The 52,517-nt window shown below is 45.7% G+C and overlaps 1 protein-coding gene across 1 annotated transcript; it reads right to left on the reverse strand.

Annotated features, from left to right (window-relative positions):
* Nucleotides 1-9,830: 9,830 nt before the first annotated feature.
* Nucleotides 9,831-32,490, reverse strand: VXN (vexin). The gene is made up of 6 exons (XM_029222706.1): nucleotides 32,424-32,490; nucleotides 26,904-26,959; nucleotides 18,493-18,643; nucleotides 14,547-14,608; nucleotides 11,908-11,999; nucleotides 9,831-10,014 (listed from the first exon to the last, which is right to left on the reverse strand). Exons 1-6 carry the CDS (start codon nucleotides 32,488-32,490, stop codon nucleotides 9,831-9,833), a joined length of 612 nt encoding a protein of 203 aa, XP_029078539.1.
* Between the last annotated feature and the right edge of the window lie 20,027 nt (nucleotides 32,491-52,517).

Raw genomic sequence — 52,517 nt, forward strand, 5'->3', positions numbered from 1 at the left:
TTCCCTTTTATCACTTTAAGTATATCATGCTACTCCCTTCTGGCTTGTAGAGTTTCTGCTGAGAAATCAGCTGTTAACCATATGGTAGTTCCCTTGTATGTTATTTGTCATTTTTCCCTTGTTGCTTTCAGTATAATCTTTCTTTGTCTTTAATTTTTGTCAGTTTGATTACTATGTGTCTCCGCATGTTTCTCCTTGGGTTTACCCTGCATGGGACTCTCTGTACTTCCTGGACTTGGGTGGCTATTTCCCTTCCCATGTTAGGGAAGTTTTTGACTATAATACTTCAAATATTTTCTCAGGTCCTTTCTCTCTCTTTTCTCCTTGTGGGACCCCTATAATGCAAATGTTGTTTCATTTAATGTTGTCCCAGAGGTCGCTTAGGCTGTCTTCATTTCTTTTCATTCTTTTTTCTTTATTCTGTTCTGTGGCAGTGAATTCCACCATTCTGTCTTCCAGGTCGCTTATCCATTCTTCTGCCTCAGTTATTCTGCTATTGATTCCTTCTAGTGTATTTTTCATTTCAGCTATTGTATTGTTCATCTCTGTTTGCTTGTTCTTTAATTCTTCTAGGTCTTTGTTAAACATTTCTTGCATCTTCTCGATATTTGCCTCCATTCTTTTCCCGAGGTCTTGGATCATCCTCACTATCGTTATTCTGAACTCTTCTTCTGGTAGGTTGCCTATCTCCCCTTCATTTATTTGTTTTTCTGGGGCTTTATCTTGTTCCTTCATCTGGTACATAGTCCTTGGCCCTTTCATCTTGTCTGTCTTTCTGTGAATGTGGTTTTCCTTCCACAGGCTGCTGAATTGTAGTTCTTCTTGTTTCTGCTGTCTGCCCTCTGGTGGGTGAGGCTATCTAAGAGGCTTGTGCAAGCTTCCTGGTGGGAGGGACTGGTGGTGGTAGATCTGGGTGTTGCTCTGGTGGGCAGAGCTCAGTAAAACTTTAATCCACTTGTCTGCTGATGGGTGGGGCTGGGTTCCCTCCCTGTTGGTTGTTTGGCCTGAGGAGACCCAGCACTGCAGCCTTCCCAGCTCTTTGGTGGGGCTAATGGAAGACTCTGGGAGGGCTCACTTCAAGGAGTACTTCCCAGAACTTCTGCTGTCAGTGTCCTTGTCCCCATGGTGAGCCACACCCCGTGCCTCTGCAGGAGACCCTCCAACACTAGCAGGTAGGTCTGGTTCAGTCACCTATGGGGTCACTGCTTCTTCCCCTGGGTTCTGATGCTCATACTACTTGGTGTGTGCCCTCCAAATGTGGAGTCTCTGTTTCCCCCAGTCCTGTAGAAGTCCTGCAATCAAATCCCGCTAGCCTTCAAAGTCTGATTCTCTAGGAATTCCTCCTCCCGTTGCCAGACCCCCAGGTTGGGAAGCCTGACGTGGGGCTCAGAACCTTCACTCTAGTGGGTAGACTTCTGTGGTATAAGTGTTCTCCAGTTTGTGAATCACCCACCCAGCAGTTACGGGATTTGATTTGATTGTGATTGTGCCCTTCATACTGTCTCATTAAAGCCTCTCCTTTGTCTTTGGATGTGGGGTATTTTTTTGGTGAGTTTCAGTGTTTTTCTGTCGATGATTGTTCAGTGGTTAATTGTGATTCCGGTGCTCTTGCAAGAGTGAGTGAGCGCACCTCCTTCTATTCTGCCAGCTTGAACCAATCTCTCTATTTTTCCTCAGTTTTATTGAGATATAATTGACATAGAACATTGTATTAGTTTAATTTGTACAACACAATGATTTGATGTATGTATATATTGCGAAATGATCATCACAAATTTAGTTATCATCCATCATCTCACATAGAGTTTTTTTCCTTGTGATGAGAACTTTGAAGATCTATTCACTTACCTATATACTTGTATTCTATGAAAATACCACCTCAATAATAGTGTTGACTTCTTAAAAATGTACTGAGGTTGAAGGGGTGGGGTGGAGAATTACATTTTTAAAGGAATAAATTTGTTACTGAGTCTAAGCTCGTACTGTTTGCCATGCGAGAAGCCAGTAAATTGAGAAACGAGTTGTTGGGGCAAGGAATAGCTAGAAACTTTATTCAGAAAGCCAGCAGACCGAGAAAATGGTGGACTCGTGTCCCAAAGAACCATCTTGCCTAAGTTGGAATTTAGACTTCTTGTATACTAAAAAGAGAGGGAGTAAAGTCAGACATTTCCTGGTTCTGCTCAGCCTCCAGAGGGGGTGTGTTAATTTCTTCCTTCCTGCAGTCCTTCACAGGTGGGCCTGGTCAGGATATTTCCTGTGAGCTAAACAAAGGTATTTTATCTTAATGTTTATTAGCTGGGGGTTTAGGCAGGGTTCCCAGAGATGGGCCATTATGTATAATTTAAGAGTATAGGCAACATCCCTTTAGTGATTAACTTGTAATAGAATACAAAGGTTCTTCCTTATTGCAGTTTCTGTATTGCTTGATGTTTTTCTTAGCATGAGACTATATGCATGCATTGCTGGTTTGTTTTAAAAGTAAATGAAAAGGTAAAAGTAATAAAATGTTAAGAGTGAGTTGCTGGCATGATAGCCTCCATATAAAGACCTTCCCCTATATAACCCCAACAGAATCAGCCAATCAGGAAACTAACATGGACACATGACTGCCATCTATCGGCACCCTCCACTCCAGTCTCTCCAATTGTTCCAGTAGCGTCCTTTATCTCAAAAGGATCCAGCCCTCCTCCCTCCTGGGTCACTATGGCTCTGCCCTCTTACACTGCATGGATGCCTGTCTTGCTTTGTCAGGCCAGACAACTTTAGGACTAAGTTGGTTAAGAAAGAAAAGGAAGGGAAGGAAAGAGGAAGATGTCTCTCTCTCCATCTATTTATCCATCTGTCTATCTATATGTAAAATTTGTTGCTGTTTTGGTACAACACCTCCAAAGAGAGCCTCAAACCGTAACTGAAATATTTGAGTCAAGTTTGCCTCCTCCGGGTAGGTGCCCCGTCAGGGCCGGCCGGCAGTGTCTCTGTGTGGAGAAAGCAATGGTAATTGCCTCTAGTAGGGCTCCTGAGGGCAGTGCACAAATCGGACATCTACATTCAGTGGTCTCCAGAGTCAGATCTCCAGGCCTGTCACCAATGGCTTTGTGACTTCAGACAAGCCTCTCTCTCTATGTAGGGGTGAATGGAGTGGGTAAAAGAAAGAGCTACCTCACAGCGTTGTTTGGAGGGCTACGTGAGCCAAGGCACTTCAAGCACTTAGCACAGTGTCTGGAGCATGGTAAACACCCCGTAATGTTCTCTCTTGTTGATATAGCTGCATTTATCTTAATGTAAAGAAGTTCACTGCACCCCAGCTGGAGGGCCCAGGAAGATGTGTGGGTTTAGCCTGTGGCTTTGCGTAGCCCCTGGCACACAACTCTAGGCACCTAGCAGTGTGTTTATCCAGTTTCAAAGGCCAGGCTTGGCTTTCCGTCCTTGCTCTCCCCTGGCTGAAGGAGCAGGGGGTAAACAGCAAGAACAGCCAGGCATCCCTTCTCCTGCTTCCTGCTTCCTTCCCCGATCTCCGCCTCTCACCACATCCTGAGGAAGAACAAAGCAGAAGATGGGGAAGTGAAACAGGACCAGGCTGAGCGGCTTCACGGGAGCGCCAGCTCGCAGGGGCTGCCAAGGCAGCACGCTGACACCCAGAGCCCCGCCAGGGTCCTAGGGAGCCCAGATGACAAAGAGCCTCGGCTTTGTTCTGGTTTCTTTATGTGTGGCAAGAGGGCAGGACCCTGAGGCTGGAACCCCTTCCCCTGGGAGGATGGTTTCTCCAGACAGCAGGGAAAAGTCTCCATCCCGCTTTCCAGCCAGCTTCTAAACTGGCCACCTGCTTGGTCTACACGGCAGTGCCTCTCTGGGGTTTTTCATGACAGACTGAGTCCCCTGGGTTATTTGGGGATACGGGGTTTGTGTGAGAGACTGGGGGGGCGTACTTTCCTGATGAGGTCACTGTTCCTTGAGTAACTATCTTGCTTTCCTTGGCCTGAGCAAGCGGCAGGAGTGCCTTGGAGCCGTGTTTGTTTGTGAAACATCAAATCCCTGCCTAGTTACGCCCAAGCGGGCCAGCTTGCTTCCAGACCCCGAGCCCTTGTACTTCTTCGGTCTTGAGTCCTGCGGGTACCGGTGTCTGTTCCCTGCCTTGGAACAGAAGGGCTGGGGCAGGTGGGACGGGGGCCAGCGTGCCTCGTCGGGGCCTGTGAGCTCCTGAGCCAATGTGCGCTGTAGGTCTCATCTGAGGGGGAGTTTTGCTGGTGGGGATCGTTGGCAAGGGGCCAGGGCGGCATCTGGCAGTGAGCGCTCAGCTCCTGGAGCCAGAGGGCCGCTTGAATGTCGGCGAAGCCGAAGGAGCGGTCGCTGCTTCCACTTCCTGCCTGGGAGCCGAGGGCCGCTGGCTTGTCCTGGCCTGGCCGGGTGGGCGGCTGCCTGGGGAGGGGGTGAGGGTGGGTTGGTGGGGGCAGCAGGTAGCCTGGGCCCCCGCCGGCCTGGAGCCCACCAGCTGCCGACGGGCCCAGCCCGGGAGTCAGGCTCCAGGCTCTGAGAACGGTTCTGTTCCGGGCCGCTGACTGGCTCCTGAGCCCTCACTCCTGTCCCGAGCTTCCTGAGTCACTTCTCCCCGCCCCCAGCTCTGCTTCTTTCTGAATGGAGCGGATTGTCACAACACCATATGCTGGGAAAGCAATTCATAACTCATAATACCCTTCTATGCACCAGCTCTCTTCGAGCTTTCATCAGTCTGTGAGGGCCACTGGGCAGGTAACTGAATCCATGCGTCACAGACGAGGGGCAGTGGAGGCTCAGAGAAATGTAAGCAGCTTGACCAACAGGACGCACACAACACACACACACACACACACACACACACACACTGCAAGTCAGTGTGTGGCTGGGTCTAGAATCAGGCTTCCTGCCATGAGCCTGGTGCACATCCCCAGCCCCTAGGTGATCATGGCGCACAGGCTGGCAAGTGGGCCCCTGCAGTACCACCTGTGCTGGCCACTTCCTTTCTTCTTCCTGGAGAACGTGTGTTTTCCGGGCATATCGTACTTCGACTCCAAAGAATTTAAAACACTGGTGGTGAGAAACAGGTCTCTAGACAAAGTGGAGAAAGTTGCCTGAATTTGCTTCTCCTTTCCAGGCCCTTTCTTCCCTCCCTGCCTCAGCATTTCACCTCCTCCTTTCACCTTACCTCCTGGTCCCTAAGAAACCCTCTTCTCCTTTCCTTCGTTCACCTACTCTAAGGCACAAATGACTGATAGGGTTCAAAGGGTTCCCCCTCCATACCTTAGCCCCCCTTACGATCATGCGGTCTATGCCTCAACTTACAAGACAGGCACATTCAAACACATTGTCTCCAGGAGGCAAGCACAGATTTTTAACAACTGGTGTTGCCTGGGCAAACGACCCATGAGAACCAACGCTGGCCCTGGCGCTGAGTGGGCCCTGGAGCCCCTGCACCCTAGAGCTGGGCGTTACCCCCAGCAGCTGGTCCAGGGGGCGGCGGTCTGCAAGGGTCCTGGGGAGGGCCTGGGTAACCGGGACTGGGTGGGTGATGCTTCAGGGAGCTCTGGGCGTTGACCTTTACCAGCTAGCGTGGGAGCACGGCCACACTTTCCCACGCGCACTGCCATACTGCTGCGTACTGGCTGCATGTTCGCGCCCACATTTCGTTGCATTTTTTCCAGGACATTCGGAGGAAGATACCACATTTTCTTTTTAACTACTGTGGAAACTGAGTCTCCATGAGGTTCAACAGCTTCTCAAGCTTTCATAGCCAGTGAGTGTTTCTGGCAGTTGGAGAAGTTCAGAGCATGGGGTACCCAAGATGGGAGGCCCTTCGTGGGATAAAGGAGGTCGGAGCCCTGGGTGGACAGAGGACACCGGGAGGGCTCAGGCCCCACCAGAGGGCAAGGAGCAGGGGGAGGGAAAGGGGGGACAGGGACAGAAAGATGATGTGTATGCTTATGCAGACTGGGAAGATGGTAGGGGTGGGGTGGGCAGACACTGAGAAACAGAGCACGCTGCAGTTTTAGTGCGGCCAGAGCCAGTCCTGAGTGAAACAAAGAAACCATTTCCATTGTTTGCTTTGCTTCTTGCCCTGTATCTGAACGTGGTCGCCCAGAGAATGTGACCCCTTGGAGGACTGGCTATGGCGTTTGATTTTAGAAGTAGCTGTGTCTTGTTCATCGGGGGCTGCTGCTGCACTCCTGATGTCCTCGCCACCTCCTCTTCCCCCCAGAACCCTGAGCTCCATGGAGTCTGTGAGCAAAAGCTGGCTGGTGTTAAGTGGGGCTTCTCCCTGAAGAATTCTGGGACCCAGGTGGTCAAAGAGTAGGAAATTCAACTTGTTCTTCTGCGGATCGAGTCCAAAACGTGGGTCAGCACTTGCCCAGAATTCCACGTAGCCCTCCCTACTGGGGGCTGGGTCCAGATCCCCCTGTCCTTCCTGGAAAAGCACAGGCACCTCTTAGGCCAACAGGCAAAGCCCTGGCTGTTTGGTTCCAGGGGAAGGGAGTTTATCCTCATGGTGACCTGTGTTCCTAGGGGCCAGCCCAGGGCTTTGGACTTACGAGGTTTCCAGGAACACAAGGGGTGGAAGGAGGGCCTATGGGTGAGGCGGTATGAGCCTCCGTACTTGTCTCTCCACAGACCCAACAAGGGGCACAGACCCAGCTGCCCTGTCAATGATGGAGTCACACATCAGGTCTTTCTGTAGGTCAGTTCCACTCCCTGGGCAGCACATGCCTCTCCCAACAAAGGACATTCATAGGTATGAGTCTTGTCCCACATCCAAAGTGACAGCCCCCTGAGATCTCTGTCCCTCTGCACCGTGGCAACGCCTTCACCACAAACCTCTCAACAGAGGCTGACATTCTTATAAGAAATTGAAAACTAAATGGAACTGTAATCCTTAGGAGAGTTGTCTTTTCATCTGTGCTTTTCCTTGCATGTCCCTAGGTCTCTGCCAACTTAGAGACAATGTGTCACGTGATACCTTTTCAAATCGGGCTCTGGCTGTTGCTGCTCTCCCTACCCACTGCCCATCTGCCTGATCTAGGGGCAGGGTGGAGGCCTGCCACAGAGAGCATCCAGTAAGAACTGAAATATGTGACTGGACTTGGTCCTAACAGAGGTGACTTTATTACCCTAAATTTCTTGGAATTCCTGTTGCCTCTGACTCAAGAGGACTCCAGGCTCCTTCATTCCCGGACAGCCATCTGCAGCCAGCCTTGGCGTCCTTTGGCAAGTGGCTGTGATGTGAGTCACGGGGGCAGTCTCCAGATAGGCTGACCGTGAGGTGGGCACAGAGGGATGGTCACTGAGCCCCCTGGGGTTTGTGGTGGGGACTGAGGGCAGCATCCCAGGGAGGAGGGTGAACCCTGAGAGCACAGGTCAGGCCAGGCCAGACCTCAACAGAAGTGGCTCCGGTGCTGACTGCTGGGCAGGGCCCATAATATCAAAACCAGACATTGCCTTAGGATGGAAAGAACATGCTGGGTTCTTTCTCACAATCCTTTTCATTTAGGTAAAGGAGCAATGAGGTACAGATGCATAATTCTTTCCCTTTGTGAAAGCCTTCTCTCATTCAATGAAGGAGCCCCAGGCATACTCTTGTGCTGATTTATTAATGTCACAAACAAAGCAGACTTTATTTTTATTTGAACTGGCCAATGAAAATGTTCTATACAAGGCAAACACTTCATCATGAAAGTTTTAAATTAAAAATAAATAAGTTCCAGCCTACATAGATCTCCAGCTGCCACATACAAATAGAGGACATCAGTTATAAAGTAAATAAGTTAAAATAAATAGTCATAGGATACTCCGATAGGTCCAGTGTAAACTACCTGTTTTCTCCCTACCTTTGTTCCGGGCCCCTTCACCCATACACTGTAAGACGATTACACAGTCCATTGGGACCTTCATTGAAAGAGCACTTGATGCCCAAATCTCCAAGTCATGTTCTGATGGGAGGACTGGGTGTTCGGAGTCTAAAACAATGGTTGAAGAGCAGAGGTCAGCAAGGTGAAAGCCCGGAAGCCCAGGCCCCTTATCCCCCATGCCTTCTTACATTTCACCTGGAGATGTGGAAGCAGGTAATTTAGAGATCAAAAAGCAACGTGTGGTCACGGAGCAGCAGCATGTGAGTAACAGTTGAGTCTGAGACCAGCGATGTGGCCCAGGTCTTCCTTGTAACCAAAAAATGGCAATTTCCAACCTGGTCTTAGACTAAAATTCACCATGGAGTCACTGGTTTTCTTAAGTGGGTTGGATTAATTTAAGCTTCTGAATTAGAAAACAAGCCTTCTGGGGGCAGAGTTGAGGCCACAGATGACAAATATGTGAGGCACATCCCACTAATCTGCTCCACAGGCACGCATTACCAATTGATCGCTGCACTCCTTTATCTCAGATCCTAGCTCCACACAGCACTCTAGGCAGCCTGTGCCAATCAATTATGCTTAGCATTTGATATGAAAATTATTTACTAGCCTTGGTTCTTCTCTATGTTCTGAATATTCTTGTATGAAGGAGTAGATATAACACAGGCATTGGAGCCTGACACCCATATGGGTTAGGTGCCTTCAGACTAATCATTTAACTACTTTAAAGCCATGTCTATTAAATGGGGAAGGCCACCTAACTCAGAGTTGACAGAAAGATTGGGATAATGTATGTAAAGTGCTCACTAACCCACCTGGCACATAGTAAGCATTTAATAAATGGTAACTATCATTATTATGTTATCATTTTAAGGCTACTGATGTTGACATAGAATTGATGGTGACATTTCCATTAAAAGAAGGAAAGCATAATATGATATATTATGAAACCATATGAATGGTTTACATCATTTATATCATGTACTGGTTCTAACTTTGTCAAATCGTTTCCTTAAAATGTTGCCCCCAGAGACATATTCCTACCCCTCAAAACCATCCTCAAATCAGTTACTAGAGTAGGCAAAGCAAGGAGTCTGGTGCAGAAGCTGAGGACCTGGTATCTAGTTCCACTACCTGGTATCTAGTCGCATAACCTCTTAAGGCCCTTAGCTTCCCCATCTGTAGATTGGGAATAATTGTGCTTTCTTTAACAGGAATTTTGTGAATGTAAGAGGTAATGGATGGGAGAGCATTTTCAAAAGTTAAAATAATTATACCCAAGCAAGGTATTATTAATTCCACTAGACTGTGTCACTTCAGAAAATGTTAGCATTCAAAAATTTAAATCATGTTTTCCTATAGAAAAATCACATGTAAAAGAATACAGAGTTCATGCAATCATGCCAAATGTCATCAGAACTGATCTTGACGATACACTCAAATGAATATTAGAACTACTAAGTAAATATATATAGTGCTTTGTCACTAAAAATCGTACCTCATCAAGATGAAATAAATATGGTGGCAGGAACAGTGAGAACCATTGTGCTTACAAGTGCCTGAAACATCAAATTCTTACATTTATACCGGAAATTAGAACGACTCACAAGGAAGACTGAGGAATTGCCTGCTTGCTTCCTTGGAGGTCTTTAAAATGGGTTGGGAAAGTTTGATTTTGGTGCCGTTTTGCTTAAACATAGGGATATAAACTTGATGACCTCCCGAAGTCACTTTCAGACCAATGGCTTTATCGATTCTAAGAAGGAACAGTTTTCTTTTGCCTTCGAGGGAGGTTCCTTTCCCGTTTCCTGAGCCGGGGCGATTAGTTAGTACTGGAGGGTGATGTGCGTGGACCAGCTAGTAGCAGAGGTGAATGTCGCTCAGTTCCCATCTGGAAGTTTCCTCCCCTTGTGCAGTGAACTCGGGCCAGCGCAGGGCACCTGGGGAGGGTCACCTTTAGTCAGCCTCAAAGGCGCTGTTGGTAGCTCCCACGTATTCAGACTTCTTCTTGTGCCTGGTCCACATTTTCCGGAGGATGCTGGGGACGCCGCAGGAAGCACTTCCTGTCAGCGGTAGGGAGGCTTCTGCTCCCTGAGGGAGGGTAGGATACTCTTCAGTCATCTTCTTGAGGTGCCTGGATCTACAGAAAATGCACAGGTGGGTGAGGAGGGCGGTCACTGTGCTGAGCCTGTCCTTCTTTAATTGCTGCCCTCAATAAGAGGAGCCAGAGCCCTCACTCCTCTGCTCACACATCCTGTGACCACAGTGGAGGGTCGCTGTTGGGGCCCACGCAGGAATGACACCCCACCCCCCTGCCCCAGGGAGGTCCTTGCATGGGGAGAGGGAAGCAGGTGGCCCTGAGCACACTGGCTCATGGATCCCAAGTTCTGCTCTTGTTCCAAACTCTACCCTTCCTCACCCCAACCCGCCATCCCTCCACCTCTACACAAACGATCTTGCTGGAAAGAGCAGATGTCACAAAGCGTCAGCTATTGAAAGCCCATGAGCCCTGGGGCTGAATCCTGCTCCCCACTTACTGTGTGACCTCAGGCAAGTGATTTGACCTCAGCCAGCCTCAGTTTCCTCATGTGCGAAATGGGGATAATTTCATCTAACTCAAGGGGCTTTTGTGAGGAGGAAAATAAGGTCACAAAGCATCTGGCACATGGTCCACATCAATAAATGTTCATTTTCCTCACTTGCTCTCCTTCAGTGAAAGAATGGCCTTCGTTTTCTTTTCAATAGCCAGGGTCCAGGAACAAATGGAAATGAGAACGTCTAAGCTTAGAGAGAAACGGGCCATTTAGAAGAACCCTTTGCGATGCAGCTGCGCGGATGGAAAGGGCGCCTCTCTTGAGGCACACGGTTCGCGTTTGCTGGTTACTGCAGCAGGCAGCAACAGCCATTGCTGCTCACAACAATTTGCTGCTATAAACTTAATACAATCGAAAAGATACTTTTCTCTAACTAGGTCCCAATACGTTGAGTGGCTTGGCTTTTATCATTCATTCTAGATGGCTTTCTTTCACCTAAAAGGGCTTCACACTGGTCTGTTCCTCCTCTAACTCCCTCAGCTTTCAAGGTGTGCATACCTTGGGTTGATATTGTAGGGCATGGCCCCTCATATGTGAGCATCTATCACTTTCCCAGGCACGTGTCTTTCCGATTCCCAGACTGTAAGCTTCTTGAAAAATGATGCAACCGTTGGTGCTAAGCTCTTCTCACATTATCTCATCCTATTCTCACAGTAATCTCTCAAGAGGTTATGAGCGTCCCCATTTTTTGGGTTTTGTTTTGTTTTTAAAGAAATGAGGACACGGAGGTCTGAACAACTTGCCTGAAGTCATAGCAAGTCAGCAGCGGTGCTGGGCATGCAGGCAGATCTGAGTCAAGAACCCACACCCTGCATCATCCCCAAAGCCACTTTTCTGCTCTCTCCAGTCTGGAAGATGATGATGGGGGCGTAAATGTACATGCTGAGTTGAGTTTAAGACTCTTATTGCCATCTTCTTTGTGCCATGTTGAAGGCAGTGAGGGCCTTCCTGGGGGGCTTATCACTCCTGCTACTCTAGCTGCTGGTTCTGGGTCAGAGTTAATAGTAACGTGCTGGTTATAAATTTGGTTTGAAACATTTGTATTTTGTGTACTTTCTACCTGGGCAGGGGCCCTTAATCTAATTCGTGAGGCATTTCTGACACCAGCATGCCTTCAGGAGGCTCTGCATATGGCCTGTGATTACATTTGTCTAATTAACCAAAACCCCTCCCTCTTTAGACTTCTCCTAATCTAAAGAGTGGGGTTAATGAAGTGAAAACCATCAAAAACACTTCGGCTTAATCCTAGGGGAAAAGTTGATGTGGCGACAGAAACCCGGGATTAGTGCCCTCATTAAAAGGTAATTTACAGCTGGCAGGGATTCTGTTTTAGCTTCTTGAGGGTCTGACAGCCGGCCACCTGTTACTCTTTGGCCCAGGAGCAGGACAGGAGCGGGTGGGGAACCCTGAGGCAGCCAGGCTGGAGGCACAGCACTTACCCTCTGGTCAGAACAGCTCCGTTCTCCGAGCCCAGAGCTGCCACCTCCAGGACGGCGGGAGCTTTCACTGAGATCCGGGCCACCGGAGGCATCTAGGTTGTGAGAAGGGAGTGTGAGGATGGCGCCATGTCCCCAACTCCGGCAGTGGCTGGAGCCACTGGAAAGGGCATCAGCTAAACTGAACTACCATCAACCCAGGGCAATGGTCCTCATACCGCCACGGGCACCAGGTGCCCCCGGGAGGGCTTGTTAACGCAATGCTGGGCCTGCCCCAGCTTCTGATTCAGTAGGTCTCATGTAGGCCCGAGAATCTGCATTTCTAACAAGTTCCCAAGTGCTCTAGTCCCAGGACCCCCACTTTGAGAACCACCTACCTAGAGAAACTTGAAAGCAAGCAACTCAATCTGGCAAGGCCTCTGTCCCCCTTGCACCCCTATGGTCTGTGTCCACTTTGTTGTCAAATCCTGCAGGTTCTGCAAGATCAGTGTCACCCTCTCCCTTTTCTCTGCTGCAGCCTCAGGACCAGTCACTTGGGACAGGACCTCCTTTTTTTCCCACAAGACCTGCCACACACGCTGGGCCCCTCCTGGATTCACTCACCCAGCTTTTCCTTCATTCTCTGGATCAAGCCTCATCTCTGCCTACCCTTCAAAGACCACTTCCTCCAGGAAGCCTCCCCTCAGGCTGGTGCCCCAGCTGGTTTCTCTCTGTCTCCTGCATCCCCACAGCACTGAGTCCTTAATGTGATATGTTTTGGCATCCCACCAATTCTCTCTTTACGGTTGTCTACTTGTTTCTTATGCCGGTGCAGTCTCCCCAGGAATGGCATGCGAACGACAGGGTCTGGGGCTTACCCTTTGGCGGCCCTCCTCAGCTCTCCTTAAAGGAGGTGGTGAGTGCTCAAGAAACATGTACCGAATTGAAAAATCACTGGTAGCCCAAGCAGGGCTAGGTCCCGAGTTTGTTCAGTCAGCAGACCTCCGCTTTGCACCTCCACCCCACACCCCAGGGAAGGCTTAAGATCACCACATTCCTAAAATTGCTGGAAAATTCCAGGTTGAGGACACCAGGAGTCACTGCCCCTTCTCTCCCGCAAGGGCCAAAGGTTGTGGGGAGAGTCACTGTGCCACCTTGTGGCCTCTCGGGAGCTGTCCCTCCCCATCGTGTCAGCAGCCCAGAAACATGCTTCTTCCTGGGCCGTCCACCATCCTGTTTGCCCCAGCGCATGTTAGCGTCAAAATCAGATTTAGCTGTTCGAGCTCTGAATTGCTCTCCGCCCTGGGATGGGGGCTCCAATGAGCTGCAGGACCCCAGCCCTACCGTCTCAGACCCAGAGGAAAGGGTCAGTCATGCTGCCGCTCTGTCCTCTGCACTACTGTCGCCCCCTCCTTTGTGACCACCTCCCCATCACCACCCTGTCCCATCCCACCTCGCTCTGGCCTCCCAGCTGCAGCTTCCTCTCTGCCAAGGACACTGAGTCCAGCCCAGGGGCTGGGGGCAAGTAATCCAAGGCAGTGAGCTGCCCTCTCCCCTTAGCCTTGGGCTCAGCTGAGGGCAGCATTTCGAGCTGTCACAGCCTGACCACCTTCGCTCTGTGGTAACGGCCCAGCCATCCTCAGTTTCCCCTGGGTCCCAGATTGGGACAGGGGGCCCCTGATTGTCCCATCCCTGCCCTTTGTGTGGTTTTCCTAGTACAGGGATGACCTAAATGAAATAATTGGCTTCGATTTCCTGCCCAGACCAGGAGCAAAGCGCTCGCGTCTCTGTCCAGTTTGTTCCATAAGGACGAGCGGGTGACTCAGACGCTCTCTCCAGTCTGTTCTAGTTCCGTGAATCTCGAGAGCTGATGCCCGCAGAGCCCAGGATGCCCGAGCTGACCTCACCTCCAGCCACCACTCCACCCCTTCTGTGCTAACCCAGGGGACACCCACATTCATGCCCAGAGGATGGTGAAGGAGATGTATTTTTTCAGGGTGACGCTGAGCTAGACCCAGACATGCACTACCCGATCCCCCTTCAGGGAAGGACAAGCCGCCTTGTCCTCCCCCTGGGGGAGGGCGGGGAGCAGGTGGCCCTCAGCTCCTTCAGGTGTCCTTGGCTACGGAGGGCCACCTCGCCCAAGGTCATGCCGTCCTGGGCAGCCTGCATGCCATGAAAGAGCGGGAAGAAAATATAAAGGATCGGTCAGCTGGGTCCAACTCGGGCAGCCCAGATGGACAATCCTTGCCCCAGAGCTCCCAGTGGGAGGTGGCTCAGCAGTTCCCTCTGAGGTGATGGTGTTTTGTGTTTTCACAGTGCTCGAGACCCTTGCATCTCTTTACCCCCATAGCTGCCCCTGGGAATTGGTCAGACACCTCCACCTGGCAGGGGCCTGCCACAGACACTGCTTCTTTCCCCCCTGTTTGAGATGTCCGCTAGGTAATACCTTCTGTTTACCTAAGAGCTGAATTTCTGGCAAGAAAGAGAGAGGTGGCCAGTGGTGTGCCACCAGCTGGTAGGCTTTAGGAGCAAAGAACCCTCAGCTACACTTTTCTAATAATCCTCAGGCCTGGAACAAAGGACACTTTGTCTTCATGGCACAGACAGGACAAGAAGGTTAAAGCACAGCAGATACAGCTAACCAGGTTGATTTTACTTACCAAAGCTTTGCTATATGCTCGATTCCCACACAGATTTGCTGATTTGGGTTCAGAAGTCCCCACTGCAAAGTTGAACGGAGGGGACGTTACTCAGTGGTACTCTGGGTTCCAGCTCCCCCGGGTTCTGCATCAATTATCCCTTAGCTAATCAATCACAAGCCAGGAATATTCTAACGGCCTTTGTACTGAGCAGCAAAATCACGCACTAGGGTTGGGCAATGGGACAACTGTCCAGTGGGTCACCTGCACCCCTGGCGCTCTTGGGGAGGTTAGAACTAAGGTCTAATAAGATCACGCGTGTGGAGGTGTTCAGTACGAGGTCTGCCTGCAGTAGGGGACTCAGAGAATGTGCCCTTAGCTCCTCCTTTCTTCCTGAAGCGCCAGATCACAAGAGGTTATCAGGAGTTAAGTCTTTATAGCTGGGATCAGTCCTTTAACCTGCTGCTCCTGGACACGCCTCTGTGAAAATGAGCTCAAAGTCCTGCCTGCTGTGGGAAGTAAGCCTGATAATGTGGGAGTATTGGAGGTTATCAGAGTCCTGAGGCACTGGCATGAGATGTATGTGAGAACCTTCTTTCTATGCCTTTATTTGAGGCTCGACCTGCTGCTGGGAATCCAGATGTTGAGCTGAGGTAGCTGGTGATGGGCAGGGGTGGGGTGGAGTGGGGCTCCACTGAAGGCTGGCCTTCAGTCGAGTCACTCCTGGGGCAGATGTTCCTGGAGGAGCCCCATGCTATCAGACTACAGCGTAGAGAAATACCAGCCCCCCACCCCGAGGAAAACATCTCAAGGCCAATAAAATGAAGTTACAGGCTACCAAGATCAGACCACGGTGTGCCGTGCTCTGGCGTAAGTGACGACAGTAGCTTATATTTTTGAGCATTTACTGTGTCAGTCGCTGTGCCGCGTGTAAGACTCATAAACATTGTCTCATTTAATCCTCACCACAACCCTCACAGGTAGACGTCATAATAGATGAGGAAACAGAGGCTTTAGAGATGCACGGCAGTTACGATGAAGCTGGGTGAGGAAGATCTAGGGAATGGTAAGCTGACCTCTTTGGTGGTCTTGCAAGGCTGGGAAAACTTGACCGAGGGACCCCCTAACCCATTCTGGGAGGAGTTTGCTAGGTGGGGAGACCCAGGGAGGGCAATCCACAGAGAGAACGTGTCGGGGAAGGTCCGGAATATAAATGAGTGGTCACAATTACACCACAGCTCAGGGCTGTTCTGTGCATGGATTGGCAGGGATAGGAGTGTCACAGGAGGTGGCCCTGGAGAGGTGAGCAGAGGACTGGGTCCTGGAGAACCTTGGGCGTGGTCTGGAGGGCATCTGGGGGTGGAGAGGACACAGTGTTTAAAGCAGAGGGATGGCAGAGGCAGGTGCTGCTTTAGGCTACCCTCTGGTAGCCTGTGGAGCAAGAAGGACTGGTAGCTGACGACCAGGCTTGGCGGCTACACACAAGGGATGAAGGGAGTCTGACCCGGTAGCCTGAGGTTGGTACCAAGGAGAGATGAGACATACGGAGGAACTGACACTGTCAGTGGTTAGTGTGTGGAGCGGGGGTGGGGAGGACAAGGGGGTATTGGGATAAACATCCCAGCGGCTTGCTGGAAAGATGGATAGTGGCACCAGCTGAGAAAGCAAGAGAGGTTTGAAGGTGGAAGATGAATTCCATTTGAACAAGTTGATTTTGAGATGCCCCAAGGACATCCTAGTGGAGACATTCCACCGGCCCAGGAGGTGGGTGTCCCCTTTTCCGGGCCCTTGAGGTTCACCTGCTCAAGACTTCAGAGTCCCCACTCTTTCCAAGGTTCCTCAGAGCATATTTCTCCCACGTGAGAAGGCTACAGCACCCAGGAGCCTTCTCCTTTAGCTCAGAAAAGAAACACGTCTCCAGATTTGAGATCCCTGGAGACACATATCCTTCTGACTGGAGGATGGAAAACTCGTGCCCAAGGCCGGTGCCCAGCCTTTCCTGTGGGTCTGGCTTTGACTCAGAAACCCTCCCTCCCTCTCATCCCCTCTGGAATCTGTCAGATTGTGGGAGCTGAAGGAACTGAATCGATGCCCAGCTCAATTTTTTTTTTTTAAAAACCTGACTAGCACATTCCCTGCATGAGCTGACTGTCATATGTCGGGCAGAGTCTCTCCATTTCCTAACTTGCTGTTCTCCCCTTCAGTCCAAGCTTCCACAAGCTACTTAGGGAGGAAAGTAGCCCCTAAAACCAGACAGCTGGAAAGACATTATTTTCCGGGGGAAAGACGCAATTAGCTGGCAAATCGGGAGACATGAGATTTAATCTCAGTTCTGCTGCTGCTGAGCAGTGCATTTTGGGTAAGTCAGTTTCCATGGTTTCGGTTTCCTCTTCTGTAGATCGGCAGGGGGTGCTTGCAGAGATCAGTGGGCCTCCACCTGCAGGGAGGTGGAAAGTCACCCTGGGAGCAGGCTTGTTAAAACAGATTGCTGGGCCCTACCCCAGAATTTGATTAAATAGGTCTTGGGTGGGACCCCAAATTTGCATTTCCAGCAAGTTCCCAGGTGGTTCTGCTGCTCCAGGGATGCCACCTGGAGAACCACCCATTAGATCTTCCCTAAATCCTTGCTAATCAGTATGTTGTCCTTGGACCAACATCATCAGCATCATCTGGAAGATTATTAGAAACAAAATCTGGGGCCCTACTTGGTCCTACTGAATTAGACTCTGCATAAAAACGAGATTCCCAGGTGATTCTTCTGCACATTAAAATTTGAGAAACATGGCTCTAAATTCATTTTGTGATTTTGTAGAGAAGATATTCTTTTTCTTTCTACGCACAGGCAACCACCACCCACCTACCCACTTATATATAGACAGAGGGAAAAAAATTACCTTCTCAATTTGCAAGGCACATTGTGGTTTCCCTAAGGCTTTCATTCTCCATAAAAATGTATATATGTAATCCCTTAACTAGAGAATATAGCTTGACTTACGGGTTCTTACACATAGGATCTTAAAAACAGGATCAGGGTGTTAGTGACCAAAGAAACCTTAGAGATCCAATCTAACATCTATAAGGGAGGAAAGAGAGGAGATGGATGGATAAAGAGAGACACTCAATGGAGTCTACTTTCAGTTCTTCTAACATACAAAACTGTTGACACCCAACAGCTTTGAAAAGGATGTCCTAGACTTTTTGTGTATTTCTGGAGTTAAAAATAGGAATCACTTGAGGCTGTGGGCATAACAGAAATAACCTAAACCAGGAGTTAAAGGCTAAATACGATCACAGACTTCAGCAGGCTAGACACAGATTCCTGTTTAACTGCTTGGGGTGGGAGCCATTTTTCAAAATAGTGTGGAAGGTAAGACTCTAATGCTTCCAGCTTTCAAAACAAATTTGTCTCTAAATTCTTTTTATAAATTGTTGAAATAGTTTAAGGCGTTCAAATTTAAAATGGTGGGATTTTAAGATGGCAGCTAATGAAGAGCCTGTATAATCACACACACACACACACACACACACACACACCCTGTAAAATAACGTAAGCTTCCTTCGCTTCATGAGTCATGTGTACACTGGTTTCCTCTCCCCCCAGCGTCTAATGATGTTTACCTCCTCCTGAATCCCGCAGGACTGCCTGTGGAGCTAGGCGGTAGATGAGAGCATCTTTGCTCATCATGCAGACCCAGCAGCGAGTGTTTTAAGGTAGAAGGAGTTTTGTGGTGCTGCAGTGGGGGAGGGGGGCCGAGCAGGTGCATTCAGAGCAGGACCGGCATGCACTGGGGAAGGCGGCGGCCCCACGTGCAGGTGCTCCGCCCACCGGGCGTGATGGAGGACGCCAGGGAGGATCACGACGTGGCTAGAGCCCACACAAGCCAGTTCGCGGACACCGTGGCAGCTGCTCTAAGTGGACCACTGCCCCCCAGGGAGGTTCCGGGGACCCGGGCCGTGACGCACGTACCGGGCCTGGCGGGGGTCTTGGCGGGGTGGGTGCCCTGCGGCCGTGCGTTCTGGAAGCAGCTCGACCTGCGGGCCTCGCCGTCGCGGTGGTCGCTGCGGTGCTGCAGTAGCTCCAGGGGCCGGGATGTGTAGAGGTCGGACTCGATCACCACCTGCGGGGGGGAGGAAGGACCGTCAGCTTGTTCCTCCCCTAGAATCTCAGCCTCCACAGCCCAGGCCAGGACTGCAGCTTTGCGGACGGACCTCGTGCTGACACGGAGCCTTCCTGACTCCAGCCATTGCTGGGAGCAGCGAGGAAACCTGGGGAGACTGGACTGAAACGGCGAAGTGTTGTGTTTAACTTCAGCATGTCCAGTGGCACCATGGTGCAGGAAAATGAGGTTTCTGGGGGCTCCTCACCAGCTGTCCCTTCACAGAGTCAGAAGCCTGGGCCCTCAGGCCCCAGACTGGGGCCAGTTAACTGCCCCAGGGCTGGACATAGTTTGACAATAGAACAGGCTATTTGAAATGAGGACAAGCCCTGGAAATCGGGCTCTTACAGTATTTGCAGCTCAGTGGGTGCCCTTGTTCACGTAGAGGACAGCTTTCTGGATGCTCCAGCGGAGGGGAGACCTAGGGAGAGGGCTCGGGGCCCAGCTGATTCCCAGGTTGTAAAAAGGAAGAACCTGCTGGCCAGAGAAAGCAGGCACGGCTCCCGCACGCTCACGTTTCCTCTACTTTGTAGAGTGCCTGTCAGCTGGAGCTGAGAGATGAGTTTCCACGACCTGTGGCTCGGTAAGTGGAAATTCTGGCAAGCCAGAACGGAGCGCTACACGCTAAGGTGTTTTCAATAATGATCCCCTGCTGAATAGTGGTTTTGGGAAAGTACATGAAGAGGAATACCCCTTTTGTCAGGGCCCACTTGAAATGGGCCTTTAAAATTATAATAAAAATACTTAGATCATTGAAATAATTTAAATGTACAAATTTGAGGCAAATAGTACCATATTTTCTCTTAATATGGGGGGGTGAGAAAGGGAATCTTAGCAATTTGGGGCACATATCGTGCATGTTTGAATGCATAGCCATGACACTGGGGTCGCGCAGTCTGAATGTCTTCACTCCTTTGAAGCAGGTTAGAACTTCCAACATTACACTGCAGCTTCTCTGAGGTTTGTATTTACTCATTCTCTTGCTCACTCGTTCCTTCCTTCTACAGACATCCTGCGAGGGCACCTCTGTGCCAGATCCTGGCACCCAGTCTATCTGTGAGTGAGGTGGACCCATTTCAGCCTTTACAGTCGAGCCTTTGATGAATTCCCCATTGTCCAATGTAACAATTGTGGAGGAAGCTGAAGCAAATAAGACTGAATTTTTAAGTATTATAATAGGGTTATATTTCAGTTCAGTGGAGAAAAATTGGACCTTTAATAAATATTGTTGGAATAAATGTCAGGCCACTGGGGGAAATGGATCCATGTCCACACTTCTCATACAAAAATGAATACCAGACAGACCAAAGATGCATGTTAAAAAACAAACAAACAAACAGCAGACATTAGAATAGAATATGGCTCAATATAACATTTGTTACATATAATAGGGAATTATCGCTATGTACATAAAACTTACAAATCAATAAAGAGGAAAAAAAATAGAAAAATGGGGCCAAAACCAGCTGACAATTGACATGCAAATGGCCGGTTAACATGAAAGGTGCTGAACAACAATAATTAAATGCAAATTAAAACAAAGTTGTTTTTTCTCCTATCAGATTGTCAGTGATGAAGAAGATAAATTTCCGTTTGGGGTCATGCGAACCTGAGTTTAAACCCCAGTTTTGGTACTCTAAGGCTATGTGGAAAGGAGTCATCCTCTTGACCACCCTTGCTGTACTGGGGCAGAGTCACTGCCGGTCATTCGCAGAGATTTCAGGAACACAGCAGGTTCTCTTTCCCTGTGCCACCTGTTTACCTACAGCATCAGGAAGCGGTCACGTCCGTCCCCAACAGAGGAAGGGGAGCTGTCACTCTTTGCTTCAGTTTATCACAAATAGTCCTTTGCTTAAAAAAGTAATATATCCCACATTTGGTCTTATCTGGATTAGGAAATTAACTCTTCTCAGGCCCGTTTTAGGACCCAGACTCATTCATTCTTTGCCTTTGGAGAAAGATGATGATAATTAAGGATCATTTAGGATTAGTGCCCTTTCTCTTCTGGGCACTGCAGCATGTGGGATTTTTCCCCCAATAATTAAAAATATTTTTCCTCCAGCTTTACTGAGATATAAATTTCCACATATGATTGTATACGTTTAAGGAGTACAATGTGTTGATTTGATATGTTTGTAAATTGCAAAATGATTAGAAGGTGGTGTTTCCGTTGGTTTTCCAGCAAGCCTTCAGTGCAGGCTGGGGGCAGCACCCGTCTGCCCGACGCCAGCTCACTGGGGGCTGTAAGGTGCAGTAGTGGGTGGTCTGGACTCACCACCCTGCACAGACAGTCGCCTCAGCTTTTCCATTTCCTTCCCTCCTCTTAGCATTGCACTCTGCCATGGTGTCGCCCAGAATGCTGGAATTTCCTAGATTAATGGCATTTTGGACACGTGTACCGTTTGGCCTCAGGGTTCCCCCTGGAATGTGGACCTCCAGGTCCAACGGGAGAGACCTGAGCCTCATTACTGACATTCAAGCCTTTGGCTGTCTACCTCTCATCACAGCTATTTCGAATTTTGTTTTCATTTTTTCAGCATTCCTCTAATGAGTGAGGGCTGGTGTGTTTTCCGACCCATTTTGTAGAAGGAGGAAGTAAGGCAGGATGTGAAAGCCTGAGGAGTCCAATGGGGAGGCCCAGCATTTCCTCCCCTGAAAAGGAAGCAAATATTTCCTCTTAGGAACAAGAAACTTCAGCCAGCCCTTCTCTGCATTGTGGGTGGGAGAAGGGAATGGGGAGGGAGAGAGTGGAGAGGCATTAGCTGCTCCGCCCCCTGTTGGATGTAGGTTTCCTGGGGTGGGAGTGAGGCTGGTTACTTCCCAGGTCCTGACTGAGGGCCCAGTGCCTCAGCAGGGTATCTTCTCGGCCCTGAAGGATGCCAGAGGAGAGGGCTCAGCTTGGAAGACTTCCCTTTCTTAGCTGGCCTCGTGCTTGCTTCTCATGCCCCACAATTGCGGAGGCTCTGAGAGGGCTCAGGGCAGTGCATCAGGCCCACGCCAGGGAACAGACAGCTGGATGCATGGCTGTGACCTCCTGAAAGCCTCCCGTCAGCCTGGATTTTTTCTGGTCTGTAGGATACGGTCCGGGCTGGATACTGCAGCTGGTCTTAGAACAAACTGGTCTGAGCACAGGCTCTTTAGCACCCTGAGTACAAGGGTGAGATTGGGGAATGGGGAAGGGGTGAAGAGGAGACGTGTTTAATGTTGGATTTCCCTTTCCAAGTTCAACGAATTGCCTGCTGAAAGTAGGGGCTGTACTTGTGTAACAGATTCACTGTGATAAATTGATGCTTCCCTGCTGGGTTCAGATCAGAGACCTAGGGGGCTGGTAGGGAGTTAGAAAGACGGGTGAGACCTAGGTGATGAAGGATCATCATGATGTTGGTTGACGGCATCCAGAGTAAAGTTCTAGCCCAACTCCCTAATTTTACACACAGGGAAACTGAGGCCAGAGGAAGCCGGGTGTCTTCAAGGTCACAGAGCTGTAAGGGGTGGAACCTGAACAAGGATCATGGTTTCATAACTTCTAAGGAAGTGCTCTTTGTAAGACCCATGGAAGTGCTGCCATCCAGGTAAGAATTTTCAAGTGCAATTGATTGCTCAGTGCATTTTGAAAAATCAGATCACCAGATGGAAAAATCAGATCACCGCTCCTCCACAAGGTTGAAATCTGGGAAGAATGTGACATTTGCACTCCCATTCCTTCATCTTTCCTGATGATGGCACTGCTGCTTATTTTGAAGGGGCTGTGAATCTCAGTGGTAATGGCTCCATTGCACCGGAAGCCCTAACTAACCCACGCTTTGGTGTAAATTTATTCCTTTAAGCTACTCTTACGATGTCTGCGGCATCAGGATGATCAGGACGTCAGTAAAATTGCTTAAGAATCAGAGGGGATGGGGAGAAAAAGACTAGTGAAACCATCTAGAGAAGGAACACTGGGTGGCTGTAGAAGAAGAACATGTAACTTACGAGGGGTCCAGAGAGAGAGGAAACGGCCGCGCTAAGGACGATTCGGAGAGGAAAGAGATACTTGTAAAGGAAGGAACCTCACATTCGTATGGTAGCCCAAGGGGTGAGAATAGAGACAAATAAGAATTTCGGGACAAAGTCCTAAATATTGGTACATTAGAGCAGCTGCAAAATATGAACGATTTTCTCGGGAACTCAAAAGGGGAGCCAAGAGCCAGTTGGATTAAAAAAGAAAAGGTCAGAGATAGTTCTTTCTTCTTTGGGACTCAGTTCCCCCGTCTTAGGTAGACTAAGACCTTTCCTGTCTTTTCTAATTTGAATGTTCTGTGCAGCTGGGTCTGAGTTTTATGAGCAAAGGATGAGTCATGCTGTTAGGGGAAATTAGAAATTCAGAGGAGAGCTCAAAGGCCAGAGCGTTATTAAGCTGTCTTACCTGGAGGAAGAATGCATATTTGAAGACAAGCCCCTACCTTCTGTTTTTTCTTTTTTTTTCCATCAAAAGCAATTTTTATTTGTATTCATATACTTGACTCATTTTTTTTCCCCTTGGAGTAAAAACGTTTCAGGGAGGGAAAGTCATAAGCCATTCCCAGGAAAGCTGGGAGCTTGGTTCTGCAGAGCCTGGCTGAAGTCAATGGATACTCCAGGAGGCGGTGCCCCATGTTTTGGGGGCTTTGTGAAGCTCATGCCCCTGTGGCTTCACTTCCACCATAGAGAGTTGTCTCCTTTGTTTGGGTTCTAAATCCCTTGAGAAATTTCTTCCCTAGCACCTTATTTATCTCCTAGAGAGTATGATTTAGTTTCCATTTTTAAGCTTTTGTAGTCACAGTTCTGTCCTTATAAAGCCAGTAGGTATTGGTATAAGTGGTGATTCAGACAGAAACACTGTTTAAGGTTAGAAATTCAAGGCAAGAACTTGGTTGAAAACTAAATATTCCTAATTCCCAAAGGATCTTCCCAGAGTCATGAATGACTTGTGGCTCCTTCATATCCAGAGTACAGATCTTTCTTGACTTACAGTGGGGTTGCATCCTGATAAATACCCCTAAAATATCATAAGTTGAAAATGCATTTTATACAGCTAACCTACCAAACGTCATAGCTTAGCTGAGCCTACCTTAAACGTGCTCAGAACACTTACATCAACCTATGGTTGGGCAAAATCTTCTCACACAAAGCCTATTTTATAATAAAGTGTTGAATATCTCATGTAATTGACGGAATACTGTACTGAAAGGGAGAAACAGAATGCTTGTCTGGGTCCAGGATGGTTCTAAGTGTATCCTTGTTTACCCTCGTGATCGTGTGGCTGGTGGGAGGCTGTGGCTTGCTGTGCTGCCCAGCATTACAAGAGAGTATGTTGTACCCCATATCACTAGCCTGGGGAAAGATCAAAATTCCAAATTCCAAGTATGGTCTCTGAATGCGTTTCGCTTTGGCATCATCGTAAAGACAAAAATCATGAAAGTCAGACTGTCATAAGTCCGGGATCAACTGTAATGCCAAACTCAAGTCTGTGCTCAAACTCTAAATTACCTACAAACAACCCCTCCCCTTCCCATTTTTGGTGACACCCACTGCTCCTTGAAAGTCAGCAGCATTTTCCTTCTAGACTGTGTGCTGAAGTTTTTAGGGATCATGAGAAATACAAGAATTTCTTGCACTACAGCAAAGAACCCATTAAAAGCCCTTTCTTTCTTAGTATATAAATATTCTCAAAGTCATTTTTAAAAAAGGATAAACCACTGACAGAAAAATGAGCAAAAGACATGTCTTTTAACCCATAGGGAGAAAAATATCAAAATCTATGAAAAGATGAAGAATGATATTAATTACTAAAGAAATGCAAATTAATGAGATGTTTTCACCTATCAGATTGTCAAAGATTAACAACATTTGATACCATATAGTGTTGGCTCAGGTGTTCTGGTAAAGGTAGTTTACAACAGTTGCTAAGAATGTGGCAATAGCTATAAAATTTTTTCAATGCTCATATCCTTTGAGCATTTTCTTTCTTTTTTAAAATTGACATATAACATTGTGTACGTTTAAGTATAAGGTGTTGATTTGATGACCCAGCATTTTCATATCTGTGAATTTATCCTCAAAAACATTTGCATAAGAACATAAAAAATACGTTCAAGAATATTTCTTGTGGCATTGTTTAACTGGAGAAAATGGGGAAACCCCATTTATTGATGATTTGGTTAAATAATCTAGAAAACATCAGATTTGGTTTGGGTAAAAAATTATAGTACATTCATTCATACAATGACGTACTATGCAACCTCTGAAAAGAATGGGGAAGATCTGTATGTATTAATTGGCATGTAAAGATGCTCAAAATTTATATAGTGAAGAAAGCAAATTGCAAAACAGCATGTTATTGAGCAATAAAGCGTGATAATTGTACATTGTTATATGAGACATTTTCATTAAAAAAGACTCCAGTGCTTATTGAACGTTCAGTACGTATCAGGCTCTGGACTAAGCAGTTGACATGTATTAAATCATTTGCTCCTTCCAGTGGGTATTGGGATGTGCTCTCTCACTCTCCCCATTTTTTTTTTTTTTTTTTTTTTTTTTTTGCAGTACGCGGGCCTCTTACTGTCGCGGCCTCTCCCGTTGGGGAGCACAGGCTCCGGACGCACAGGCTCCGCGGCCATGGCTCACGGGCCCAGCCGCTCCGCGGCACGTGGGATCTTCCCAGACCGGGGCACGAACCCGTGTCCCCTGCATCGGCAGGCGGACTCTCAACCACTGCGCCACCACGGAAGCCCTCACTCTCCCCATTTTAATGTTAAGCAAGTCAAGTCCTGGAATGGTTAGGCAACGTGCCCAAGGTCATATAGCTAGAAATGGATAGAACTGGGTTTTAAAAGTGGGAAATGGAAGAAACCAGGCAGTTTGACTCTAGTCTGCATACCTAACCACTATGTTCTATAGCTTCTCAGGATTTTCTGATATCATAGTTTACATCTTTTTAGTATTTGAAATTTTGTAATGGGCCCATCCTGTTTTGGGAATTTAAAAAGTAATAAATGTATATAAAACAACAAAGACTAAAACCAATCTCATTCCCAGGACACTTAAAAAATTTTTTTTAAATGGAGAATAGGATTTTAAAAATTGAGATACTTAGAAAATCAAAATAGTGTTCTACAAAAACAATTGTGATAGAAACTCCAGTATAACCAGGAGGGAACAATTAGCAATTAAAATAAAACTTTTAAAGTGCAAAGATGTATTGACAGCTTATGTATAAAGAAATCTGTAAGTAAAATGAGAAATTCACAGGCTCTAAAGACATGTAAACTAATTTTAAGGTAATGCATGTGCTTATTAAAGAAGCAAAAAATAATACAAAGAAATGAAAGCCAGTGCTGGTGGGGCTGGAGGGAAATGGAAAAGCATTGTTGGAAGCCTAGCAGTTGTCCAGAATTCCGGGTAGTATGTGACGAAACTAGAAGCAGAAGCCATCTTTTACAGATCACTGTTCTGGGCTTCCCTGGTGGCGCAGTGGTTGAGAGTCCGCCTGCCGATGCAGGGGACACGGGTTTCTGCCCCGGTCCGGGAAGGTCCCATATGCCGCGGAGTGGCTGGGCCCGTGAACCATGGCCGCTGAGCCTGCGCTTCCGGAGCCTGTGCTCCACAACGGGAGAGGCCACAACAGTGAGAGGACCGCGTGCCACAAAAAAAAAAAAAAAAAAAAAAAAAAAAAAATCACAGTTCTATTCTCCACTCTAGCACAGGTGTAGGAATGCAAATGATGGATGGATGGATGGATGAAACTGTTCTTATCCTTTTACTTGTTAATTCCACTTTGAGGCCTATGCACCATAGGATTAATCCAGGAAACAGTATTTTGTACAAATTCATTGCACTGCTATTTATAATAGTGAAAAAGTGGGACATTGCAAATGCCAACAATAGAACACCCAAGTCAGGGATGCTCTACCTACACTGTGGATTCTGTTTAAGGAAAAAAATGTGTATATAAAATGAAAATTATTCTCTGTGGGGAAAATGACAGAAGGGGGTCCAATTCAGGACTGTTTGTTGTCTGGTTGACATTTGTCAGTTGTTTTGGTTAAGTGGAGGATGGAGAATGCAACAGCAACATGGGCTACGGAAAACTTTTCCAGGCCGTGGAGAGTGTGGATGTAGGGGGGAGGTGGGGAGTGAAGAAGCTAGACACTGCTTTTTTAATGAAAGTCAACAAAAGGGATCAAAACTGAAGTTTTCTTACATTCTTGGTTAAGAGATGTTGAGAGCTCTTGACTCTTCTTCTGGCTGGACTGGGCACTGTAAAGAGAGAGAAAGGAATGGTTTTAGAGAACACCTGTGAGACTGATGTAGCTACAGTAGCAATACAGAGAGGGTTTGCACCTGGAGTGGGACGGGGCCCAGAGGAGGGGGGTTGGGAAGAAGAGGTGGGTGCAACTGCAATTTTATTATTTTATTTTATTTTTAATAGATCTTTATTGGAGTATAATTGCTTCACAATACTGTGTTAGTTGTGTTAGTTGATGTTGCACAACAAAGCAAATCAGCCACATGCATACGCAGGTCCCCATATCCCCTCCCTCTTGAGCCTCCCTCACACCCTCCCTATCCCACCCCCCTAGGTGGTCGCAAAGCACTGAGCTGATCTCCCTGTGCTATGCGGCTGCTTCCCACTACCTATCTATTTTACATTTGGTAGTGTATATATGTCCATGCCACTCTCTCACTTCGCCCTAGCTTCCCCTCCCACCCATGTCCTCAAGTCCATTTTCTATGTCTACCTCTTTATTCCTGCCCTGCAACTAGGTTCATCAGTACCTTTTTTTTTTAGATTCCATATATATGTGTTAGCATATGGTATTTGTTTTTCTGACTGACTTCACTCTGTATGACAGACTCTAGGTCCATCCACCTCACTGCAAATAACTCAATTTCGTTTCTTTTTATGCTGAGTAATATTCCATTGTATATATGTGCCACATCTTCTTTATCCATTCATCTGTCGATGGACACTTAGGTTGCTTCCATGTCCTGGCTATTGTAAATAGAGCTGCAATGAACATTGTGGTACATGACTCATTTTGAATTATGGTTTTCTCAGGGCATATGCCCAGTAGTGGGATTGCTGGGTCATATGGTAGTTCTATTTTTAGTTTTTTAAGGAACCTCCATACTGGAGGTTTCCATAGTGGCTGTATCAATTTACCTTGCCACCAACAGTGCAGGAGGGTTCCCTTTTCTCCACACCCTCTCCAGCATTTATTGTTTGTAGATTTTCCGATGATGCCCATTCTGACTGGCATGAGGTGATACCTCATTGTAGTTTTGATTTACATTTCTCTAATAATTAGTGATGTTGAGCATCTTTTCATGTGCCTCTTGGCCATCTGTGTATCTTCCTTGGTGAAATGTCTATTTAAGTCTTCCGCCCATTTTTTAACTGGTTTGTTTTTCTTTTTGGATATTGAGCTCCATGAGCTGTTTGCATATTTTGGAGATTAATCCTTTGTTGTTTCATTTGCAAATATTTTCTCCCATTCTGAGGGTTGTCTTTTTGTCTTGTTTATGGTTTCCTTTGCTGTGCAAAAGCTTTTAAGTTTAATTAAGTCCCATTTGTTTATTTTTGTTTCCATTACTCTAGGAGGTGGGCAATTGCAATTTTAGATGTTACTTGGTCCAGTGCACCAAAGCTCATAGCAGCACTATTCATAATAGCTGAAAGGTGGAAACAACCCAAATATCCATTAACAAATTAATGGACAAACTAAATGTGGTATAGACATACAATGGAATATCATTCAGCCTCAAAAAAGAATGACATTCTGAAACATGCTCTGACATGGATGAACCTTGAAAACATTAAGCTAAGTGAAATAAGCCCGATACAAAGGGACAAATATTGTATGAGTCTGCTTATATGAGATACCTCAACTAGTCAAATTCACAGATACACAAAGTAGAACAGAGGTTACCAGGGGCTGGAAGAAGGAGGGAATGGGGAGTTGTTATTTAATGGGTACGGAGTGTCAGTTTGGGAAGATGAAGAAATTCAGGAAATGGATAGTGGTGATGGTTGCACAACCATATGAATGTACTTAATGCCACAGAACTGGACACTTAAATAGTTAAATGGTAAATTTTATTTACCACAGTAAATAAAAATAAAAAAAACTTGAAGAATCAATTAGCCATAAAAAAGTTACTTGGTTGGGAAAAAGGTGTGCATTTTGTTGAAAGTGGAGACACCCGGACATCTCTTTTGCACATTGATGCTAAAGTGATTTACTTGGAAATGAAACCCCACCCTGCCACTGCCCTGCCTAGAATGGAAATGACTTCTTGTCACATCTCAGATTAGTGCTCAGGTGAGAGCTGTGTTATTTTCTGCAGAGCGCCTGCTGCCATGAAGCCAGGCGAGCAGAGGGCTGGTTAAGAGCCAGGGCTCCAGACTCCTTTCACTTGGGTGTAAATCCCAACTTGACCACTTGCCAGTTGTGTGACTTGGGCGAATGACTCATCCTTGCTAAGCTTCACTTTCCTCTCTGGTAAAACTCGCACCTACCTCAGAGGGCTGCGGTGAGAATTAAATGGTCTAATCTTTATCAAGCCCTTGGCCTGGCGCCTGGCAAAGAGGGAGTTCCCAGGAATTAGTGGTTATTGATATTAGTTATTAGTAACTATCAATTAGTTATTATTGATACAATTCTCCTCTTTCTCTGCAAGGTGAGGGCAGGTGGAAGGAAGAGGTGATAACTTCTAGAGACTGTAGCCTCCGTCAGGAGTTCTCTTTCTGGAGTTTTCTCCATTTCCTCCTGCTGTTCCCCGGCTCCCCTTGCCAACCCTGCCGCATTGTTGTTTATCCCCAAGAGAATTATTTTGAATGCTGTTCACCCTAGAATTAAACCCACTGGTGAGCTTCAGGAAATGACTTCTGGTATAACTTCTTGGTAAAACCACAGATTTTATCTTTTATATTTACTGTGAATTGTGCCTATGAAATCTTTCCCTTAAAGGGCTCTCCTTCTCTCTAGGAAGTAAAAATACATACTTGTCCTCAGTTACAGACTTGATCTATGTCTTGTGCCTTAAAATACTTAAGAAACACCATAACACTTGCTGTTGCCATATTTTTGTGAGATTTAAGATGGCTCAGCTAAAAAAAGTACATAGATTTAGGTTGAACCCATTATATATGTATGTGTGTATGTTGGAAAACAGGGATATAATACAACGACTGTAAATGTGATAATGGCTCGCATTGAGCTTTACTAGGTGACAACTTATTTCCTTCTCGCATTCACTCCTCACAGCAACTCTTTGGGGTCGGGTGTCTTCATTGACTCTATTTCTTAGGTAGATACTGAGGGTTAGGGTCACACAGTTGGTGGTGGAACAAGGCCTGCGCTCTTAAACACTAGGTTGCTGAACTTGTGCACAGGAGCGTGTGGGAAAGGGCATACCTGGGAGGACTCTAACCCTTGTTAGAGAAAATCAAACCAGCCTATATTTCTGCAGGCAGGGAACGTGGGGATGGAATGAAGAGTTACCAGTCTCTCTCATAAGCAGTGACTTAGGAAGACCTGGCCCCGTCTTCGCCCACTGAGAGCCTTATGCTTGGTGCTCTGGAGGAGGCGAGATGAGGCACAACAAGGCGTAGGAAGAGGCGGACTTCTTCCACTTACAGTCTAAGATTAAAACTGCGGATATTCCTTTTCTAGAGAACAGCTTCCTGAGCAGTGACATGTCCATGAATACTGATGACTGATTTAATACCAGGGGGTGGCCATGAATAAAAATGGCAGAAAAGAAATATAAGATTGAATATTTATCTTTGACTAAACATATTCATTGCTCAAAATATGGAATAAAATTGGAAGTCACTTTGTAAGTGATATATTTAATGGTGCTTACCACCATGCCAGGTACTGTTCTAGATGCTTTATGTATTTTGTCTATATCTCATTTTTCCCCCCATAATAACCTTGGGAGGTAAGTTCTAGTTCTTCCTTTTTTATAACAGTGGAAACTCAGGCCCAGAGAGGTTAAGTGCCTGTCCAAGGTCACACAGCGTATAAGTGGTGGTGGGTCTCTTGACTACTCTGCTAAGCAAATGGATTCAAAGGTCCTGTTTTGAATGATTTTCTTCAGGTGAAGTATGACATTGCTCCTGAATCGTATAATAACTTTTTAATTTAATAGGACCATTCAGCTTTGATGTTTTTCTCCCTTAAATGTTTTTAAATGTAAAAAAATTATAGAACATAGACATTTTAAGATTTTCATATTTGCTTTCAATTTGTTTTCTTCTCATACAAGAGAAATAACAAACGAGAGGACAAGTTTTGGTCCCTTTTCTACTCTTCCCCAATTCTACTTTCCTCCCTCTCCAGGGCTACTATCATCACTAACTTTATCTGTGTCTTTCCAGCCTATGTTTTTTATGCTTTTCTCTAGATATGTATCCATAAACAATATATAGTACTGTACAAATTTAATAATTTTTAGCCTTTTTTTTTCTCTCAACATGATGCTCTTGGGAGCTGTGTCCACACACATAGATCCAGTTCTTTTCCCTGTTGACTACTGTGGAGTATTCCAGAGTCTGATGACACCACATTTTACCCCTTCCCCTCTTCAAGGACATTCAAGTTGTTTTCAGTTTTGCCCTTGGAGACCCAGTGGCCCTGTAAGCATCCACGTATAAGAGCATTTACAGGAGTGGAACTGTCGGGTCAGAGGGTCGGCTTTGACTTTTCAGGCACATTCCCGAGTCTCCAGAGGGTGTCCCAACTTCAGCACGTGGGCAGACTCCCAGCTTTTTCTTCTCTCCCTCTGACTGGCAATAGATGTCTAAAGCTTAATTTATGTTCTGCTGGCTTTCTTTTTGTGGCCAGGCTGAGTCTCTCCCTTCCCCCCAGGAGTGGCCATGTCGATGGCTGACATGGGAAGAAGAAAGGGGTTATTTGAACAGGGGGTCACAGCACCAGCAGACATCCGGCCCTCTTCATTCAGTCTGACAATGAGACCAGGGGCTAAGCCGGGGTCCCAGGCTCTCCCAGCAATACAGGGGCTGCAGGGAGAGCACAGGGGCGGCAGGAGAGAGGGCCCAGCTCTGCAGGGGGCAAGGGAACTATCCAGGGACACAGAGCCCTTCCCAGGCCTTGACACCATTCACCTCAGAGCAGCAGGGCTTTTACAAAGTCACACTCTTTGGCGGTGCCAGTGCCAGGTTAAGTTTGGGAGCATGGCCCTGGGGTCTGTGCAGAGGCCAGCCTGGGTCAGGGCATTCTTGGACCACTTCATTGGACTTTAGGCCACTGCCAGAAATATGATCCCTCCTCATATTTCACGGCACAGTTAGAAATCATACTTCTGAGCCAGCTGCTTCTCATTTCAGAACCCACTTGCTCACTGGAGAAGAGGAAAGAATCTGTCTGCCCTGGGAATTTTGTTTTCATGTCTGTTTCGTAAAACAATGGCTTGCTGTCACTTTCGTTTGGCATACTGGGTTGCCAGTATCGAATTAAGTAAAACGAGGAGTAGTTAGCTGCCCTCATTTCCCCTTTGATGGACTGTTTTTCAATGATTGACGTTCATCCATATGCCTCCTTTTCAGAAACAACCACAAACACCGTCAAAACAGAGAGACCATCTGACCTCAGAAACCTGGGGGTAAAAACCGTAATAAGGTAGCACATGACTGTCTTTGCTCTCCTGCTTAGCCTGCCACGTTAAGGAAACAGTCGAGGGCAATTTTACTCACCCTTGGAAGGAATCACGGTGGTGAAAACTTCTATATTTTCATCACTGCAGCTGTAAATCTGATGCATCGTTTCAGCCTTCTCTCCCCAAAAGTGCCTGGGAACCGGAGGCCTCTCTCTGAACCCCTAGTCGCGAGGTTTCCTAATCCAGTCTGGCTCGGGGATCATTGTGCCGGTCCACAAAAGACAGGCTGGTGCTGTGATCTCATCTCATTCCAGAGTCTTCACTGCAACATTTTCTAATCCCATCTGTCTTTTTTTTTTTTTTTTTTTTTTATGAATCCTATTATTGCGAACCTTTGATGGAGCCTGGAGGTTTCAGTCCCCTCGCGGCCAGGATGTATTTAACATTTTTATTTTGCCGTGTCTGCCGCAGTGAATTTGGAAGTCTTTTGTGAAGTGGTGATGAAGTGAAATCGCCTACTCGGGTAGCGCCAAGCGTGGCTGGAGGATTTTACCGAAAAGGAAACGTGAATTTTGGTACCAGCAACTCCCCTTTTCATTTCAGAGATGAAGAGGCTTTTTTTTTTTTCTTTCCCCTCCCTCCAGAACTGGCTATTCAGTAATCTGTCATGTGTTAATTTGGCTTCCTTGAAAGTTTCTATTTTAAACAAAAGGACTGTTCTTCCAGAGCGTTCTCGCCTCATGCCAGTACATGACAAGGCTGACATTTCTAGAGAGCTGTGTGTTTAGCATCTCCTTGTACAAGCCTGCAGGTGCTTGCAGGAATGGGGGTAACAAGCAGTGCCTGACGCTTGAGCTGCCCAGCTACAGGGAGATTGTATTTTTATTATCCTAAATGTCCTAATATATTGTATACTATCCTAAATATCCTACTGTCCTATATATATCCTATATTTTATCCTATATATTCTGTATACATACACAAAAATAAGGTATGGTTGAAGCATAGGTGTATTATGTCAAACCCATGGCCTTTCATTACACCATTACAGATTTATTTCTTCATGTTGATAATGATGTAATATTTTAAAAATTTTATTTTATTGAGGTATAGTTGATTTACTATGTGTTAATTTCTGCTGTACAGAAAAGTGATTCATTTATACATATATATGTTCTTTTTCATATTCTTTTCCATATGGTTTATCACAGGATATTGAAAATAGTCCCCTGTGCTTTACAGTAGGACCTTGTTGTTTATCCGTTCTATATGTAATAGTTTGCATCTGCTAATCCCAAATTCCCAATCCATTCCATCCCCACTTTCTCTCCCCCTTGGCAACCACAAGTCTGTTCTCTATGTCTGCAGGTCTGTTTCTGTTTTGTAGGTAAGTTCATTTGTGTCTTATTTTAGATTCCGCGTATAAGTGATATGGTATTTGTCTTTCTCTTTCTTACTTCACTTTATATGATAATCTCTACGTCCATCCATGTTGCTGCAAATTGCATTATTTCATTCTTTTTCATGACTGAGTAGTATTCCATTGCATTCCATCCACATCTTTATCCATTCATCTGTCAGTGGATATTCAGGTTGTTTCCATGTCTTGGCTATTGTGAATAGTGCTGCTGTGAACATAGGGGTGCATGTATCTTTTTGAATTATAGTTTTTTCCAGATATATGCCCAGGAGTGGAATTGCTGGATCATATGGCAACTCTATTTTTAGTTTTTTGAGGAACCTCCATACTGTTTTCCATATGGCTGCACCAATTTATATTCCCACCAATAATGTAAGAGGGTTTCTCTACACCCTCTCCAGCATTTGCTATTTGTAGAATTTTTAATGATGGCTGTTGTAACTGATGTGAGGTGATACCTCATTGTAGTTTTGATTTGCATTTCTCTAATAATTAGTGATGTTGAGCACCTTTTCATGTGTTTGTCGGCCAGATGGTGATGTAATACTAATAATGATAGTTGGCATTTATTAAATGCTTGCTAAGAGCCTGGAAGCCTGATATATAATCTCATTTAATGTCTACAACCACTCAATGAGACTAGCTATTTTTGCCATTTTATAGGTGAGGAAACTGAGGCATAAAGAGATTGAATAATTTGCCCAAGATTAAAATATGTAGTTCATGGCAGAATTAGAATTTAAACTGTAACTTGACTCCAAAGGCAATGTAATTAACCACTAAATTGTAGTCCATTCTTTACCTCCAAAGCCATCCCCCCTACTTTGAACCAGGGGGAACCTGAGCCATACTCCCTTAGACTTGGATTTGGTGACCACTGATATTTCTACTGTAGACAAATCTGGGGCATTTACTCATTGGGTGGTTGTCAACATTACACCTGTGTCTCTGAGAATTGCACCCAGCCACAGAGGATGGCTCTGGGGAGCCATGTTTGTTCCACCTGAATTTGTCCCCTTGGCCACATTTGATTGAACCAGAGCGAACATATAGCCCAAACTGCTGCTTCCTGGAAACAATATTTGGGCCTTGGCCTGAGGCCAGAGGGAAGGTACTGACTTTTAACATCTGAGGTGGCTTTCAAGGCCAGTGGGGGCAGAGTTAAGGGCAAGCCAGTGGACAGAAATGGAACTGTTGCTCTGGAAGGGGCCCGAGGCCCAGATGCAAACTCAGGGTAAAGAGTTTTAGCTAGGGGAGGGGAGCAGATCCTTTCACCCTGGCCTACACCAGGTGTGTCTGTGGTTCTGTTTGCACTCAGGTAAGGGCCAGTGGGAGGGGTGGGGGTGAGGGGAGTGTTGGGAGAGCGAGGGGTGGGTGTGGAGAGATTGAAAAAGACAGAGGGGAGGGAGGGAGGGAGGGAGAACTGCCCTGGCTTGATAGTTTCCCATTTTCTGCCTTGTCTCTCTCAGGCCCCGTGGTCTTCCTGTCTCGTGGTCAATAAGATACCTCCATCTCCATCTGATAGATTTCCTTTGTGCTTAAGTTTAAGTAGGTTTTGGTCATTTTCAGCTAAACAGAGTCGTGTCTAAAAGATATGTCTATAAGTTTTGTAACCTCCACAGTGATTACATTTTTAGATAATATAAAGTTTAGAGGAGTACCTAGTACAATAGAAAGTAAGATCCAAAATTATGTTGAAGACAGAAATTATGTAACAGACTCTAGGTAATAAAAACTACAAGATGAAACTTAACAAAACTAAATGAAAACATCTCTCTTTACATTAAAAAAAATTAAGTACAGAATTGGGGTGACCTGGTTTAACAGCAATTTATTAAAAAGAAATCCTGGCTTTGGGTTAACACATGCTTAATAAGAGGCAATATTAAAGGGCAGAGGCTAAAAGATACCAATGTGGTTTCAAGGACCTGATACTAAATTGAAATTAAGAACCCTCTAGGGCACCCAGAATCCAGTCAGGGTTACCTGGAATTAATCTCAAGGGGTCCATGCTGGATTAGGTTTTTTCTAAGAAAGCCTAAACTTAATTAGAATATATTGTACTATGTCTAATGAATAAGACAAATATGTAACTAAATGAGTTTATGTTAGGAAACACATCCAGAGATAAACAGTTCTTAAGAAATCATTTTTACCTGTTGGAAATATATTTTAAATAATAAAAATAATACCTGCTTATTATAACAAATTCAAAAATTGTAGATAGGTATACGGAAAAAGTGAAATCCACTTCCCCCATTCCAGCCTCACTTCCTAAAAGCAATCATTGTTTACAGATTGGTGGGTGTATTTGCAGACTTTTTTTCTTGTGTATATATATATATATATATATATATATATAATTTAAAAAAATAGAAATGGAACTATACTACACATATGCACGTACATGCATGCACTCATTCATGTGGGGACATGTATAGTTCCCATTCTTTAAATGTGCAGGAGACTACTGCATTGTAAGAATTTATCCACTCCTTTCTTGATAGACCCATAGCTTATTTCAATTTTTTAAAATTAGAAACAGTGCTGCAAAGAGCATCCTTATATATGTATCTTTATATATGTCTTCTTCTAATATTTTTGTAGGTTACATTTCTAGTTGTGGGAGTATGGGTCACAGCATATGCATATTTAAAAATTTGAGAGATTTTTTCAAAGTGCCTTCCAAAAATTCTCATCAGTTGACACGTTCATCAATAGGATATGAGGGACTTATTCCCTACACCCTTGGTGAAATTTGACATTATTAATTTTTTGCCAGAATGATCCTGTTTGGTTTTTGTATTCTGAGTCCAGAATATTGATTGCGATTGACAGTTAGGGTCCTCCTAGCTCAGGTACTTTACAATCCATGGAGGGGTGGATGGCTGAGCCCTCATGTTGGAATACAAACTCTATAATCTGTGCGCAGTAGTAAGTATACACCACACCTCTGAGTACTGGTCGCCACCCCTGTCCAGGACCAGGCTAAGCCTAGGTTAACAGAGTCTTTCCTGCCCTAGGGGTTCTCTTCTCCCAGGTTCGGGGAATTCACTGCGGAGAGTTCTACACTGTTTGTGTGTGGATGCCCACTTCTGTTTTAAAATTTTCCTTCTACACTTACTCAGCAGCAGTCAGTCAATGTTAGTGGAAGACTTTCTTGCATGCTTGGCTACCTGCTTGGCTGGCTAACGGGAGAGGCTGAGTGGTGTTACCTCTGTGTTTCTCTCTCCAACCTGAGGGCTCTGGAGAGCTACCCTGGCGGAGGTGCTAGAGGAAGCCCTCTCTGAAGACATTCCATTTAGGCCGGAGCCTAAGCACTGCTTCTGAGACTTTACTGTGATGGGTTTGCCAGGGGGTCTTGTTAAAATGGAGACTCTGATTCCGCATACTGGGGGCGAGGCCTAAGAGACTGAGTTTCGAGGAGCTCCTGAGAGGCCCTCCTTGCTGGCTCCAAGGTGCACTTTGGGGTTCACACATGGAGTTCATTTAATGAGGGCAGATGTCCTTGACCCGGATGCATTAGAATTTTGAGGAGCTCAGGTCCCCCACCAGATTACTTAAATATGATTCTCTAGGGCCCAGACATAGGTACTTATAAATACCCCTGGTGATGATGATATGCAGCTGGGGTTTGGATGGAGCGACATAGTTCTCAAGTTGTCCACAGACCGCAGCATCAGCATCACACTTGTTAGACACGCAAATTCTCAGGCCCACCCTGCCTACTAAATCAGAAACGCTGGGGTACAGCCCAGCAATCTGTGTTTTACAAGCTCTTCCAGGGCTTCTGATCTCGCTGAAGTCTAAGAACCTCTGATGAGCAGAAGAAAGAAGAGGGTTCTTGTCAGAGCCCTCCTCCAAGACTTGGATCCATGGTTCTTCATCCTGGTTGTTCTTAACCCAGACCTGCTAAGCAGCTTGATAAACATCCTCATTCCTGGGCCCCAGGCCCATTCTTTCTGATTCCAAAGATCCAGAATGGCGCCCAGGAGTATGTGGCTTTAAAAGCACTTGAGGGATGCAGATTTAGTGGCTGAGCAGAGGTGGGGCGGACCTCCAACAGGAATGGTGGCCTCTGGCCTCCTGGCTGGCCCCATACAGCAGTCCTTCACTCACTTCATGTTTACCACCCCATCATGAGCCAGACACCATGCAAGTGGCATCACTGTCGATCACCCGTTGTGTACCAGGCATTTTACACGTTAGCCTACTATACCCCTGGGAGGTGGGCCTACTATACCCGTGGGAGGTGGGCCTACTGCCATTTTACAGAAGAAAGCCCTTAACCCGGGTCAGTCATGGCTCTAAAACCTGGACTCCCCACCACCGCACCCAGCACCAATCTTTGCAGACTGGGGGGCACCAGGCTGTGGGCCTCTGAGAAACCTCTGTGTTTCATCTTCAGTGGCTTGTTTTGTGAAATTGGGGATACATTTGTAATTATAGCAGGTATAGCACATTCTCCTTTCAGTTCCTCAGAGAGAGAGAGAGGTAGTTTCGATCTCTAACTTATGCAAAGTGAGGCTCTTTGTGTGTGAAGAAGACTCTCCGTATCAGAGGGCGTGTGCTTTGGGGTGTAGGTGGTCAGATAAAATACAGGTTACCCTGTTAAGTTTTAATTTAAGAGAAATAACAAATAGTTTTTCTAGTATAAGTATGTGCCAAACATTGCATGGGGCATACTTAAACTGATTTGTTTTTACTGAAATTAAAAATTTATTTGAATTACTGAAATCCAGATCTAACTGTGTGTCCTGTATTTTTATTTGCTAAATCAGGCAAGCCTATTGGTGTGCTCCATCTCCTTGTGATGCTTCCATGTTAGAAGCTCGCATCTAGGGCTTGAGTTGGGGAAGAAGGCAAATTTCACCTGGTCTTATTAGGTGAATAAGGTTCACCTAATTCCTGGTTCTGCAATAATCGAGATAATCAGATACAGGCTTGACCTAATAATATTTTAAAAATAGCACTTATGTGCCAAGCACTATGCTATGAGACCTTTGCTCACTATTTTATTTAATCCTCACAACCCTGTAAGTCGGCCCAGAACTAATATCCCCATTTTACAGATGAGAAAACTGAGGCTCAGAGATTGGTTGAAAAAACAGTTGATTGAGAAAACAGCTCAGAGATTGGTTGAAAGCAGAGTTTCTCAACTGCAGTGTTCTCAACATCTGGGGCCCGATAATTCTTTGTTGTGGGGACTGTCCTGTACATTATAGGATGTTTAGTGGCCTCCCTGGCCTTTACAGATTAGCTGCTGGTAGCATTCCATCAGTTGTAACCAAACTTGTCTCCAGACATAACCAGGTGTCACCTGAGGTACAAATTTGCCCCTGGTTGAGAACCACTGATGTAAGGCTTTGTAACTATTAGATGCTGAGTCAGGATCAGAGCCAAGCAGACTGCCCCAAAGCGTGTGCTTTTAGACACTGCAATGGTTTTATCCAGGGAAAAGTTCAGGAAGGAAGAGGAGTCTATCATATCACATTTATTTGGAAGAAAATCATTTGAAAATGACAGAACTTTTTTTTTTTTAATATTTATTTATTTGGCTGTGTTGGGTCTTAGTTGCGGCACGCAGGATCTTTTGCAGCGGCATGCGGGATCTTTCGGTGCTTTGCACGGGCTCTTCATTGTGGCGTAAAGGGTTCTCTCTCGGTGTGGTGCGCAGGCTCCAGGGCACGCGTGGGCTCAGTAGTTGCAGCACACGGGCTTAGTTGCCCTGTGGCATGTGGGATCTTAGTTCCTTGACCAGGGATCGAACCCGCGTCCTCTGCATTGGAAGGCGGATTCTTAACCACTGGACCACCAGAGAAGTCCCGAAAATGACAGAACTTTTGCTTGACCTATTATTGCAGCTTGATTTCCTCTGTTTGGCAACTAGGTAGTGGTGACAGTGGTGATGGTAGCACGACATTGTGAATGTGCTAAATGCCACTGGAATGTACACTTTAAAATCGTTAATTTTATGTAATGTGAATTTTACCTCAATTTTAAAAAAAGCAAAAACAAAAGGAAACCCTGTATCCGTTAAGTCATCACTCCCCATTCTCCCTTCCCTCAGACTCTAGCAACTGCTAATCTGCATTCTGTCTCTACGGATTTACCTATTCTGGTTTTTTCATATAAACGGAATCATACAATATATGACCTTTTGTGTCTGGCTTCTTTTGTTTAGTATACTCTTTTTGAAGTTCATCCATGTTTCATTCATTCATTTTTTTCAACAGATATTTATTGAACAATTACTATGCGTCAGGCACTGGGGATGATTAAGTGTAAATTCATAGAGCTTATCTCCTCTTGAGGGAGACAGATGATAATCAGATGCTATAGTCTGAATGTTTCTGCCTCACCAAAATGCATATGTAGAAATCTTAATACCCAGTATGATGGTATGAGGAGGTGGGGCCTTTGGGAGGTTCTTAGGTCATGAGGGTGGAGCTCCCATGAGTGGGATTAGTGCCTTTGTAAAAGAGACTCCAGAGAGCTCCTTAGCCCCTTCCACCAGCGAGGACACAGCAAGAAGGCACCAGCTATGAAGCAGGAAGAGGGCTTTCACCAGAACATGGCTATGCTGGGGCCTTGATCTTGGCCTTCCCAGTCTCCAGAACTGTAAGAAATAAATTTCTATTGTTTACAAGTTACCCAGTTTGTGGTATATAGCAACCTGAATGGACTAAGACACCATGATGAATAAGTAAAATGTACAATGTATTAAACAGTGATAGGGTAAAAAAGGAGAAGAAAATATAGTAAGGAAGAAAGATAGGGAGGATTGAGGTAGAGATTTAAAATTTTAAATGGGGTGGCCAGAGAAGACCTCATCAGAAAGGTGATGTTGAGCAAAGCCCGAGGGATGTGAGGAAGTTAGGCTACAAGTAACTGGGGGAAGAACATCTCAGGTAAGGGAACAGCAAGTGCAAATACCCTGAGGCAGGAGTTTGCTTGTTTGCAGAATATTCTAGAGTCACTGGAATAGAGTGAACAAGGGGAGGATAGTAGGAGATAAGGTCCAAGAGGTAGCAGGAGGCTCCTTCATGAAGAGCCTTATAGTAGGTACCATATAATTGATGATCCAAACTAGGCACATTTTTTTTTTTTTTTTTTTGTGGTACGTGGGCCTCTCACTGTTGTGGACTCTCCTGTTGCGGAGCACAGGCTCCAGACACGCAGGCTTACGGCCATGGCTCACAGGCCCAGCCGCTCCGCGGCATGTGGGATCTTCCCAGACCGGGGCACAAACCTGTGTCCCCTGCATCGGCAGGCAGATTCTCAACCACTGCGCCACCAGGGAAGCCCCAAACTAGGCTAATTTTGAAAGTGAAAGCAATTGCTATTAAAATTTTGCTGGGACATTAGGTATAAACTGAGATTGTCCTAGCCACGCTGGGTCATAGCAAGGAGCAAGGATTTAGCCTTTACTCTGAGTGGGATGGGAAGTCACCGGTGGGCTTTGAGCAGAGCTGCTCCATAACCTGACTTGAGAGCTTCATTCTGTTGAGAGGTGCTGAAGGGTGGCAAGGGCAGGAGCAGGAGAGGAGTTGGGAGGTCACTGCAGTACCACAGGTGAGAGGTGATGGGGGCTTGGACCAGGGCAGTGGTGGAAGGGGCGGTGAGAGTTGATGGGGGCTTGGACCAGGGTGGTGGTGGAAGGGGAGGCCAGAGTTGATGGGGGCTTGGACCAGGGCGGTGGTGGAAGGGGAGGCCAGTGTTGATGGGGGCTTGGACCAGGGCGGTGGTAGAAGGGGAGGCCAGAGTTGATGGGGGCTTGGACCAGGGCGGTGATGGGGGGGGTGGTAAGAACTGGTCAAATTCTGGATATAATTTAAGATAAAACCAGTAGGATTTCTGACCAGTAGGCTGTGGGTATGAGAGAAAGAGAGGAGTTAATGATGGCACCAGGGGAAGAGTGAAAGAGGAAGAGATTTGGGGGGTGAGGGGGTCCCATTGCAGGTCAAGTTCCCAGGAAGCCGACTCAGCTGAGACGTGTGTGCAGGAAGTTTGCTGGCCAGTGGTCGCAGGATCAGCCCCTGGGGTGGAAGTGAAGGAAGTGAGATGGAGCAGAGGGAGTTGCTGAGCTGCTTTGTGGTCCCAACAAGGGACTCAGCCAACGGCATGAAGGAGCCTCCAGAGTTATCCGAACTGGGGCAAGGTGGTTGGGCAGGCCTCCTAAGTGGCCTCCTACTCGACTAACACTGGATGGAGGCCGCCTTGGGAAGGGGTGTGATCTCCGGTGAGGCAGCCCTCCCCGGTGGAGGGCAAGCTCTGGAGAGCCTCAGCTGTGAGCTGTCAGTCACCAGCACTCGGAAGGGGAGAGGAGTGTCTTGGTCCTGGAGAATCAGGGTGGCGACTCTAGCATTCGCTGTGGATCGGAAGCTAAGTTTTGGCGCTGTGAAGTTTGATATTCACGGGGAGACGTTAACTGACTCTTGTCCCTTTTCTGCTGACACCAGGGGCCTGTACATTTTCTCAGTTCCTTCAAGGTGCCTCTCACCCATACTGTTCCCCAGCTCACGCTGAGCCACTACAGCAGCACCATCCCATAGAAATAAAATGCAGCCACATATCTAATTAAAAATGTTGTAGTAGTCACACTTAAAAAGTTCAGAGAAATAAGGGAAATTAACTTTAATAATATATTTTATTTACCTAATAGATCTAAAATATTATATTCTAATCATATTGACTTTTTAAAATGCTAAGTGTTCCAAATCTCTGTGTATTTTATATTACAGCACATTTCAATTTGGACTAGTCACATTTCAAAGGCTCTGTAGCCATGGTTCTAGAGGTTCTCCACCAGCCAAATCCCGCTACTGACTCTTGGACTCTGCCCTTGACATGCTCAGTTTCAGCATGACTTCTACTGGAAGATTCCCAAGGCAGGTCAGGGGTCTGAACTCCACTGCAGCACTGTACTGATTGCTTGTTAATTGGTCTGCCTGCCCCCAGAAGGCCACGTGCCCTGTTCAATATGGTAACCCCAGTGCCCAGCGTAGTACTGGGCACAGAGTAGGTATTCAGTGATTATATCTTGCTTGAGTAAGTTAGAGCAACGTTCTATTTGCATAGGATTTAGAGGTGGGGAGGCTGATAGGTACGTGCATTTTTCTCTTTCTCCCCTTCCGGCCTTCCAACAATTTCAGGATTAATGGGGACACACCTAGAGCTTCCTCTGGGGAATCCAGCTGAATTTGAGGTAGTGTGCCCGGGGTGGCATTAAGAGGGACTTGCTTAGCAGAAATGAACTGAATGGGTCCTTTGCACAAGGCGCCATCACTTTCCTTTGGTGGTTTCCCTTCCCATTGTTCTTTCCTTTTCTATTTCTTTGACAAAAAATTGCCGCCGAATTAAAGCACCTAAGACTGAACATCCGTGGAAAGAGGCCTCCAAACGCAGAAGTGATGGTGACAGTAGGTAATTCGCAGCAGAGGAAAATGAAAAGAGAGAGGGAGCGGTGGGGGAACTGCTAAGGCTCCCCAAGCACCGTGGGCTCCCGGCCTTAGCGCTTGGGCTGTGGGAGGCGTGGCTTCCTTAAAAACCACAGTAGGTGCTGCGCCATCTTCTCCCTCTGAGGCGTGTGGCTTTCCTGCTCGGTGGCCATGGCCGATCTGCCTTGTGAAATGCTCCAGCTCTTGTGTGAGCACAATTCTTTTCTTTCTCTTTAAGAAAAGAAGAATTAGGCAAACATGCTTATGCTAAACAATGGAAGCTTCCATTTTCCAGTTATCTTCAAGTATTTCTTTTAACTTTAACTTCTGAATAATTTAACATTTAATATTATGAATAATTGTAAATAAACATAAAAGTAAAGAATATAGTATAATGAACCCCCGGGTTCCCGTCACTCAGCTTTACCAGTGATCAGCTCATGGCCAATCTTTTTGCACCTATACATCTTCCCAATCCCCCAACCAATGGGTTGTATCTTGAAACCCATTCCAAGTATTATATATTTCATTCACAAATATTTGAATATGCATCTGAAAGTTTTTTCTTTTTCTTTGACTTAGGAAAATGATTTCTGGCTTCCTTTGTTACCTCCGGTCTCTCGGTGAGATCAGAATCGCAAATCAGGTCTTTAGGCTCAACGTTACCGTAAATTCTTGGGTATTTCAACGGCTGGCGAGTTAATGACAAGAGCAACCAGAGATGTTGTTAGCTCTTGATTTATGAAGCCACAGGTTCAGCCTGTGTGACGGATGCCATTAAAATCAGGCGTGGCGGCTTGCTCTGCCCAGCCCTCTCCAGGCCTGAACGCCCTCAACAGATGGGGAATTTCATGGCCACAAATGGAATTGTTTATCCTCTCATTGTTCCCGTGTCAGCAAACTAAATCCATTACCCACCAATAAAAAGATCAGCCGGCTGCCAGTTCAGCCGTGGAAGGAGCTGAAGCTATGTTGAGGAGATTTAGAGTTTTAGAGGGGATAAATTAGTAATAAGCCATATAAAAATTAAGACCCAAGAGAAGAGTTTGAGTCTCTCATTCTAAAGCTGAGGTTTTAAGGGATTTGAAAGGGAAGGCCTAGTAACTCAATCTTTTCTTCAACAGAAAATATACTCTAGAGACACCTGATTATAAATATTGCATAGCTTTTATTGTGTGTTGATGGCTTTATTACTTCATTAAAAAAAATCAAAAGCACTCAGATTGGGCTTTGAAGAAGAAAGCAGTGTCAGATTCATAATGCAAAAGCTGCTAAGATGTTAATGGTGTTACTACCGGTAGGAAGATTTTCTTTTGTATGGCTAAGTAACTGTCTGTTCTTTATAAAGTTTTTCCTTATTGGCTCAGCTGGGGGTTTCTCTCCATTGATCTGTAAGAGGAGGCTCCTAAGTTCTGTGGACCCCCCAAGCTGCCCTCCCAACATTCTCAATGCACCAGGACTTTAAAAAGTGGGTCCCGGAACACTTTTTGCTTTTTGTCAGGTTTTTTTATATCAGGATATATTGGGCAAAAGATGTTAGTTCCAGCACTCACTGGTTATTGCTGAGGATCTGGGGCTCACAGGCTTTGTATTAACTCACTTGAAAAGTTGGAGGGAGATCAGGATTGACATATCTACACGACCATGTGTAAAATAGACAGCTAGTGGGAAGCTGCTATAAAGCACGGGAAGCTCAGCTTGGTGCTCTGTGACGACCTAGATGGGTGGGATGGGGGTGGGTGGGAGGGAGGTCCAAGAGGGAGGGGAAATATATATACATAGAGATGATTCACTTCATTGTACAGCAGAAACTAACACAACCTTGTAAAGCAGTTATGCTCCAATAAAAAAAAAAGTAAAAACGGAAAAGTAAAAAAAAACAAGTTGGAGAATTTGGCTAATGAGAATTTCGTTCTCTCCTTTCCATTCTGTTGTGCACATACTTACTGGAAACTGACTGCGGTACAGGCACACTCTTCTGCTAGGCAGTAAAGGCTCCAGAGATAATTAAGACATAATTGTATCCTCTGTTACCAGAGTAGAGGGGGAGACGGACAAGAAAATAAATGCGCACAGAGTAAGACGGTCTACAGCATAGTACAGGCGTGCAGAGGATGTTATGGGAGTTCAGAGGAGACCTCAGAGGAGGGTTCTTTGACTCCCCCAGGGAGAAGGGTGTGACCACAGTGAAGGATCCATGGGGAGACAGGAGCGTGGGCGGGGAGGCAGTGGCAAGATCATGACAGTCCTGCCTGTCTGCTGCAGGGTGTGTGCCTCCTCGTAAAGGCCACGGGAAGCCACTGAAAGACTTTAAGGGAAAGCCATTGGCTTTCAGACAATCTGTGTTTTATCAAAACCATCCTGAGGGCAGGATGGAGAATGGATTTCAGGGGGTTAAGAAGTGGAGGCTGGGAAACCATTAAAAGGCGACTAGAGGGCATCCCAGGTGGCGCAGTGGTTGAGAATCTGCCTGCCAACGCAGGGGACATGGGTTCGAGCCCTGGTCCTGGAAGATCCCACATGCCACGGAGCAACTAAGCCCGTGCGCCACAAATACTGAGCCTGCGCTCTAGAGCCCGTGAGCCACAACTGCTGCAGCCCACGTGCCACAACTACTGAAGCTGGCGCGCCTAGATCCCGTGCTCCACAACAAGAGAAGCTACCGCAATGAGAAGCCCGCGCACTGCAACGAAGAGTAGTCCCCGCTCACCGCAACTAGAGAAAGCCTGTGTGCAGAGCGACGACCCAACACAGCCAAAAATAAATATATTAACTAATTAATTAAAAAACAAAAAGGCGACTAGAGTGATCCAGGTGAGAGATGGTGGGCTTGAACGAGGTGTGTGTGTGTGTCTGTGTCTGCGTTTGGGGTGAAGAGGAAGATGTAATAACTCATAAGGTTGTTGAAATGTCAAAACTCTAAAATAAGTAAAGTGCTTAGAAGTTGTTACAGAATCGACACTCAATCAGTGTTAACTCGTGTTTCTCTTTTTCCTCTTTGGGAATGAATAATTCCCAGTGGTCATAGAATAGCACAGAGGAAAAACAGGAAGAGGAGTAAAAGGAGGGGGATAATTAGGGGATGGGAGGGGAGAAAGGACACAGTGGGGAGGGGAGAGCATCCTCCACAGTGTCTCCTCGAGTCTCTGCCCTGTAGGAAACCTTACCTGCTGATGAGACTCTGAAGAAGGAGAGGTGAGCTTGGTGTTGGTGGTCTTGTGGGATGGTGGAGTTTTGGGAACACTGAGGTCAAAGTTACTTGGAAAGTAAAACCTGTCCTGGGCAGCAGTTGTGGCTTAACCTGGGTATTCCACAGAGCTGTGTGTTAAGGATTTGCTCTTCTTTCTGGATGACCAGATCCTGCTACTTTTTGCTTCTGATATTCCATGATGCTTCAGTCCCTTTCTTTATATTTGATAGTTTTCAGTGATTGTTACCCAGCACAATTATGCAAACTGACCAGGCTGGCTAGAGGCAGGTAGATATTTAGGTTTAAGGAATTCTTTCTACTTCTAGAAAGTATAAAGTACTAGAAAGAACTACCTTCTACATAAAATATGACCAACATTAGATTTGTCCAAGAAACCAGAATAATACCTTCCTCCCTCCCTCCCTCCCTCCCTCCCTTCCTCCCTTCTGCTTGGCCATTCACTCAACAAATATTATTGAGCTCCTCTAACATTGGAAAGATATCTCACTAACTGGGGCTATGGCTTCTTCAGGGGCCAAGCTGCAAATATGCTGATCTGTTTCCCCTTCTCAACTGTGAGCTCCTTCAGGCAAGGGACTGTCTCTCATCCAGCTTTGTATCCCTAAAACCTGGCACAGGAGTTGGCACTGGGTGGTTTTCAAGACCAAGATCTGTGTCTATGTCCAAATCACTTGCTGCTTCTTGCTAGTGGTGTGACCTTGTTCAATTATCCAACCTCTCTAAGGCTTTGTATTATCATCTGTAAAATGGGGGTGGTAGTAATATCTGCCTCATCAGGCTGTTTTGAGCATTAAATGGCATAATGCATGTAAAGCACTTATAGTGCCTGGCACATAAGAGTTCAACCATATTATCAATATTAGGCTTACAGTAAATGTTATTGAACTAATGCCCTAGGACCCAGTCTGACTCTACTAATTTACGTGTAAATTGGGCAAATCAATTTACCTCTTGGAGTCTCTATTTTTAAAAAGCTTATGTGATAAATGGAAATTGTAATACCTGCATGGGTACGTTAACAGGATTATAATGGAAATGGAGAAGATCACTTTGTCCTTTGATTACAAAAATAACCTAACTCCAATAAATTATCTAAGCATGAACACCAGGAAGTAAGAAAAGCTACCATGTTATAATATTTTAAAAAGATGACACAGATTCTTTAGCTTGATAAAAAGCATCTACAGAAACTCTACAGCCAACATCATAGTTAATATGAAAGACTCAATGCTTTCTCCCTAGGATCAGGCACAAGTGAAGGATGCCTGCTCTCACCACCCCCATTTAACATAGTACTGGAAGTTCTAGCAATGCAATAAGGCAAGAAAATGAAATAAAAGGTATACATATTTGGAAATGAAGAAATAAAACTGTCCCTATTTGCAGATGCCATAATTGTGTACATAGAAAATCTCAAGGAATCTACAAAAAAACTTATAGAATTAATAAGTGAGCTCAGCAAGGTTGCAGGATACAAGGTAAGTATGCAAAAATCAATCACATTTCTGCATACTACCAATAAACATGTGGAAATGGAAATTAAAAACACAATACCATTTATAGTTGCTTCAAAGAAAATGAAGTATATAGGTATAAATACGACAAAACATGTTCAGGATATGTGTCCTGAAAATTACAAATGCTCATGAAAGAATTCAAAGATTTAGATAAATGGAGAGACATACTGTGTTTGTGGATTGGAAACTCAACATACTAAAGATGTCAGTTCTCCCCAAATTATCAATAGGTTTAATGCAATTCCTATCAAATCTCAGAAAGATATTTTTGTTGACATAGACAAGTTTATTATAAAATTTATACTGAAAGGTGCAGAATCTAGAATAGCTACAACACATTTGAAAAAGAAGGGTAAAATAGGAGGAATCATTTTATCCAGTGTTAAGGCCTACTAGATAGCTACAGTAATGAAAACAGTGTGGTATTGATGGAGAGATAGATAGATAGATCTATGGAACAGGTTAGAGAAACCAAAAGTAGACCCACATGAATAAGCCCAACTGATTTTTGACAAAGGTAAAAAAAATCAATGGAGGAGAGATTGCTTTTTCAATAAATGGTGCTGGAGCACGTGGACAGGCATAGGGAAAAAAAGAACCTCAACCTAAGTTTCATAATTTATACAAAAATTAACTCAAAATGGATTACAGACAGATATAAAACTAAAACTTCTAGGAAAAAACTTAGGATAAAATCTTAGAGGTCTGTGGCTAGTCAGTGTTCTTAGACTTTACACAAAAAGCATGATGCATAAAAGGAAAATGTGATAAATTGGATCTCATTAAATTAAGGACTTTTGCAATATTTTGTAATAACTACAAATGGAGTATAACCTTTAAAAACTGGATCACTGTATTGTACACCTATAACTTATATAATATTGTACATCAACTATACTTCAATAAAAAAAGAAAATATATTGAAACTTTTGCTCTGTGAAAGACCCTGTAAGAAGATGAAAAGACAAGCAATCGACTGGGAAAAAATATTTGCAAACCACCTATCTGACAAAGGACTTATATGTAGAATATATAAAGAACTTTCAAAACTCAATAGTAAGAAAGTAAACAATCCAATTAGAAAACAGGCAAAATACATGAACAGACATTTCACCAAAGAGGATGTACAGATGGCAAATCAGTGCATGAAAAGATGTTCTACATCATTAGCCATTAGAGGAATGGAAATTAAAATCACAATGAAAGCTCACTACCTACCCACCAGGACAGCTAAAATAAAAAAATAGTGGGGGCTTCCCTGGTGGCGCAGTGGTTGAGAGTCCGCCTGCCAATGCAGGGGACACGGGTTCGTGCCCCGGTCTGGGAAGATCCCACGTGCCGCGGAGCGGCTGGGCCCATGAGCCATGGCCGCTGAGCCTGCGCGTCCAGAGCCTGTGCTCTGCAACGGGAGAGGCCGCGACAGTGAGAGGCCCGCGTAACGCAGAAAAAAAAAAAAAAATAGTGGTAACACCAAATGATGATGAGAATGTGGAGAAACTCAAACATTTCTGGTGGGAATGTAAAATGGTGTAGCCCCCTGAAACAGTTTGTCAGTTCCTTACATAACTAACCAAGTCATACCACATGGCACTCTTGGCCATTTATTCCAGAGAAATGAAGACTTATGTTCATGCAGAAACCTGTACACAACTGTTCAGAGCAGCTTGATTCATAATAGCCCAAAACTGGAATCAACCAAAATGTCCTTCAGGAGTGGTTAAACAAACCGTGGCCCATCCACACAATGAGATACTGCTCAGTAATAAAAAGGAAGGAGCTACTGGTATACACAGCAACCTGGATGAATCACCAAAGAATTATGCTGAGTGGAAAAATAGTCCATCTCAAAGATTCCTAACTTAAATTATACAAAATTATAGATAAAGGGAATAAGCAGTTGTCAGGGATGGGGGAGGGAAGGAAGTGGCTATGGCTCCGAAAGGTAGCTCAGGGCATCCTTGTGATGGAAATGCTCTGTATGTGGACTGTGGTGGTGGTCACATAATCTGCACATGTGATAACATTTCATAGTGAGTGCATGTAAAAATGGTGAAGTCTGAATAAGGTGGATGGATTGTATCACTGTCAGTTTCCTGGTTGTGCTATTATACTACAGTTGTGCAAGATGTTATATTGGGGGAAATTGGGTAAAGGGTATGTGGGATCTCTATGTGTTATTGCTTTCAACTGAATGTGAATCTACAATTATTTCAAAATGAAAATTTAAAAGAAGATCTAGAGAAAGATGAAAGAAATGTTAGCTTATTTATCATGATTTTTTCGTTATTCTGTAATTATTATCAGTCACTTCTTAATCTAGCTTCTTGTCTTGAGTGCCTGATCTCCAACACACATCTGTCTCTGGCACTCCAGCTGGTCCCTAATGATTTTTTTTTTTTTTAACACCTTAGTGGATTCATTCCAAGTTCCACTGGGCACCATGTTGACTTCTCCAGCCTCAACTTACCACCTCTTGACTTGCACATGACACTCTGGCAATACCAAACTGTTACACTCTTTGCACACCCCGTGTTTTTACTCCATGCTATAGTTTATGCTGTTCGTTCTACCTGGACCATCTTTCCAACTTCCTATCTCCCATCTAACTCTGCTTTCCTTCAGAGTTCAACCCAGGAGTCCTCTCTTTCATGAAACTTTCCCTGACTTGGTTTTTTTTTTTTAATCACTATGCTTACTACATTGTTTTAAAATTATAACGCAACACCCCTTAACTTGGACCTGGTCTTGGTTTGGTGTTGCAATTTAGCAAAACCATCACCGCAAAATTTTAAAACAATCTGTATCATCATCACCATCTACTAAGAAGCTCCAAAGGGAGTTCTATTCATAACACAGAACCAACCTTTAAAAACCAAACCAAACCTCTCTTCCCTATTTATCTTCTAATGCCTGGCTTGCAGCTGCCCCTAATCTCTTCCTCTCTCCTAAACTCCCGCAAGACTCTCTCTAAACAACTTGGGGCCTCTAGTCCTTTCCTTCTTGCCTTCTGATTTACAAGTATCTTTTTTCTGCCAGTGGCTTTTAGCCCTTTCTGATGTAAAATTCTCAAGGCTCCCCCTCTTTTGCTAGCAAACCCTAGTTGTTAGGGTTACCCAAACAAAACGCCACAGGGTTTAAACAACAGGAATTTATTTTCTCGCAGCTCTGGAGGCTGGGAGTCCAAGATCAAGGCGTTGGCAGCTTTGGTTTCTCCTGAGGCCTCTCTCCTTGACCTGCAGATGGTGCCTTCTTGCTGTGTCCTCACATGTTCCTTCCTCTGTGTGCATATCTGGTGCTTCTTTTGTGTCCAAACTTCCTCTTCGTAAAAGGACGTAAAAGGATTAGGGTCCACCCTTTGGACTGCGTTTAACCACACACCTCTTTACAGGCCCTGTCTCCAAATACAGTCACATGTGAAGTACTGGGGGTTGGGGCTTCAGCACATGATTTGGGGGAAAAACAATCCAGTCCATCATGCTGGGTATCCCAGTTTCCCCCAGAGAAGGCTGGGGGCCCAAGCTAGCAAAGCCAAAATTCCTTGTAGGAGCCAGAATGGGTAGAGGCTATGAGTGCTCACCCACTCACGGTATTTCTGCTCCCACGGAACTTTCCGTGTTCCAGTCCCTTGAGTGGGGAGGCTGGGTCTCGTTTATGCAGCAGCCCCCATCCCAGTGCAGGGGCATAGCGGGCATTCAGGCAAAGTTTGAGAGCTGTTCCATCTCTGCCCCTCCACAAACTTAGGGAATATCCTTTTCTTTGTACTCGATTTCAACTTTCAAGTCAAATTCTTAAATCCATAGACTTTGGTGGTTCGGTAGCATGACAGGGAACCAGCCCTCCCAGCCTTTGCCTGTTTCCGGGGAGAGCATCCGACACCCTTGCTCGCGGGCACGTGATAGTTCAAGGAGGTCAGGAGGAAGAGCAGAGAAGCCTGGGGTGCCTCTGAGTGAGCTCAGGACACCTGGGTTGTCTTTTCCTAACTGGATGTGAGTAGCCGTCCTTCTCTTGGTCCCTTGAAGCACAGCTCATTTTATTCTAATTCATATCCAAGGATTCTTTACCAATAATTACATGCACAACTCTATATGTATTTACTCCTTCTATATCCACTTTCCAGGTAAAATGGAAACTTTTCCCAGAATAACTTTTTAAACAGGAGCGTAACGAGGAGAGTTTTTGTTTTCTTTTTTAAACAGAGATAAGACGTAGTGGTCTTACCAGTCTGTTAACACCGTAGTTGGGAGTTTTATATTCTTTATACCAATTATACTGAAATGAAACTCAGAGCTCTGGTACATAGTGTATTTTTTAATAGTCCCATCGTGTGCCGCCAATACCGTGGCCTTCCAAAGCGCTACAGTCACTCGTGAGTGTTTCCTTTCTGCTTGGGCTTTGACAAACAGAACGTCCTCACACCCTGGAAAGGCCTCAGCCTGAAAAGAAAGTGGAAACAAGGGAGACAGGGGCTTCTTGGCAAGGCTGTCATGGCGGGGAAGAGGGGGCCCAGCGCCTGGGGCTGGGGGCCCTGGTCTGGTGGAGAGGTATGTCCTGTGGTCAGTGTCCTGGTCCTGTCCTGACCCTCACCATGGACCCATGGTCCTGC

Source organism: Monodon monoceros, unplaced genomic scaffold, assembly GCF_005190385.1.
Source record: "Monodon monoceros isolate NGI ecotype Baffin Bay Population unplaced genomic scaffold, NGI_Narwhal_1 Super_Scaffold_14, whole genome shotgun sequence".
NCBI lineage: Eukaryota > Metazoa > Chordata > Mammalia > Artiodactyla > Monodontidae > Monodon > Monodon monoceros.

Bases quoted from the DNA above. Each gene is read 5' to 3' on its own strand.
- VXN (XM_029222706.1), bottom strand. From the start codon at position 32,490: ATGCATCAGATTTACAGCTGCAGTGATGAAAATATAGAAGTTTTCACC. The intron at 14,609-18,492 runs GTACGTGCGTCA...TCAACTTTGCAG, and splicing joins CAAGACCCCCGCCAGGCCCG to TGGGGACTTCTGAACCCAAA. The intron at 12,000-14,546 runs GTAAGTAAAATC...CTCACAACCTAG, and splicing joins GAGCATATAGCAAAGCTTTG to ATGCCTCCGGTGGCCCGGAT.